Here is a 72089-nt window from a genome sequence, read left to right as displayed (position 1 = left end):
GCCACACTTGGAGTCATGGGTAGGACATTCCTGTGAAAATGCTGTCATCTTCAAAAATGACAGACACAAGCTCATTGAGGGAGGAAATGCATCACCAGCTGTTACAGTGTATTATCACATGTGTCTAATACTGTGCTCTACACAGAGTAAGTGCTTAATAAATATAGTTTATTGATCTATTGAACATACACAAACATTTCTGTTTAGTCTAAATCTTTGCAGTCCTATTTATGATATGAAGAGGAACCTGGAAAGAAATGTTGAAATATGGTGTTTATCCATTGGGAAATTCTTCCAAATCAATAAGAAATAAGGCCAGTAATTTTTCCTTCAGATGGAAAAAAATATTAGAAATATTGTATGGAGGGGACAGACACAGGTAGACCGATAGACTGGAAATGAATGTGAGTGATGGGGAGATGAGAGTTGCCTAAGATAACTACCGTATACATTGCTGTTGAGGTAAATGAGGTAGTTAACGCAGAAGTTGTCAAACTGTGGTATTTGTTAAGTGTCTACTATGTGTCAAGCTCTGTTCTAAGCACTAGAGTAGATACAAGGTAATCAGCTTGAACACAGTCCCTGTCCTATGTGAGGCTCACAGTCCTAATCCCCATTTTGCAGATGAGTTAACTGAGGCATAGAAAAGTTTAAGTGACTTAATGAAGGTCACACAGAAGACATGTAGTCAAACCAGAATTAGAACTCAAGTCCTCTGATTCCTAGGCCCATGCTCTTTCCACTAGGCCACGCTGCTTCAAATGATATCGTATGTATGAAGCAGCGTGGCTCAGTGGAAAGAGGATGGGCTTTGGAGTCAGAGGTGATGGGTTCAAATCTCAGCTGTGCCAACTGTCAGCTGTGTGACTTTGGGCAAGTCACTTCACTTCTCTGTGCCTCAGTTACCTCATCTGTAAAATGGGGATTAAAACTGTGAGCCCCCCATGGGACAACCTGATCACCTTGTAACCTCCCCAGCGATTAGAACAGTGCTTTGCACATAATAAGCACTTAACAAATACCATTATTATTATTATTATTATTATTGTTATTATTATTATTATATGATATCAAATGTATCAAATGATAAATGAAATTTAGTGAATGAATAGGTAAAGAGTTTGGTGTAAACAGACCATCTAGGGAGGTGGAGAAATGTGGAGGCAAAATTTATAGTAAAATATTTGAGTGATGTTTATGAAGTCCATGTGTAGATATAAACTGATAAAGTTGGTCACTTACTGAAATTCATTCATTCATTCAGTCGTATTTATTGAGCACTTACTGTGTGCAGAGCACTGTACTAAGTGCTTGGGAAGTACAAGTTGGCAACATATAGAGGCGGTCCCTGCCCAAAAGCAGGCTCACAGTCTAGAAGGGGGCTCACAGTCTAGAAGGGAAATTGCTTTTCATCCTCCACATGAAAATCACTCACCAGGGAAAAATATAGATTGGAAATATTTTTAAAATCTTGGGTGGAAACCGACCTCAAATCAAACCTTGCTAGTCCCCTCCTTTATTCTTTTCAGCATCATGGAGAGGAAGCTTTTCAGCTCATGCCTACGCAGCCCCAGTCGGCATGGCAGACTGAAAATGACTCTGAACCAGCTGGTGGCTGGTCTGCTGACTCAAGATAGAAATGTCTGCCTCAGATCCACAAGACAATTATGAATGTGCCACTTCATTTCAATCGATCAATCATTTATTGAACACTTCCTATAAGCAGAGCACTGTACTAACCGCTTAATAGCAGCATGGCCTAATGGAAAGAGCATAAGCCTGGAGTCGGAAGACTCTTCCAAATCAAGACCTGCAGTGTGAACTTTGGGCAAAGTATTTAATTTATCTGTGGAGAAGCAGCGTGGCTCAGTGGAAAGAGCCCGGGCTTTGGAGTCAGAGATCATGGGTTCAAATCCTGGCTCCGCCAGCTGTCAGCTGTGTGACTTTGGGCACGTCACTTAACTTCTCTGTGCCTCAGTTACCTCATCTGTAAAATGAGGATTAAAACTGTGAGCCCCCCATGGTACAACCTGATTACCTTGTAACCTCCCCCAGTGCTTAAAACAGTGCTTTGCACATAGTAAGCGCTTAACAAATGCCACCATTATTATTATTAGTCACTTTCTACATCTACAAATAGTGATTGAATACCTGTTCTCCCTTCTATTTAGACTGTGAGTCCCATGAGGGACAGGACCTGTGTCCGATCTAATTATCCTGAATCTACCTCACTGCTTAATGCAACGCTTGGCACAAAGTAAGTGCTAAACAAATACCACTATTTGCTTAGCACCCATTATTATTATTGTTTCCCAAAGGCAACTATTTGCTTAGCATCTATTATTATTATTGCTATTTGTTAGAAGAAAGTGCAGTTGGAGTTCTCCCAATTTAATATAGCTGTACCAGAGCTCTTTCAATATTTTATTTATCCATGTATCTGGAAGAGTGAATACCAATATTAAATATGTACATGTATTATATTATTATTCATATATATGTATAAATTACATAACAAATATTTATATATAAACATATATAAAGTACTTAAGAACTTAAGTTGTAGATAATAATCTCAATTATTTTCAATGTTAATCTAGGTTCTTATACAATACATTCCTTTTTCCCTACTAATATATAGGTATTCTCAGCATTCCCCTCTCAGGGTCACACCTGGAGAGTCTCCAGTACTCTACCGGTCTCGACTACGGGAGGGAGAGTCAAGCAGAGGCTTATCCATTCCATTTTATTCCTAGCTTTGGGCAGTTGCTAGCGAGTGGAAGGCAATCTGCTACAAGTCAAAACTCCCCTTTGCTCGGCAGCAGTGACATGGAAGAAGCAGTACTGCTCAATGGAAAGAGCATGGGCTTTGGAGTCAGAAGTCATGAGTTCAAATTCCGGCTCCGCCAATTGTCAGCTGTGTGACTTCGGGCAAGTCACTTAACTTCTCTGTGTCTCAGTTACCTGAGAAAGAAATGCTCTCTAAAAGACGCTCCAAGTAGTGGGTGCATTCTTATCATCTGCAGCATCATATTCAAACTGAAGAACAACTAGCATTATATATAATATTATATTTTTATAGGACATTGTAACCCACATCCCCTCTCTCTATAGTTGTCCATAATGTTCAAGGTAAGCAAGGTTGGGGAAGCAGCGTGGCTCAGTGGAAAGAGCCCGGGCTTTGGAGTCAGAGGCCATGGGTTCAAATCCCGGCTCTGCCACTTGTCAGCTGTGTGACTTTGGGCAAGTCACTTCACTTCTCTGTGTCTCAGTTACCTTATCTGTAAAATGGGGATCAAGACTGTGAGCCCCACGCGGGCAAACCTGATCACCTTGTAACCTCTCCATCACTTAGAACATTCTTTGCACATAGTAAGTGCTTAATAAATGCCATTATTATTATTATTATTATTATTATTATTATTATTATTATTGGAGGGACTCGAGGGCAGAGACTCAGGTTTACTGCATGGAAAGAGGCAATGGTAAACTGCTTCCATAGTTTTACCAAGAAAATTCTGGGGATATACTACCAGAATGATTGCAGATAGAGGTTGGGTGCTCTGGGAGAGAAGTATCCATGGCATTGCTTTGGGTCAGAGACGACTCCACAGCATAAGACAAGACAAGTTCTCAGCGTAAAATTTCTTAAAGCTATTTCTAGATACATTCATTCTTTCAATCGTATTTATTGAGTGCTTACTGTGTGCAGAGCACCGTACTAAGCGCTTGGGAAGTACAAGTTGGCAACATATAGAGACGGTCCCTACCTAACAGCGGGCTCACAGTCTAGAAGGGGGACACAGAGAACAAAACAAAACATATTAACAAAATAAATATGTACAAATAACATAGAGTAATAAATACATATAAATATATTTATCTACATATATACAGGTGCTGTGAGGAGGGGAAGGAGGTAAGGCGGGGGAAGGAGAGGGGAAGGCGGGGGAAAGGAAGGAGGGGCCTCAGTCTGGGAAGGCCTCCTGGAAGAGGTGAGCTCTCAGTAGGGCCTTGAAGGGAGGAAGAGAGCTAGCTTGGCGGATGGGCAGAGGGAGGGCATTCCAGGCCAGGGAGATGACGTGGGCCGGGGGTCGACAGCAGGACAGGGGAGAACGAGGCCCGGTGAGGAGATTAGCGGCAGAGGAGCGGAGGGTGCAGGCTGGGCTGGAGAAGGAGAGAAGGGAGGTGAGGTAGGAGGGGAAGAAGTGATGGACAGCCTTGAAGCTGAGGGTGAGGAGTTTCTGCCTGATGTGTAAACCTAGATGTTACCTAGACATCCTACAGTAGAGATAGTAATAGTAGTCAGTAGTAGTTGTAGTTATGATAATGATGGTATTTGTCTCTCACATCTGCCCTATCACCCAACTTTCCTGCTCTCAGTCCTTGTTACTCTGACATCCACTTGCTGTCTGTGCCCTTCTTATAATAATAATGATGGGATTCATTAAGCACTTACTATGTGCCAAGCACTGTTCTAAGTGCTGGGGTAGATACAAGGTAATCAGGTTGTGCCATGTGGGGCTCACAGACTTAATCCCCATTTTCCAGATGAGGTAACTGAGGCCCAGAGAAGTTAAGTGATTTGCCCAAAGTCACACAGCTGACAAGTGCTGGAGCCGGGATTTGAACCCATGACCTCTGACTCCAAAGCCTGGGCCCTGTCCACTGAGCCATGCTGCTTCTCTAATAATCCCTTTCTTATGTTGTTCCCTGGGACTTGAACTCTCCTCCTCTTCTAATACCTTACAAACCTCAGCCCTGCCCATCCTCAAAGCCTTCTGTAATGCCACTCCAAGTCTTTCCCTTCTAATTATCAGTTTCCTGACACTTAGCAGCCTCTTTTATACTTACATATGTATTCATTAATGTTGATGCCTAGTACTTCCACATATGTGCATATTTGTCCATCTCCCACATGGAACTGTGACCTCTGTGTGGGCAGAAAACATGATCTGAGTCAGTTATACTTTCATTCATTCAATCGTATTCATTCATTCATTCTTTCAATCGTATTTATTGAGTGCTTACTGTGTGTAAGCGCTTGGGAAGCACAAGTCGGCAACATCTAGAGACGGTCTCTACCCAACAACGGGCTCACCGTCTAGAAGGGGGAGACAGACAACAAAACAAAACATGGAGATAGGTGTCGAAATTGTAAGAATAAATAGAATTATAGCTATATGCTCATCATTAACAAAATAAAAAGAATAGTGAATATGTACTAAACGTTTTCCAATGGCTGTTAGCACTGTCCAAGTATTTCCTAACATAGTGTTGTGATGACCCAAGAGGAAAAAGTCTCAATTGTTTTTTCAACACAGTCTTATAGATGTCCCAAATATCTGATGCAGAAAGGAATATTTGATACCACCAGCATCTGAATCTTTCTTGTTCCATCGCAGGGCATTGGAGAATTTCATTTATTGAGCACTTACTGTGTGCAGACCACTTTACTAAGTGCTTGGGAAGTACGAGGTGGCAACATATAGAGATGGTCCCTACCCAACAACGGGCTCACAGTCTAGAAGGTGGGTTCACAGTGAGGCCCTGCCACCTCCCACCCCCATAGTGCCTCGCACATAATAAGCGCTTAAATACCATAATTATTATTTTTCCACAATTCTCTTATCCCGGCTCCGCCACATGTCTGCTGTGTGACCTTGGGCAAGTCACTTAACTTCTCTGAGCCTCAGTTCCCTCATCTGTAAAATGGGGATTAAGACTGGGAGCCCCACGTGGGACAACCTGATACCTTGTATCTACCCCACCGCTTAGAACAGTGCTTGGCACATTGTAAGAACTTAACAAATGCCATCGTTATTATTATTATTTATTCTGATTTATGTTTATATTGCATCCTGACAGGCTGTCTCTTGCAGTCTCCTTTTGCTGGTGTTTTGACAAGGATGTGATTTGAATGACTTCCCAAGCGCTTAGTACAGTGCTCTGCACACAGTAAGCGCTCAATAAATACGATTGAATGAATGAATGAATGAAATGACAATGGTGCTGTTGACTTCCAAGGTTGTCTGAATACCCTAATAATAATAATAATGGCATTTGTTAAGTGTTTACAAAGTGCAAAGCACTGTCCTAAATGCTGGGGAGGTTGTCCCAAAGGGGGCTCAGTCTTAATTCCCATTTTACAGATGAGGTAACTGAGGCACAGAGAAGTGAAGTGATTTGCCCAAAGTCACACAGCTGACAATTGGCGGAGCCGGGATTTGAACTCATGACCTCTGACTCCAAAGCCCATACTCTTTCCACTGAGCCACGCTGCTTCTCAAGTCTATCAACCTCGAGGCGAAGAGATTGAAGTAGTCTTCCTTTTCCCTGATCATAATTAGGAATTCTAGTGCCCCCCACAAACACACACACAAGCCCTCTGTTTCCCTGAGAAATTAGTCTTGTCCCCTCCAGTTTGCTCCTTGCTTCCCTCTCACTACACCCCAGCTAATCCCACCACCGCCACCCCTACCCAATGAATACTTAAAATATCTTCTTTTTTGTTTTTTTCAGTGTAGCCGGAGGTGTTGGATGTTAATGATTCAACTCCCTTCTCAGGCCCCCGGTTCCTCCCCCTCCTCCTTCCCTCACCCCCAACGATCTGGCCTCCTACTTCATTAACAAAATTAAATCCATCAGGTCCGACCTCCCCAAAGTCTCTTCCCCCTTTTTCCATCCCCCCGGCTCTCAACACTCTCTGCTACTCTCCCATCCTTCCCAGCGGTATCCTCAGAGGAACTCTCTTCCCTCCTCTCAAGTGCTACTCCGGCCACCTGTGCTTCTGACCCCATTCCCTCTCATCTTATGAAATCTCTCGCTCCATCCCTTCTCCCCTCTTTAACTTCCATCTTCAACCGCTCACTCTCCACTGGTTCCTTCCTCTCTGCCTTCAAACATGCCCATGTCTCTCCCATCCTAAAAGAACCCTCTCTTGACCCCACCTCACCTTCTAGTTATCGTCCCATATCCCTCCTACCATTCCTTTCCAAACTCCTTGAACGAGTTGTCTACACGCGCTGCCTAGAATTCCTCAACAACAACTCTCTCCTCGACCCCCTCCAGTCTGGCTTCCGTCCCCTTCATTCCACGGAAACTGCCCTCTCAAAGGTCACCAATGACCTCCTGCTTGCCAAATCCAACGGCTCATACTCTGTCCTAATCCTCCTCGACCTCTCAGCTGCTTTTGACACTGTGGACCACCCCCTTCTCCTCAACACGCTATCTGACCTTGGCTTCACAGACTCCATCCTCTCCTGGTTCTCCTCTTAGCTCTCCCGTTGTTTCTCCGTCTCTTTTGCAGGCTCCTCCTCCCTCTCCCATCCTCTTACTGTGGGGGTTCCCCAAGGTTCAGTGCTTGGTCCCCTTCTGTTCTCAATCTACACTCACTCCCTTGGTGACCTCATTCGCTCCCACGGCTTCAACTATCACCTCTACGCTGATGACACCCAGATATACATCTCTGCCCTTGCTCTCTCCCCCTCCCTCCAGGCTCGCATCTCCTCCTGCCTTCAGGACATCTCCATCTGGATGTCCGCCCGCCACCTAAAGCTCAACATGTCGAAGACTGAGCTCCTTGTCTTCCCTCCCAAACCTTGCCCTCTCTCTGACTTTCCCATCTCTGTTGACGGCACTACCATCCTTCCCGTCTCACAAGCCCGCAAACTTGGTGTCATCCTCGACTCCGCTCTCTCATTCACCCCTCACATCCAAGCCGTCACCAAAACCTGCTGGTCTCAGCTCCGCAACATTGCCAAGATCCGCCCTTTCCTCTCCATCCAAACTGCTACCCTGCTCATTCAAGCTCTCATCCTATCCCGTCTGGACTACTGCACCAGCCTTCTCTCTGGTCTCCCATCCTCGTGTCTCTCCCCACTTCAATCCAGACTTCATGCTGCTCCCCAGATTATCTTTGTCCAGAAACGCTCTGGGCATGTTACTCCCCTCCTCAAAAATCTCCAGTGGCTACCAATCAATCTGCGCATCAGGCAGAAACTCCTCACCCTGGGCTTCAAGGCTGTCCATCACCTCGCCCCCTCCTACCTCACCTCCCTTCTCTCCTTCTACTGCCCAGCCCGCACCCTCCGCTCCTCCACCACTAATCTCCTCACTGTACCTCGCTCTCGCCTGTCCCGCCGTCGACCCCCGGCCCACGTCATCCCCCGGGCCTGGAATGCCCTCCCTCTGCCCATCCGCCAAGCTAGCTCTCTTCCTCCCTTCAAGGCCCTACTGAGAGCTCACCTCCTCCAGGAGGCCTTCCCGGACTGAGCCCCTTCCTTCCTCTCCCCCTCGTCCCCCTCTCCATCCCCCCATCTTACCTCCTTCCCTTCCCCACAGCACCTGTATATATGTATATATGGTTGTACATATTTATTACTCTATTTATTTATTTATCTATTTATTTTACTTGTACATTTCTATCCTATTTATTTTATTTTGTTGGTATGTTTGGTTCTGTTCTCTGTCTCCCCCTTTTAGACTGTGAGCCCACTGTTGGGTAGGGACTGTCTCTATGTGTTGCCAATTTGTACTTCCCAAGCGCTTAGTACAGTGCTCTGCACATAGTAAGCGCTCAATAAATATGATTGATTGATTGATTAATGATTCCGTGTCTTAAGTTTCTTCTCACCAGCTCCAAAGTTCTTTTGCATCAGATACCCCAGGCAATGCAGAGAGACAACAATCGCTCTTGGGTCATTTGGTAATTGGGTTTACCATTTAAAAGGAGCATTGTATGTATTAATCAATTCTCAAACGTTTTGGAAGTTAATTAGTGGTTTTTATCTGAGAACTTTGGGGATGTAAATAAGAGTGTCTGGGTTCACGCTTAACATTTGAGTCAGAGTTCTAGGAAATAATAATGATAGCATTTATTAAGCGCTTACTATGTGCAAAGTACTGTTTTAAATCCTGGGAAGGTTACAAGGTGATCAGGTTGTCCCACGGGGGGTCCTCACAGTCTTTATCCCCATTTTACAGTTGAGGGAACTGAGGCCCAGAGAAGTTAAATGATTTGCCCAAAGTTACACAGCTGACAAGTGGCAGAGCTGGATTCGAACCCATGACCTCTGACTCCAAAGCCCGGGCTCTTTCCACTGAGCCACGCTGCTTCTCTGGCAGGGAAGGTCCATTATCATGGAAATTGCATTGTCCACACGGAGGAAGGAGGCCCCCTAAACGAACATTTCCACCCCCTTCCTTCACCAACCACGCCTTCAATTCTCTTCAACAGCCTGCCAAAAGTAGGGCCACTCAGATCAATCAATATATCAACGTTATTTAATGAGCACTAAATGCTTGAAAGAGTGGTGGATGGGGATTAGGTTTGGAATGGGATTACTAGCTGGGGTGTGGTGTGACAGAAACAATGAGTAAATCACTTAATTTCTCTGTGACTTTGATTACAGCACCAGATGACTTCCATGCATCCTGTTTTCTCCGCACTCCACTGCCCACTTGACTCTGCTGCCCAGATCATTTTTCCACAAAACCTTTCAGTCCGTGTTTCCCCACTCCTCAAGAACCTTCAGTGATGCCCATCCACCTCTACATTCATTCATTCATTCAATCGTATTTATTGAGCGCTTACTGTGTGCAGAGCACTGTACTAAGCGCTTGGGAAGTACAAGTTGACAACATATAGAGACGGTCCCTGCCCAACAACGGGCTCACAGTCTGGAAGGGGGAGACAGACAACAAAACAAAATATATTAACAAAATAAAGAGAATAGTAAATATGTCCAATGCCCACATCTCTACTGCCCGCCAAGGACAAGGGCCAGAGGGTCCAATCGGGAGCTGCCAAAACCCCTCGTACTCGATCATCTGGAAGTATTTCACCTGGTTAACGCACCATAGTGCAAAATTCACCAATCTGTAGAGGAACCAAAACAGCATTATGCACTGAGAATTTCAATGTACCAGGCCATCAAAGAGCAATCTTCATATGAGCAAGGTACAAAAGGAAGTAGGCATTGAGCATTGTTCTTCCAGCCCTAGCCACACAGACTTCATCATCATTGGTATTTATTAAGCACTTTCTGTGTGCAGAGCACTGTCCTAAGCACTTAGGAGAGTACAGTACAACTGAGTTGGTAGACATGGTCCCTACCCACGACCAGCTTACAGTCTAGAGGGCTGTAAGCTTATAAGATTGTCAGTAATAATATCTTTGGGAGCAGGGAGAAAGTGTGTGTGTGTGTGTGTGTGTGTGTGTGTGTGTGTGTGTGTGTGTGTGTGTGTGTGTGTGTGTGTAGTTCATATGGTGGGGAACACGATAACTAGTTTTTATGAGAGGTTTTTCCACTTTTTCATCACATTCTAAGGTATTATCTTTGGAACTGAGAATGTCCATAAAGACATTCATTCTAGAAACTGTGAATAAAGTTCAACTCTAACCACTGTTAATTTTTAAAAAGTAAGCATTTGGGATAGGGAAGAGGAGAAAGCTCATCAAACAGAAACTCCTTACCATCGACATTAAAGCACACAGTCACCTTGGCCCTTCCTACTTTACCTCACTGCTCTCCTACTTAGACTATGAGCCTCCCATGGGACATGGGCTGTGTCCGACCTGATGATCTTGTATCTACCCCAGCGCTTAGTACAGTTCCTAGCACGTAGTAAGCTCTTAACGAATACCATTAAAACAAAAATACTTCATTTCTGGAAAGAGCCCAGGCTTTGGAGTCAGAGGTCATGGGTTCAAATCCCAGCTCTGCCACTTGTCAGCTGTGTGACTGTGGGCAGGTCACAACTTCTCTGGGACTCAGTTCCCTCACCTGTAAAATGGGGATTAAGCCTGTGAGCCCCAAGTGGGACAAACTGAACCCCAGCGCTTAGAACAGTGCTTTGCACATAGTAAGTGCTTAGCAAATACCATCATTATTATTATTAACCTGCTCCCGATACATGATATGTATCTGCGATTAGTACAGTGCTCTGCACACATTAAGCGCTCAATAAATGAATGAAAAATCCACCAAACTAGCTCTCTTGCTCCTCTCAAAGCCCTTCAAAGGTGAGGAGCACTCACTTCCTCCAGGAGGCCTTCCCAGATTGAGCCCCCTTTTTCCTCTCCTCCTCCCTCTGCCCTACCCCCTTCCCCTCTCCACAGCACTTGTATATATTTGTACATATTTATTACTTTATTTTACTTGTAAATATTTACTACTGTCTTTTATTAATGATGTGCATATGGCTATAATTCTATTTATTCTGACGGTTTTGACACCTGTCTGCTTGTTTTGTTGTCTGTCTCCCCCTTCTAGACTGTGAGCCCGTTGTTGGGTAGGGACTGTCTCCATATGTTGCCGACTTGAACTTCCCAAGCATTTAGTAATAATAATAATAATGGCATTTATTAAGCATTTACTATGTGCAAAGCACTGTTTTAAGCACTGCGGGGGGAGGGGGGGAATACAAGGTGAACAGGTTGTCCCACGTGGGGCTCACAGTCTTAATCCCCATTTTACAGATGAGGTAACTGACGCACAGAGAAGTTAAGTGACTTGCCCAAAGTCACACAGCTGACAAGTGGCGGAGCTCTGCACACAGTAAGTGCTCAATAAATACAATTGAATGAATGATGAATGAATCCTGTCTCTGGCCTAGGATTCCCTCCCTCTTTTATCTAATAATCACTTTCCCCACCTTTAAAGCTTTATTAAAGGTACATCAAGAGGCCTCCTCTGCCACTTGTCAGCTGTGTGACCTCGGGCAAATCACTTCACTTCTCTGTGCCTCAGTTACCTCATCTGTAAAATGGGAATTAAAATTGTGAGCCCCACCTGGGACAACCCGATAACCTTGTATCTCCCCCAATACTTGGAACAGTGCTTGGCACATAGTAAGAGTGTAAGAAATACAGCATGGCTCAGTGGAAAGAGCCCGGGTTTGGGAGTCAGAGATCATGGGTTCTAATCCCGGCTCTGCCACCTGTCAACAGTGTGACTTCGGGCAAGTCACTTAACTTCTCTGTGCCTCTGTTCCCTCATCTGTAAAGTGGGGATTAAGACTGTGAGCCCCACATGGGACAACCCTGATTGCCTTGTATCCCCCCCAGGGCTTAAAACAGTGCTTGGCACATAGTAAGCGCTTAACAAATACCAACAGTATTATTATTATTATTAAATACCATTATTATTATTGATTTTTGCCTCAGTTTCCTCATGATAACCAAGCAATTGAAAAGCAGTCACAAGTTTCATATCAATCAATCAGTGGTATTTATTAAGTGCTTACCGTGTGCAGGGCACTGTAATAATAATAATGACATTTATTAAGTACCTACTATGTGCAAAGAACTGTTCTAAGCACTGGGGAGGTTACAGGGTGATCAGATTGTCCCACGGGGGGCTCATAGTCTTAATCCCCATTTTACAGATGAGGTCACTGAGGCCCAGAGAAGTTGTGACTTGCCCAAAGTCACACAGCTGACAATTGGTGGAGCTGGGATTTGAGCCCATGACCTCTGACTCCAAAGCCCAGGCTCTTTCCACTGAGCCATGCTGCTTCTCTAATTAGTAATATTAGAGCTTCCCTAACGGCAGAATCTAACGGGTGTGGCAGAACCCCCAGCTCAAGCAATTAATCAATCAATCAATCAATCATATTTATTGAGCACTTACTGTGTGCAGAACACTGTACTAAGTGCTTGGGAAGTACAAGTTGGCAACATATAGAGACGGTCCCTACCCAACAGTGGACTCACAGTCTAGAAGGGGGAGACAGAGAACAAAACCAAACATATTAACAAAATAAAATAAATAGATGTGTACAAGTAAAATAGAGTGATAAATACGTACAAACATATATAGATATATACAGGTGCTGTGGGGAAGGGAAGGAGGTAAGGCAGGGGGGTGGAGAGGGGGAGGAGAGGGAGAGGAAGGAGGGGGCTCAGTCTGGGAAGGCCTCCTGGAGGAGGTGAGCTCTCAGTAGGGCCTTGAAGGGAGGAAGAGAGTTTCCTTGAAGGGAGGAAGGGAGGAAGAGAGGAAGAAGGTCCCACCCAGGCAGAATTCCCTTACAGTTTGTTTGCACTCATATGCACTTCCCACTTGGGAGGAATCCACTTGAGTTCCACACCCATAGGGGAAGTCCCTAGCTCCCACCTACGAGGATTTTCCATCTGGGAGGAATCCAGTCATTCGTTACATACCCATGGTGAAGTGCCTGGCTCCCAGCCCCACGAGCGTCCAGTGGGAAGGGACACTTCCCCATCCCAGGGCTTCTCACACTCTGGACAGAGGCGACCAGCAGCCATCCGCTGCAAGTCTCGATCCTCTGCCTAAAGGGCCAGAGGTCAAAGGTATTTATCACCTGTGCTCCCAGGCCATTCCACCTTCAGGCCTTAGTTTATCCAATCTCCTCCTTCCCCCTCCTCCATCCCTAATTGGATTGGCACGGGGGTGGGGCAACACCTTCTGTATTCCCAGTTTGGTTTGTCAAAATAGCAGTTTGGGTTGTGAGGGTGGTATCCCACCCTCACTTCCCAGTTCCGCCTGCTGGCTCAGGTGGCCACGAGATACTAATAATTATTATTATTCTAGACTGTGAGCCCACTGTTGGGTAGGGACCGTCTCTATATGTTGCCAACTTGTACTTCCCAAGCACTCAGTACAGTGCTCTGCACTCAGTAAGTGCTCAATAAATACGATTGATTGAAAGAATGAATGAATAATAATAATAATCATCATAATAGCATTTATTAAGCACTTACTATGTGCAAAGCATTGTTCTAAACTCTGGGGAGGTTACAAGGAGATCAGGTTGTCCCATGGGGGGCTCACAGTCTTAATCCCCATTTTACAGATGAGGGAACTGAGACCCAGAGAAGTTAAGTGACTTAATAATGATAATAATGATGGCATTTAATAAACACTTACTATGTGCAAAGCACTGTATTAAGCACTGGGGAGGTTACAATAATAATAATAATGGTATTTATTAAGCACTTACTATGTGCAAAGCACTGTTCTAAGCGCTGGGGAGGTTACAAGGTGATCAGGTTGTCCCACTGGGGGCTCACAGTCTTAATCCCCATTTTAAAGATGAGGTAACTGAGGCACAGAGAAGTTAAGTGACTTGCCCAAAGTCACACAGCTGACAATTGGTGGAGCCAGGATTTGAACCCATGACCTCTGACTCCAAAGCCCGGGCTCTTTCCACTGAGCCACGCTGCTTCTCTAATCCTTATCTTCCTTATCTTTCCTACCAAACCCTGCCCTCTCCCTGACTTTCCCGTCACTGTAGACGGCACCACCATCCTTACCATTCTCATCCTATCCCATCTGGACTACTGCAACAGCCTTCTCTCTGATATCCCATCCTCGTGTCTCTCCCCACTTCAATCCATACTTCATGCTGCTGCCCGGATTGTCATTGTCCAGAAATGCTCTGGGCATGTTACTCCCCTCCTCAAAAATCTCCAGTGGCTACCAATCATTATCTGTGCATCAGGCAGAAACTCCGCACCCTGGGCTTCAAGGCTGTCCATCACCTCTCCCCCTCCTACCTCACCTCCCTTCTCTCCTTCTCCAGCCCAACCTGCACCCTCTGCTCCTCTGCCGCTAATCTCCTCACCGTACCTCTCTCTCGCCTGTCCCACCATCGACCCCCGGCCCACGCCATCCCCCGGGCCTGGAATGCCCTCCCTCCGCCCATCCGCCAAGCTAGCTCTCTTCCTCCCTTCAAGGCCCTACTGAGAGCTCACCTCCTCCAGGAGGCCTTCCCAGACTGAGCCCCTTCCTTCCTCTCCCCCTCATCCCCCTCTCCATCCCCCCCACCTTACCTTCTTCCCTTCCCCACAGCACCTGTATATATGTATATATGTTTGTACATATTCATTACTCTATTTATGTATTTATTTTACTTGTACATATCTATTCTATTTATTTTATTTTGTTAGTATGTTTGATTTTGTTCTCTGTCTCCCCCTTTTAGACTGTGAGCCCACTGTTGGGTAGGGACTGTCTCTATATGTTGCCAACTTGTACTTCCCAAGCGCTTAGTACAGTGCTCTGCACACAGTAAGTGCTCAATAAATATGATTGATTGATTGATTGAGTAACCTCTGATTCTCCAGCCCGTGCTCTTTCTACTGAGCCACGCTGCTTGAAATAATATTTCAACACTTCCTATGTGCCAAAGACTGCACTAAGCATTGGGGTAGATCCTGAAGAACGAGTGTTTTATCCCTATTTTACATTTGAGGAAATATGAGGCACAGAGAAGTCAAATGACTTGCCCAGGGTCACACAGCAGGTTGGTGGCAGTGTTGGGATTGGAACTCAGGAGCCCGATTCCCTGTCCTGTGCTCTTTCAATGCTGCTTAAGTAATAATAATAATAATAATAATAATAATAATAATAATGGCATTTATTAAGCGCTTACTATGTGCAAAGCACTGTTCTAAGTGCTGGGGAGGTTACAAGGTGATCAGGTTGTCCCACGGGGGGCTCACAGTCTTAATCCCCATTTTACAGATGAGGTAGCCGAGGCCCAGAGAAGTGAAGTGACTTGCCCAAAGTCACACAGCTGACAATTGGAGGAGCCGGGATTTGAACCCATGACCTGATGTTATTACTACCACTACTCCATTTCCAGGTAGTCCCCGCGAGGTAAGCTGGCCATCTCCAATTCAGGGAGTTGGTAGTTCTAAGAATTCCCCTTCTTTTCTATCCTTTACCTTAGTACAGTGCTCTGCACACAGTAAGCGCTCAATAAACACGATTGATTGATTTATTGATCTCCTTCCTACCCACCCCTTAAGCTGGGCTCTACATAACCAGGACAAACTTACCATAATTTTAGTGTTTCATGGAAATACCTCAAGTTTTGCTTTTTCAATCTTTGAAAGAGAGATAAAAGACATATATTCAGTAGTGGTCTTCATGTGTAGTTAGGTGGGTTAGCATATTTGGCTCTTCACATAGACTCTTAAGCAGTATAATAAAATCACCTGTTAGGCAATCAGGATATTCCTCCTGGAATCTCTTTCTCAGCTGAGAGTTTTGCTTTGATTTATCTCTTTTGATCTCACGCATTTTGAAGTACAGATTACTGAAATCTCAGTTTAACAGCTTCTTTAAACCAGCCAAATTTTCTGCTAAGTCATGCTGAGAAAATACAGTCAAAGCCCTGTGCCTCTGAAGTTGATAAAAGATTTTGCTGATCTTGAAATTGGTATAACTGAAAGAAGAATATCAAATATTTACCTTGTAATAGTTATTTTGCCCTCCAAATTCACCTACCCACCTTCAACAAAAGGAAATGCTGATCACTGGGAATGTACACTGTACACTGGGAATGTACATCATTTCACACTGTAATTAAGTTCATTGATTCAGTGGTTGAAATTAATGTTTCAGTGAACATTTTACAAATTCCAGATCCCTATTACATGTAAACGTTAACCAACAAGTACAATTATGTTTTTTTCTCCTCTGGTCAGGCTTTAACAAATATTCGTGCTCTTTTAATTTGTCTTTCAAGTGTGGTGTTGGACTGGAATATGTAGAGTGATTCAATTTATTGAAAGATCTCTGGAAATCAATAGTATTTATTGAGGACTTAATCTGTGCAGGATTGAGCACCATAGTTAGTAAACATGATCCCTGACATCAGGGATCTTAAAAAGAGTTTTGTTGTGAATTTTCCAGCTTCTTCAGAATATTTTCCTGCTTATCTAGAGTCATTGTCAATTAAATGACATTGGAATTGTCAGAGAGACTACCGAAGCCCTTCCTCCTCCCTTCAATCAATCAATCGTATTTATTCATTCATTCATTCATTCAATCGTATTTATTGAGTGCTTACTGTGTGCAGAGCACTGTACTAAGCGCTTGGGAAGTACAAGTTGGCAACTATAGAGACAGTCCCTACCCAACAGTGGGCTCACAGTCTAGAAGAACTTATTGAGCACTTACTGTGTGCAGAGTCCTGTCTGGGAGGGTACAATAAAGCGAAGTTGGTAGTTACGTTCCCTGCTCACAGTGAATTTACAATAGAGAGGAGAAGACAGACTTTGATGTAAATAAATACTGGATATTCATTCAATCATATTTATTGATTGGTTGGTGGTTGGTGCCCTGTGGTTTTGAGGAGCACAATTCTGTAGTTGCCAGAGCAACACTTCATTCGTTTTGTTGCCCAGTCTCTCTTCTCCTGGAATTCTCTCTTAAATTTGGTCTTGTGGGCTAATTATCTGACAAATTGATACCATAATATGGAACTAACTCCTTTCCAGTTCAGCATAACAATGGAACTTTCCTTCTGAAGTCACTGGGAGAGAAAAATATTCCATACCCGCTCCCTCTCAAAATCTACAGTCAATCTATAAAGGGGGTGATGCTCAATTATTTTTCTGCAGCTGTAATATTGATGGGTTATATCAGCCCACAGCCCACCATCAGCAGTCTTATAATAATAATAATAATAATAATAATAATAATACTGATGATTGCATTTATTAAGCGCTTACTATGTGCAAAGCACTGTTCTAAGTGCTGGGGAGATTACAAGGTGATCATGTTGTCCCACGGGGGCTCACAGTCTTCATCCCCATTTTACAAATGAGGTAACTGAGGCCCAGAGAAGTTAAGTGACTTGCCCAAAGTCACACAGCTGACAATTGGTGGAGTTGGGATTTGAACCCATGACCTCTGACTCCAAAGCCCGTGCTCTTTCCAATGAACCACGCTGCATCTAGACTGTGAGCCCACTGTTGGGTAGGGACCGTCTCTATATGTTGCCAACTTGTACTTCCCAAGCGCTTAGTACAGTGCTCTGCACACAGTAAGCGCTCAATAAATACCATTGAATGAATGAATGAATGGGATATGTACATAAGTACAGTGGGGCTGAGGGGAGGGGTCAATTGATCAATCAATTGTATTTATTGGGTACATACTGTGTGCAGAGCCCTGTATTGGGAGCTTGGGAGAGTGCAATATGACAATATAACAGACAAATTTCCTGCACAACAAGCTTACAGTCTAGATGGGGAGACAGACATTAATATAAATAAATGAATTATGGATACGTACATAAGTACTTTGGGGATGGGAGGGAGTGACTAAAAGGAGCAAATCAGGTTGACACAGTAGGGAGCAGGGGAAAAAAGCAGCATGGCTCAGTGGAAAGAGCATGGGCTTTGGAGTCAGAGGTCATCGGTTCAAATCCCGGCTCCACCACCTGTCAGCTGTGTGACTTTGAGCAAGTCACTTCACTTCTCTGTGCCTCAGTTACCTCATCTGTAAAATGGGGATTAAGACTGTGAGCCCCACGTGAGACAACCTGATCACCTTGTGAACTCCCCAGCGCTTAGAACAGTGCTTTGCACATGCGCTGCCTCGAATTCCTCAACACCAACTCTCTCCCGACCCCCTCCAATCTGGCTTCCGTCCACTACATTCCACGGAAACTGACCTCTCAAAGGTCGCCAATGACCTCCTGCTTGCCAAATCCAACGGCTCATACTCTGTCCTAATCCTCCTCGACCGCTCAGCTGCCTTTGACACTGTGGACCACCCCCTTCTCCTCAATACGCTATCCGACCTTGGCTTCACAGACTCCGTCCTCTCCTGGTTCTCCTCTTATCTCTCCAGTCATTCATTCTCAGTCTCTTTTGCAGGCTCCTCCTCCCCCTCCCATTCCTCTACTGAGGGGGTTCCCCAAGGTTCAGTGTTTGGTCCCCTTCTGTTCTCGATCTACACACACTCCCTTGGTAACCTCATTCGCTCCCACAGGTTCAACTATCATCTCTACGCTGATGACACCCAGATCTACATCTCTGCCCCTGCTCTCTCCCCCACTCTCCAGGCTCGCATCTCCTCCTGCCTTCAGGACATCTCCACCTGGATGTCTGCCCGCCACCTAAAACTCAACATGTCCAAGACTGAACTCCTTGTCTTCCCTCCCAAACCCTGCCCTCTCCCTGACTTTCCCATCACTGTTGAGGGCAGTACCATCCTTCCCGTCTCACAAGCCCGCAAACTTGGTGTCATCCTCGACTCCGCTCTCTCGTTCACTCCTCACATCCAAGCCGTCACCAAAACCTGCTGGTCTCAGCTCCGCAACATTGCCAAGATCTGCCCTTTCCTCTCCTTCCAAACCACTACCCTGCTCGTTCAAGCTCTCATCCTATCCCGTCTGGATTACTGTATCAGCCTCCTCTCCGATCTCCCATCCTCCTGTCTCTCCCCACTTTAATCCATACTTCACGCCGCTGCCCAGATTGTCTTTGTCCAGAAATGCTCTGGGCATGTTACTCCCCTCCTCAAAAATCTCCAGTGGCTACCAATCAACCTGCGCATCAGGCAGAAACTCCTCACCGTTGGCTTCAAGGCTGTCCATCACCTCACCCCCTCCTACCTCACCTCTCTTCTCTCCTTCTCCAGCTCAGCCCGCACCCTCTGCTCCTCTGCCATTAATTCCCTCACTGTGCTTCATTCTCACCTGTCCCGCCGTCGACCCCCGGCCCACATCCTCTCTCTGGCCTGGAATGCCCTCCCTCCTGACATCTGCCAAGCTAGCTCTCTTCCTCCCTTCAAGGCCCTACTGAGAGCTCACCTCCTCCAGGAGGCCTTCCCAGACTGAGCCCCCTCCTTCCTCTCCCCCTCCTCCCCATCCCCCCTGCCTTACCTCCTTCCCTTCCCCACAGCACCTGTATATATGTGTATATGTTTGTACGTATTTATTACTCTATTTATTTATTTTACTTGTACATATTTATTCTATTCATTTTATTCTGTTAATATGTTTTGTTCTGTTCTCTGTCTCCCCCTTCTAGACTGTGAGCCCACTGTTGGGTAGGGACCTTCTCCATATGTTGCCAACTTGTACTTCCCAAGCACTTAGTACAGTGCTCGGCACACAGTAAGCGCTCAATAAATACGATTGAATGAATGAATGAATAGTAAGCGCTTAATAAATGCCATCATCATTATTATTATAAAAAGAAAGGAGAGCTTAGTCAGGGAAGGCCTCTTGGAGGAGACGTGCCTTCAATAAGGCTTTGAAGTTGTGAGGGTAATTGTCTGTCGAATATGAAGAGGGAGGATTTCAGGCCAAGGGCAGAATGCAGGCATGAGCTTGGTGGCAAGATAGACAGAATCGAGGTATGGTTAATAGGTTGGCCTGCGAGTATTCATTCATTTATTCAATCGTATTTATTGAGTGCTTACTGTGTGCAGAGCACTGTACTAAGCGTTTGAGTGTATGGGTTTGGTTGTAGTAGGAGAGTAATGGGGTGAGACAGGAGGCAGCAAGGTGATTGAGTTCTTGAAAGCTGTTGGTAAGGAATTTCTTTCTGATGGGGAGGTGGCTCCTGAGGAGTGGGGAAAGATGGACTGAACACTTTTGTAGAAAAATTATCCTGGATGAATAAGGGGTGCAAATCCAAAGGAAGCAGTGTGGCTTAGTGGAAAGAGCCCGGGCTTTGGAGTCAGAGGTCATGGGTTCAAACCCCGGCTCCACCAACTGTCAGCTGTGTGACTTTGGTCAAGTCACTTCCCTTCTCTGTGCCTCAGTTCCCTCATCTATAAAATGGGGATTAAGACTGTGAGCCCCCCGTAGGACAGCCTGATCACATTGTAAATTCCCCAGCGCTTAGAACAGTGCTTTGCACATAGTAAGTGCTTAATAAATGCCATCATTAAATCCAAGTGCAAGGGTGATGCAGAAGGAGTGGGATAAGAGGAAATGAGGAGTTGGGTAGGGAAGTCCTCTTGGAGGATATGTGAAAACAGTGCTTGACACATAGTAAGCGCTTAACAAATGCTATTATTATTATTATAATAATTATAATTATTATTATTATTATATGTACTTAGAAGCAGCACGGCATGGTGTAGTGACTAGAGCATGGGCCTGGGAATCAGAAGGTCATGGGTTCTAATCCCAGCTCTGCCAATTGTCTGCTGTAATAATAATAATGGCATTTATTAAGCGCTTACTATGTGCAAAGCACTGTTCTACATACTGGGGAGGTTACAAGGTGATCAGGTTGTCCCACGTGGGGCTCACAGTCTTAATCCCCATTTTACAGATGAGGGAACTGAGGCACAGAGAAGTTAAGTGTCCTGCCCAAAGTCACACAGCTGACAAGGGGCAGAGCCGGGCTTCGAACCCATGGCCTCTAACTCCAAAGCCCGGGCTCTTTCCGCTGAGCCATGCTGCTTTTCGTATCTGCCCCAGGGGCTTAAGGCAGTGCTTGGCACATGTTATTATTATTACTAATAATACCTGAAATACTGGCTTGGAGCACTAGTCCCAATAAAGGTATTTAAAGTTGAAGTCGACGGCAGCCGAATCTTGGACTGAAAAGGTAACAATCAATCAATCAATTGTATTTATTGAGCGCTTACTGTGTGCAGAGCACTGTACTAAGCGCTTGGGAGGTACAAGTTGGCAACATATAAAGACAGTCCCTACTCAACAGTGGGCTCACAGTCTAGAAGAGTGGGGTCACAGTTTAGAAGAGCCACGTTATCCTTGGATACCAAGGATCCAAGAAAACAATTCTGACAGAAGGAAACCAGCCATAAAGACCTTTGAGGGCTGACATGTGGTTTTCTGTAACTGGATGGAGGCAGTCCCGGAGATATCCCTTTTATCTCGGGAAACATTTAGGGACACTGAGCAGATACTCTCTGAGAAAAAGAAACATGGCACAGCTCCTTCTATGGCTCTCGTGGACATTAATAATTTACATAACACTTGGGAGAAAAGCCTGCTGTGTGTCCCTGAGCAAGCTTCTTGACTTCTCTGTGCCTCAGTTCCCTCATCTGTAAAACGGGGATTAAAACTTTGAGCCCTCTGTGGGACAGGGACTTTGTCCAACCCGATTTGCTTGTTTTCACTCCAGCGCTTAGTACAGTGCCTGGCACATAGTAAGCACTTAACAAATACCGTAGTTGTTGTTATTATTATTATTGCCTAGTGGAAAGACCACAGGCCTGAGAGTCAGAGAATGTACGCTTCAATCTTGGCTTGAGAAGCAGTGTGGCTCAGTGGAAAGAGCATGGGCTTTGGAGTCAGAGGTCTTGGGTTCGAATCCCAGCTCTGCCACATGTCTGCTGTGTGACCTTGGGCAAGTCACTTAACTTCTCGGAGCCTCAGTTACCTCATCTGTAAAATGGGGATTAAGACGGTGAGGTCCACGTGGGACAACCTGATCGCCTTGTATCCCCCCTAGTGCTTAGAACAGTGCTTTGCACATAGTAAGCGCTTAACAAATGCCATCATTATTATTTTTTTTTTATTATTAGCTCCTCCATGTATCTGCTGTGTGACCTTGGGCAAGTCACTTCGCTTCCTCTGGTCCTCAGTTTCCTCACCTGCAAAATGGGGATTCAATACCTGTTCTCCCTCCTACTTCAGCTGTGAACCCCGTGGGGGACTTGATTGTATCTACCCCAGCACTTAGTACAGTGTTTGGCACATAGTAAATGCTTAACAAAAACCATAGTTATTCTGAGAAATCTATGCATTTAAGTCTCGACCACCTAAACACTTTGATCCTCAACACGCTCTTACCCATACACCAGTTGTGGTATTTGTTATGCAATTACAATACAACAATAATAACAAAAACAGTAATGCTAATACTAATAATATTTGCTAAGGGCTATATGCCAAACACTATATTAAGCACTGAGTACATTTCCTTCAAACTAGCTTGCCCTAGCTATGATTTCTATTAGGGTCTGTCTCCCCCATTAGGTTCTGAAATCCTGTGGACAGGGATCTTTTCTATTAACTGTATTATATTCTACTCTCCTAGGCACTTAATTTCCTGCTCTTTACATACTGAGGGCTCAGTATTCTGCTTGAATGAGAGCAGTTAGATCTGAATGTTAAAACATATTTTGATAAAGCCTTACAGAAGAAAACTATGTAAGCTTCTTGTGGGCAGGGAAGGTATCTGCTAATTTCATTGTATTGTACTCTCCTACAGTACTCTGCACATTGTGAACACTCAGTAAGTACCATTAATTGATTCTTATGTCTAATCCATATTTGGAGAGGGGAAGCTGTGCAGAAATACTATTCAGCAGAGTCCAGTTTGACGCTATGGACTTTTCCTGGAAACTTTATCTAACCTTGTTTTTTCTGCCACTCTCCTATCCTGGTTTTCTCCCCACGTGTCTGTCCACTCCTTCTCAATCTCTTTCGCAAGTCCATCCTCTGTCTCTCATCCACTGTTGTCAGAGTGCCTCAAGGCTCAGTTCTGCAAGCGCTTAGTACAGTGCTAAGCACTTAGTGCAGTGCTCTGCACATAGTAAGCGCTCAATAAATGCAATTGAACGAATGGTTCCCCTTCTATTTTCCATTTATAACTTTTCCACTGGAGAATTCATTTACTCCTACACCTTCAACTCCCCACTTCATGGTGATGACTCCTAAATATTCATATCCAGTCCCTATCACTCTCCCCTGAAATCTCACATTTCCTCCTGTCTTCAGGACATCTCTACTTTGATATCCCACCAACACCTCAAATTTAACATGTCTACAAAACTTCTCATCTTCCCACTCACACCTTCTTTCTCCTCCAACGTTCTCAAAACAGTCTGCACCGTCACCATCCTCCTTGTCTCACAGGCCTGCAACCTTGACATTATACTTGATACAGCGCCATACTTGACTCAGCTCTCCTTCAAACTGCATATTTAGTCTGCATATTTAGCGAGAAGCAGCGAGGCTCAGTGGAAAGAGCCCGGGCTTTGGAGTCAGAGGTCACAGGTTCAAATCCCGGCTCCGCCAACCGTCAGCTGTGTGACTTTGGTTAAGTCACCTAACTTCTCTTTGCCTCGGTTACCTCATCTGTAAAATGGGGATTAAGACTGTGAGCCCCCCGTGGGACAACCTGACCACCTTGTAACCTCCCCAGAGCTTAGAACAGTGCTTTGCACATAGTAAGTGCTTAACAAATACCATCATTATTATTATTATTTGTCAGTCACCAAATCCTGTTGATTCTATCTTCATGCCATCCTATAAACCACCGCTTCCTTTCCATCCAAACTACCACCACACTGGTTCAGGTACTTGTGTTACCTGTCTTCACTACAGCATCAGCTTCTTCTTAGTACTAGAGAAGCAGCATGGCTCAGTGGAAAGAGCATGGGCTTTGGAGTCAGAGGTCATGGGTTCGAATCCCGGCTCCGCCACGTGTCTGCTGTGTGACCTTGGGCAAGTCATTTAACTTCTCTGAACCTCAGTTCCCTCATCTGTAAAATGGGGATTAAGACTGTGAGCCCCCCGTGGGACAATCTGATCACCTTGTATCCCCCTCAGCGCTTAGAACAGTGCTTTGCACATAAGTGCTTAAATACCATTATTATTATTAGTACTATGCCAGTGGCACTGACTTATATGTGTGTACTTTAACTAGGGCTTTGCATTGTCTTGATTATTGTAATCAACTGTATTAAAAAGTAGGCTGTTAAAGCTCTGAGAAACTGAAGTTGGTGTTGATTTTAAACTGGTTTGGAGTTGGTTACAGTATTAAGTTGCCAAAAAATTTGGACTTATTATCCAGACTGCAATATGTATAAGCCACGAGAAATAGCAATATAAGGAAATTTATTGTTGAATTGAGAGGCGAACGAGCAATACGATGACGAAAAATAACAATGAAGGAAAATAAATAAAATATATTGTCCAATTATTCAGTTAATTTCACATCTGATTCATTCTGAGGGATATTTAGAAATCCCACACAGAATATCAACATAAGAAAATTAATTGCTGAAGTGGGAGAGAAATGAATAGTCAACCAAGGGTATTTATTGAGTGCTTACTGTGCATTGAACATTTTACTAAGATCTTGGGAGAATACAGGAGAGTAAGTAGACCAGATCCCTGCCATTTTGGAGTTTACATTTAATCAGGGAGACGTTAAAATAAATTAGAGGTAGGGGATACAACCAGGCATAAGTATTATGGGGTGGAGGTGGGGTAAATTCCAAAATCCTTAAGGGAAACAATATGAAACGTTTCTCATATTTTCTTTGAGGAAAAAACTGGCACTGGATTGTTAATTTTGAATTCTAATTATCTGTGCAAATCACTGCTCCCCTATCAGTGGTTTTTATTAGGCACTTTCTACATGCAGAGTACTGTACTAATATTTGGGAGAGCACATTTATTCATTCATTCAATCAATCGCATTTATTGAGCACTTACTGTGTGCAGAGCACTGTAGAGAAGCAGCATGGCTCAGTGGAAACAGCCCGGGCTTTGGAGTCAGAGGTCATGGGTTCAAATCCCGACTCCGCCAATTGTCTGCTGTGTGACTTTGGACAAGTCACTTCATTTTTCTGGGCCTCAGTTTCCTCATTTGTAAAATGAAGAATGTGAGCCCTATGTGGGACAACCTGATCACTTTGTAACCTACCCAGCGCTTAGAACAGTGCTTTGCACATAGTAAGCGCTTAATAAATGTCATTGTTTATTATTATTATTATTACTAAGCACTTGGGAAGTACAAGTCAGCAACACAAGTTAATTATCAGAATCCCTGCCCTCAAGCATTTTACCATTTTGTTGATAGCTTGGTTAAGAGAGGATATTAAGCCAAGAGTGGACAGAGAGGGTTTGGTGTTGAAGCAGTTTGGGAATTAGGTTGAGATGCAAAGTCAGAAATCTTGGCAGATCAGATGTGCCTCTGCTGGGAGGGATTTCTGCCACTCTCCATTGGTGTGCAGATTTCCACAGTGGGAAGCCATCACTCTGTGCTGGAGATGTCGCTTCACCTGTTGAGTGTTACTCCCCACCCCTCTCCTTGCAGCACCCTTTACCTTCCGAATAGGAAGATACAGGAATGAAATGTGGAGATGGATGGGGAAGGCTCAGTATGTCAAGAAATGTCACTTAATCATGACAGGGGGTACCTCCTTCCCCTCTCCACAGCACCTGTATATATGTTTGTACAGATTTATTGCTCTATTTTACTTGTGCTTATTTCCTATTCTTTTTATTTTGTTAATGATGTGCATCTAGCTTTATTTCTATTTATTCTGATGACACCTGTCCACAGGTTTTGTTTTGTTGTCCGTCTCCCCCTTCTAGACTGTGAGCCCGTTGTTGGGTAGGGACCGTCTTTATATGTTGCCAACTTGTACTTCCCAAGCGCTTAGTACAGTGCTCTGCACACAGTAAGTGCTCAATAATTACTATTGAATGAATGAATGAATGAATACTCCTGACGCTCCCTTTTCCATCTCTTCCAGGACATGGACTGTGTCCAACCAGATTAACTTGAATCTACCCCAGCGCTTAGAACAGTGATTGGCATACGGTAAGTTCTTAACAAATATTCTTAGTATTATTAATTTAAAGCCACCCAGCCTCAGATATCTGACTGGCATTTCATTCATTCAATCGTATTTATTGAGCGCTTACTGTGTGCAGAGCACTGTAGTAAGCATTTGGGAAGTACAAGTTGGCAACATTTAGAGACAGTTCCTACCCAACAGCGGGCTTACAATCTAGAAGGGGGAGACAGAGAACCAAACAAAACATATTAACAAAATAAAATAAATATAATAAATATGTACAAATAAAATAAATAAATAAATAAACTGGCACATAGCAGCAACCGAGACCACCAGATTGTTTCACCTCTGCCTCCACTCTGGCCGATGGAACTGTAATGACATGATCCCGGAGCCCTCTCCAACATGTCACATGTGTCACGTATCATGTGAAAGACCACACTAAACACCCAGCCCACCCGAAGGAGTTGGACAAATGGCTAGGGAGTTGCCAAAGATGAAGAGTGATGGCAAGAGGACTGCTTGGGCTGGAAAGACTCCTGATTTGAGTTAATTAGTCATATATTGTAGGACAATTAAGGAAAATGGAAGATCAATACAATTTTAATGTGCTGCTAGATTTGCCTAACTGGGGCAAAATTTTGGAGCTTTAAACACCATACCCAATAATTACCCAAAATGCGTTATAGAAATCCATATTTTTTAAATGAGTTTTGTTTCTTAAATGAAGAAAACAGAATATTTAACTTTGTCTTTCTATTTTATCTCAGACCAGGGTAAATTTGAAGTTATTATTTAGCTGGCAATAGTATGTTTTGGAACAGTATAATCAGTATCAACCTTAAAGCCATATAAAGCATAGCAATGCTGAGACAGAATAATACATTTTATGTGGAATTAAAACACTGGGACCTGTCTTACTCAAAAAGAGATTCTTTCCCATAGCAACGAGATCAATCTCTTGCATTTTTGTGAAGTTTTATGAGATACTTTGTTTCTGTCTGGAGAAGACAAGAATTACCATTAGCATATACTTCAAAAAACAGCAGCATCCTCCCAGTTAAATTGCCAAATTATGCTGCCAGGACCGGAATGGATGCTAAATCCTTGTGAGAAATGAATGCAGCCAAGATTTTCTAAAGAAGCAGCAGTCAAGGCTCTGGAAATTAAATATGGCTTAATCCTAACATGAATCTTCATAAATCTCATATTTGAGGCTAGACTTGGCTTTGGTAACCTAAGAAAATAAGGTTCTAGATTGTGTCCATAAAACAGATCATCGGTCTTATATTATTTGACTCACAGTAGATCAGTAAAACATTCACTGGGCAGACTGCTGTAATCGTGTTGTTCCTGAAATAGGAAAGCAGTAACAATATTTTATAACACGTGGGGATGCACAGTTCCCTTTGATTATCTTCACCCAAATGAATCAATGGATCTTTGTACATTTTTATGAAGTTTGTCAGGATCTGCCGCTGTAGTCAGATCAAAATAATATTTGCAGTGAAAGAGTTCAGTTGAGGGTCATGTGCCTTTCATGTAAAGAGCTTCCCAAGCGCTTAGTACAGTGCATTGCACATAATAGACTTGCACTGAATTCTTTACTAGTATTATTACTACTAAATTGGACAGTTTACTGGCAGAGAGTTTGATCACTTTCCATGATTATAGATGAAGGATGCCCTTTACAAGTTTAAATAGTGCTATACAATTTAAATTGATACAACACTGAATTAATCATTCCCACAAGGCTTGCCTGTAGAAATACCTCGAAGAGTCATTCTTCTTTAGTTGAAACACAGGAAGATTGACAAGGGTGCTAACAAACTCATCTTCCCAGTTAGAAGTACCTGCTGAAACATTTAGATTAATGACCCTGTTTCAGTTCAGGATTTTCTGAGCCACTTTCGATACTTTGAAACAATAATCTCAATGACAAGCACTGTAGCCTAATGGTTCAGAAGGACCCGGGTTTTAATTCCAGCTCCACCACTTGTCTGCTGTGTGACTTTGGGCTTAAATACTTAACTTCTCTGTGCCATTTACTTGATCTATGAAATGAGGATTCAGTCAGTAAACTCCATGTGGGTCATGGATTGGGTCCAACCTAAATAGCTAATATCTACTCCAGCACTTAGTGCATTGCCTGGCACATAGTAAGTGCTTACCAAATATCATTAACAAAAATCTCAGTGTCTGGGAAGGAGACATACAGTTACATGACACACACAGAGGCATACAACACATCAGTTGTATGATGACCAGCTAGTGGTAGTATAATTATGCTGTCCAAAAGTGTGAACTGTTTAGGGATATGTGATGGGAATGTGACTGCAAAGAAGCACTTGGTTAAATTATTAATCTGTCTGGGTGCCTTAGCAAATCTACCAATCCCTAATAGAAAGCATTGAAATAATACCCAGCAGCATGGCTTAGTGGAAAGAGCCCTGGATTGGGAGTCAGAGGTTGTGGGTTCTAATCCCGGCTCTGCCACTTATCAGCTGTGTGACTATGGGCAAGTCATTTAACTTCTCTGTGCCTCAGTTGCCTCATCTGTAAATTGGGGATTCATTCATTTCATTCATTCAATCGTATTTATTGAGCGCTTACTGTGTGCAGAGCACTGTACTAAGCGCTTGGGAAGTACAAGTTGGCAACATATAGAGATGGTCCCTACCCAATAACGGGCTCACAGTCTAGAAGGGGGAGACAAGACAACAAAACAAAACATGTGGACAGGTGTCAAGTCATCAGAACAAATAGAAGTAAAGCTAGATGCAGATCATGGACAAAATAAATAGAACAGTAAATACAAGTAAAATAGAGTAGTAAATCTGTACAAACATGTATACAGGACAAACATATATACATATATACAGGGGATGAAGACTGTGAGCCCCATGTGGGACAACATGATCACCTTGATTACTTTCTATCTACCTATCTACCTTTCTATCTATCTATCTTTCTAGCACTTTCTATCTACCCTAGCACCTAACAGTGCTTGGCACATAGTAAGTGCTTAAAAAACACCATCGTTATTCTTATGTCTCCTTGATTGACATCTGCCAGTCATATGTTGAAGCAGCTTAAAATGGTGGATAAAGCATGGGCCTGGGAATCAGAAGGTCATGGGTTCTAATCCCAGCTCTGTCACTTGTCTTCTGTGTGGCCTTGAGCAAGTCACTGCTAACTTTCTCACTGTGCCTCAATCTCACCTGTCTTGCCGCCGACCATGGCCCACATCCTACCTCTGGACTGGAATGCCCTCCCTCCTCAGATACAACAGACAATTATTCTTCCCCTCTTCAAAAGCCTTCCCAGACTAAGCCCCACTTTTCTTCAGATCCCACTCCCTTCCGCATCACCTCGACTCACTCCCTTTTCTCTTCCCTCCTCTTCCTGTCCCTCAACACTTATGTATATATGTATATATCTATAATTCTGTTTATTTATTTTGATGCCTGTTTACTTGTTTTGATGTCTGTCTCCCTGCCACCCCACCCCCCCAGACTGTAAACCCACTGTGGGCAGGGATTGTCTCTCTTTATTGCTGTATCATACTTTCCAAGCACTTAGTACAGTGCTTTGCACACAGTAGGCACTCAATAAATATGATTGAATGAATGAATGAAGTCACTTCACTTCTCTGGGCCTCAGTGACCTCATCTGTAAAATGGGGATTAAGATGTGAGCCCCACGTGGGACAGGGACTATGTTCAACTTGATTTGTGGTACCCACCCTGCTGCTTAGTACAGTGTCTGGCACATAGTAGGTGCTTAACAAATATCACTGTTGTTATTATTATCAATATTAAATGAGACACTGGAGGGGTTTCCATATTTCTATTGTGAAATCTAATGCCAAATAGGTGTCTCTCCCTGATCCACTCCTTGGTCAGCTCCCCATCATGTCCCCATCAGAGTATACCATGCATCATTGATATGAAAGGCATAATAAAAAAGAGTGCAGCTTCATGTTGACTAATTTCTAAATTATTGAAAATGGGAGAAGAGTATAATTAAGTGTTCTTAATTTCTCTTGTCTTCTCCCCCTTCCTCCAGTCATCTAGGGTCATAAAAAGTCCTGCCTCCTGCTTTCCCACCACTTGCTCCAGACAGCAAGATCTGGTGACTTTTTCATTTAAACTAAGACAATTGATCAGGAGCTAAAATAAATCCACTCATTTATTGGATTAATTTGAAGGACTTTGCCTGATGTGTGCTTCACAAAGCAAAATGTGCCAATTGGTCGTGTGACCCTCTGTAGAGTAATTTTAACTTGAACATTACAGCTCCTTGTTTGACATTATTCTCCCAGTTTTTATTCAACCTTGTAAGGAGGTGTTCCCAATGGATGGACAGAAGAGAATCCAATAGTTTCCCTGATCTCAAATTCAGCCCAGCCTGGAAAAGGTTTTAACCGATCTGTCACACACAGGTCACCAGAGGGTATTTTTAATCACTGAATGAATCAATAACATTTATTGAGTGTTGACTGTGTGGAGAATACTGTACTAAGTGCTGGGGAGAGCAAAAAAAAATGGACATGGTTCCTCTCCTCAAATAAATGTATCATTATCAAGTATTTGATGAACAATTACCTTCATTCTTAAGTAATGTTCCTTCATTTGATATGGAAACCTATGTAATAGGATTATTAAAATAGACCTTTTTTTGAAGGTAAAAGAAAAAAGAGCAAAAGAGAGAGTACAGTCATATTGATTTGAAAATGATATTCATGGAAGTGAAACTATTCCATTGTGTTGGTGAAATTAAATAGACAGGCAGAGGCATAACCATTCTATTCCTAGCTTGGGCAGTGGCTAGTGAGTGGACTGTGAGCCCACTGTTGGGTAGGGACTGTCTCTATATGTTGCCAATTTGTACTTCCCAAGCGCTTAGTACAGTGCTCTGCACACAGTAAGCGCTCAATAAATACAATTGATGATTATGGAAGGTAATCTGCTACAACTCAAATCTCTTCTGTGCTGGGTAGCAGCGGCATGGGAGAGAGTTAAGAGCGGAGACTCAGGATTTCTGCATGGAAGGAGGTAATGAAAATGGTTTCCATATTTTTACCAAGAAAAGTCTATGGATACACTACAAGAACAATTCCAGTTGGAGGTGGGACATTCTGGGAGAGATGTGCCCATGGCATCACTACGAGTCGGCTACGACTCAACAGTATAAGACAGCAACAATAACAATCAAATGGACAAGTATCAATCAATCCTACTTATTGAGCACTTATTGTGTACAGAGTTCTGTACTAAGCACTTGGCAGAGTACAATAGAACCAAGTTGGTATACATGTTCCCTGCCTACAACAAGCTTGCCGTCTAGAGAAAGATGCAGGCATTAATATAAATAAATGAATTAGAGATATGTAGATAAGTGCTGTGGGGCTGAGGGAGGGGTTAATAAACATGTAAATCCAAGTGCAACACAGAAGGGAGTGGGATGAGGAAATGAAGACTTAGTTGGGGCAGGCTTCTTGGAGGAGATGTGGTTTTAAAAAGGCTTTGAAGATGGGAAGAGTGATTTTTCTGTCATATATGAAGATGGAGGGCATTCCAAGACAGAAGCAGGCGGTTCATTCATTCACTCATTCAATCGTATTTATTGAGCACTTACTGTGTGCAGAGCACTGTACTAAGCGCTTGGGAAGTATAAGTTGGCAAGATATAGAGACGGCACCTACCCAACCGTGGGCTCACAGTCTAGAGGGGGAGACAGAGAACAAAACAAAACATATAAACAAAATAAAATAAATAGATTAAATATTACAAATAAAATAAATAAAAAACAGAGTAATAAATACGTACAAACATATATACAGGAGGTTGGGCGAGTGGTCAGCAGTGAGATAGATGAGATAGAGGTGCAGCGATTAGGCATTTTGAGGAGAGAAGTGTGTGGATTCATTCATTCAATCATATTTATTGAGCACTTACTGTGTGGAGAACACTGTACTAAGCGCTTAAGTGGATTGGTAATGGAGGGCAGCGTGGCGTGGTGGATAGAGCACCAGCCTGGGAGTCAAAAAGTCATGGATTCTAATTCTGGCTCTGCCACTTGACTGCTATGTAACCGTGGGCAAGTAACTTCTCTGTATCTCATTATCTGTACCTCAGTTATCTCATCTGTAGAATGGGGATTAATAATAATGTTGGTATTTGTTCAGCGCTTACTATGTGCCAGGCACTGTTCTAAGTGCTGGGGTAGATACACGGGAATCAGGTTGTCCCACGTGGGACTCACAGTCTTCATCCCTATTTTACAGATAAGGTCACTGAGGCACAGAGAAGTTAAGTGACTTGCTCAAGGTCACACAGCTGGCAAGTGGCAGAGCTGGGATATGAACCCATGACTTCTGAGTCCCAAGCCTGGGCTCTTCCCACTAAGCCATGCTGTTTCTCATGGACTGTAGATGGATTAAGAATGTGAGCCCCAAATCAGACAACCTGATTACCTTGTATCTACCCCAGTGCTTAGAACAGTGCTTGGCACATAGTAAGCACTTTATAAATACCATAATTATTAATATATTACTATTATATCCACCCCAGAACACCCCAGAATAGTAAGTGCATACAAACACCATCATTATTATTAAGTGTTTTAAAGCCTTTGGTAAGGAGTTTCTGTTTGATGCAGAAGTGGATGGGCAAATACTGGAGATTCATGAAGAGAGAAGAAACACGAACTGCATGATTTTATGGAAAAAATGATCTGGGCAGCAGAGTGTGGACTAAATTGGGGAGAGACAGGAGGTAGAGAGGTCAGCAAGGAGGCTGATGCAATAATCAAGGTGGGATAGGGTAAGTGCTTGGATTAGCAGTAGCAGTTCAGATGAAGAGGAAGGGGTGGATTTTAGCGACACTGTGAAGGTTAAACCAACAGGATTCGGTGACAGGCTGGATTTGTGGGTTTAGTCGAGGATAACACCAGGGTCTTGGGCCTTTGAGACAGGAAAGATGGTGGTGCTCTCTAGAGTGAAGGGAAAATCAGGGGCAGAACAGGGTTTGGGTGAGCAGACTAGGAGTTTTATTTTGGTCATGTTAAATTTGAGGTTTTGGTGGGTCATCAAAGTAGAGATCGCCCAAAGACAGTGGAAATGTGAGACTGCAGAGAAAGAGAGGGATGAGAGCTGGAGATGGAGATTTAGGAGTCATCTGCATAGAGAGGGAAGTTGAAGCCATTGGACTGAATGAATTCTCTGAGAGAGTGAGTGTAGATGGAGGATATTTGGGGGCAGGAGGACCCAGAACTGAACCATGAGAGATTCCCACTGTTAGGGGGTTGGAGGCAGAGGGGGAGGCCTTGAAAGAAACTGAGAATGAATAGCCAGAGAGAGAACCAAGAAAGAACAATGTCAATGAAACAAGTGTCCAAGGCAGCTGAGGGGTCGAGGAGGATTAGAATGGAGTAGAGGCCACTGGTTTGGCAAAAAGGATGTTCTTCCCATCTTTAAAAACCTTTTCAAGGGACATCTCTTCCAGGGATCCTCTTCTGATTATTCATTTTTATGACTAACTATGTAGCGGGCACGGTATTAAGTGCTGGGGGTAGATACAAGATAATCAGGTTGGAAACAGTTCATGTTCCACATGGGTTTTATAGTCTTGATTCCCATTGTACAGGTAATGGAGACACAGAGAAATGACTCACCTAAAGCCACACAATAGACAAGTGGACGAATTGCGATTAGAATCCAAGTCCTCTTATTTCCAGCCCATGCCCTTTCCCTTAGGCCATGCTGCTTCTCTAATTAATCAAATCTCTCCACTTCACACTTCCAAGCCTCCTTAGTGCCTACAATCTCCCACGGAAATCTCTATACCCTCTCATTTCCTTCTATCGGTTATTGATTATAGTGTCTTTCTTGGCTGTAAACCTCTAAAGGCCAGGAATTTTGATTATTAATTCTACCATTTGTTCTCAAATATTAAGCTGCAGAGTTTAATGGATAGAGCATGGCCCTGGTAGAAGGACCTAGGTTCTAATCCCAGCTCCATCACTTTTTTTCCTTTTTTCTTAATGGTAGTTTTTAAACACTATGTGTTAAGCACTGTTCTAAGAACTAGGGTAGATACAAGTAATTAGCTTGGACAAGTCTCTGTCCCACAGATGTTCACAGTCTGCTGTCTGACCTTGGACAAGTCACTTGACTTCTCTGTGCCTCAGTTACCTGATCTGTAAAATGGGGATTAATACTGTGAACCCCATGAGGGACATGGACTGTGTCCAATCTGATTAGCTTGTATCTACCCCACAGTGCCTGGAAAATAGTAAACATTTAACAAATATCATTAAAACAAACAAACTATAGTGTCCTGCACACAGCAGGTGCTCAATAAATTCTTTTTTTTTAAATTAGTGGGATTGTTTTGAATTCACCACTGCAACTATACAGATAAGAATGGCAAAGTGCCCCCCACCCCCACACCCTCCATAAAAGATCAATCAGAGAGACTCAATGATATCATAAAAATGGAAGGGAAGTCATGCACTTCTCAAACTCCCATACACCCTCTTCAACCAGGGATAATACAATAGTTTAAAAACATGCCAAATCAACTTTAATTTGCATAGTTTTTTTTTTTCAAGCCAGAAAAAAGTGAGTTTTACTTCCTGGAAAAAACTGAGAAAGCAAACAGAAATCCTTTTCCTCAATTCAAAATAGGAGAATATCAACAGTACAATACTGTTTGCTTGGGAAGAGTGAGGACATATACATGATTGTAGAAGAAATAAAGAGAAGATAGGTAAAGGGAGCCAGTTTATTTCTGATCCTGAAATTCGTGTCAGGAATTTTTATTTTCTGTGAGGAACAATGGGGAGTCAGAGATTTTAATAAAGGAAGTAATGTTCTCTGGTGATTGAGAAATGTATAAGGATCTGTGCCATTGACTGTTGTTGGGATATAGAAAAAGTAGAGATGCCAGAAATATAGGGGGAGGAAAAATAATAAATCATTTTAACGACTGTGGTATTTGTTAAGTGCTTACTATGTGCCGAGTATTGTTCTACTGTAGTGCTTAGTAGTGATCAGGTTGGACAATCACAAAATAATAGGAAGGAGACAAATTATGTCATGCCCTTTTTACAGATGGGGAAACTGAAGTATAGGGGAGTTAAATGACATATCCAAGCTCACCCACAGCAGGCAAGAGGAGAAGCTGGAGCTGGAATTAGAACTCAAATCTCTAAAATTTCAGTCCCTTTGTTTGTGAGAAAGGTACAGGATTCTGATTTGGCAATGAGTGAAGGAAACTTAGGAGAAGAAAAATGCTGAATGAAGTAGATAAATAGGACAAATTTGAAAACGTTAAACTTAAAAGCACCCGCTGTTTTTCCAGATGGAGATGTCCTGAAGTCAGGCTGAAATAGTTTGTATAGCAGGTGAGAGGTCAAAACTAGATTTTTGAGTTAATTGCAGGGAGGAGGTGGTTGAAACCATGTGAACTGATGAGCTCCCCTAGAGTGAGTGTGAAATGAGAAGAGTAGAGTGCTCAGAACTGAGCCTTAAGGGGCCTGCATTTAGAGGGGGAGGCAAGGGAGGGAAGCCAGCAGAAAAAACAGAGTGATCAGAACGATAGCATTTTCAGGCAAAACAATCCCTCTCAGCAAGGGGAAAGCTCCCTATTATCTCTCTGTGTTGGAGAATTCTGAAGAAGCTAGCCAAACTTAAGAATCCCCAACTGTATAATGAAGCATCTGGCAGGAATGCAGCAGCTCGTATTATCCTGGTTTAGCTAAATGGGTGTGATAATAGTCTTAAGGTATATGCCACTCGCTAAACTGAAGATATAAAAAGTGTTTCTATATAATGTCTGTGTAACTAAATTTATTCACCTAGAATTTTGAATTAATAGATGGCAGTGCTTATTTATATTCTTAGTATCTGTAAAAATCAAAAAATATACTATCATGGCAAAGTCAGATAACCACAACGTTCTTTGAAATCACCCATAATAAAGTCCTTTCTAGAAAAGCAGCATGGCTTAATAGATAGAGCATGGCCCTGGGAGTCAGAAGGAACTGGGTTCTAACCCCAGCTCTGCCACTTGTCTGCTGTGTGACCTTGGGTAAATCAGTTCCTTCTCTGGGCCTCAGTTATTTCATCTGTAAAATGTATATTAAGAGTGTGAGCCCTATGTGGGACAGGGACCGTTTCCAACCTGATTAACTCGTATCTGCCCCAGTGCTTAGAACAGGGCTTGGCATGTAGTAAGCACTTAACAAGTACCATAATTATTATTATTATTATTAATACTTTTAGAGAGCCATTAGCAGACTCAAGATCAATCAATAAATCAATCATTGAGTGCTTACTGTGTGCACAGCACTGTGCTAAGTGCCTGGGTGAGTACATTATAAAGAATTGGTAGACAGTCTTTAGGAACTTATAGTTTTAAGTGATTTTTTTTCAGTCACATCTAGACTTGATGGTTCAAACAAGCTCTCATGACTGGGATATGCTCATGACCCAATATCGTTTTTTTGTTTTTGTTTTTAATTTTTTTCTAGAGCATCATGGTTTACTAGAAAGATCATGGGATGGAGTCAGGAGATGCATGCTCTAGTCCTGGCTTTGACTCTGACTCTGTGTGAACTTGAGCGAGTCATTTAATGTTCTAGACCTCAGAGTTTCCAACTGTAAAGTGGGGATAAATGGCTGTTTTTCCTTATTACTTAGACTGTGAGTCCCATTATAGCTAACTATCCTGATCATGTTGCATTTAATCCATGCTTCACACAACATATCGCACATTGAAATATTTAAGAAATACCATGTGCATACATGGTATGCATGCAGTATACCATGCGTGTGGTATACTTCTGCATGCAATATGGTGTCTATACAATGTATCAACAAACATGAATATAGACACTCAATACACTAGGCCACTGGGAAGTATAGGATTAAAAAATTATCCACCTTCCCTGTCCACAAGAAGTGTACGCTAATAGGGTTAGACAAAAATAAAAATGTTTTCAGTTAGGGTATATTCAAAATAAATAATGGAATGCACTGGCATACTATTGGTAAAAAATATGAAAAGAGATGAAAGTACAATTTTTGTCTTGAACAGTTTCTAAGAATCGGGTGGTTAGGAAAAAATGTCTTCCTTCTGAGTTTCAGAGTCAACCGGCAGAGGGGGAAGCAAGGAACACTGTCTCCTGTGGAGTTTAAATTAAATTCAGATTTGTTTCAGCAGGGTATTAATAGAGTAACCGGGACTGAGAATCTTTGGCTCAGCTGATGTTTTTCCACATTTTTCTACACTGAGGTCGGATGAGGCAATTTGGAGCCTACATGAAGAAGTTTAAAGTCACAACTCAACCCATTAAATATTTTACCGTGTTTTGTAAACTGTTAATACAATTTTAAAGAGATTCAGAGTTAATACTGATGCAGTTCACTTTTTGCAGTTACTCATTGCCTACTTAATTTGAGGGAATCTGTGTTTCAATATTTGCCAGTTTGGATTTCCTAGCACAACTGCAAATTCCTGCTCATATCACGCAAAATCAGAATTGACAATTGAACCGTCAGTGAGTAATTAAAAAAACTGTTGCAACTCCAAGAACTGTCATGGCACAGGGTCAGATATTCTGCTTCATTAGACATTCCTTTTAGTCACAATCCAAAGGGAAGAAAGGGAGTTGAGACACAAGTGGAGCAGAAAGGAACAATGATGACACATTTCTTCTACTTTCTCACTTCAAGTTTTTGTCTCTTCTAGTTCTGTGGCTCTCCTATTCATTTTTTTTTGTCACCAAGTTTCTATTAAATTCATGCAGCCTTTTGGGTCAGTAAGAAGTTGAGTTCTCCCCTGTCTTTGCAGGGAAATGATCTTTGCAAGGATATCAGAAATATTGGTCATTGATCTACCCCTTTCTACCCCCGGCATTTCTCTCTGGAAACTAAGGAGACTTTTCCAATGAACAAGTGTGAGGGGTGGGCCTATCTGGGCCTATCTGTGAGGAGTCAAAGATTCTCCTCATCAATGGTATTTATTGAGTGCTATAATGGTATTATAATATAATGGTATTATAATATAATATTAATATCAATTATAATATATTATATATAATATTCTGATATTCAGATATTCTGAGATATATATAATATAATATAATATAATATAATATAATATAATATAATATAATATAATATAATATAATATAATATAATATATTATAATATTATATTACATATATGATATTGATTATAATATAATATTATTATATTTATAATGGTATTTATTGAGTGCTTACTGTTTTCAGAACACTGCATTAAGTGCTTGGGAAAGTACAACACAACAGAGTTGGTAGAAACATTCCCTGTTCACTATGAGCTCACAGTTCGGAGGGAGAGACCGGCAATAATACAAATAATTTATGATACGTAATTATAGATACATATATGTGTTTTAGGGTTGAGGGTGGGTTGACTATCAAATGTCCAAAGGTCACAGATCCAAGTGCATAGATGATGCAGAAGGGAGAAGGAGCCAGAGAAAAGAGGGCTAAATTGAAGCAGGCCTCTTGGAGGGGATGTGACCTTAATAAGGCTTTGAGTCATGGAGCGGGAGGGAGGAAGTCCCAGGTCAGAGGGAGGATGCGGGAAAGGGGTTAGCAGTGAGATAGATGAGATGGGGCCATAGTGAGAAAGACGGAGCTAGAGGTTTCACTGGATTGAGGTAGGAAGTCAGAGAGGTAAGGTATGAGAGGGTAAGCTGAGTGCTTTAAAGTCGGTGCTAAGGAGTTTCTGTTCGATGCAGAGGTTGGTGAACAGGAGGTTCTTGAGGAGTGGGGAGACACGGACTGAACTTGCTTTAGGAAAGTGATCGATGCAACAGAGTGAAGTATGGACTGAAGTGGGGAGAGAGAGAACGCAGGGAGGTCACCAAGGAGACGGAAAAAGTAAAGGCAGGACAGGATAAGTGCTTGGATTAGCACAGTAGCAGTTTGGATGGAGAGGAAATGGTGGATTTTAACAATGTTGTGAAGGTAGAACTGACAAGATTTGGTGACACATTGAATATGTGGGTTGAATCAGCGAAAGTCAAGGGCAACACCAAGGTTATCAATAATAATAATAATGCTTGTGAAGTTCTTACTATGTGCCAACCACTGTTCAAAGTAGAGAAGCAGCATGGCTCAGTGGAAAGAGCACAGGCTTTGGAGTCAGAGGTCATGGGTTCAAATCCCGGCTCCGCCAATTGTCAGCTGTGTGACTTTAGGCAAGTCACTTCACATCTCTGGGACTCAGTTACCTCATCTGTAAAATGGGGACTAAGACTGTGAACCCCTCGTGGGACAACCTGATCACTTTGTAACCTCCCCAGTGCTTAGAACAGTGCTTTGCATGTAGTAAGTGCTTAATAAATGCCATTATTAAAAAAAGCACTATGGTATGTATAAGATTTGGGAATCATCCATATAAAGATAGTGGTTGAAGCCATGGGAGTAATTGAGAAGCAGCATGGCTTAGTGGATAGAGCACGGGCTTGGGAGTCAGAAGGTCATGGGTTCTAATCTGGACTCCATCACTTGTCTGCTGTGTGACCTTGGGAAAGTCCCTTAACTTCTCTGTGCCTCAGTTACCTCATCTGTAAAATGGAGATTGAGACTGGGCTGTGTCCAAACTGATTTGCTTGTATTCACCCCAGTGCTTACTACAGTGCCTGGCACATAGTAAGCGTGCTTTGCACATAGTAAGAGCTTTTCTGGCTCTGTGCTGCAATGGATAGCGCATTGGACTTCAAGTGTTGAGGAAGCCATTCAAAGGATGTGGGTTTCAGTCCCGCCAAAATCGCTGTTTGCTTTTAGAGAAGCAGCCTGGCTCAGTGGAAAGAGCATGGGCTTGGGAGTCAGAGGTCATGGGTTCTAATCCTGGCTCCGCCGCTTGTCAGCTGTGTGACTTAGGGCTCATCACTTGACTTCTCTGTGCCTCAGTTACCTCATCTGTAAAAGGGGGATTAAGACCGTGAGCCCCGCTTGGGACAACCTCATCACCTTGTATCCACCTCAGTGCTTAGAACAGTGCTTTGCACAGAGTAAGCGCTTAACAAATGCCATTATTATTATTAATAAATGCCATTAAAAATACCATAATTATTAGTATTGTTATTATTGAGTTCTCCAAGGGAGTGGGTGTAGATGGGGGTGTAAGGGACCCAGAACTGAGCCTTGAGGGACTCACATTATCAAAGGGTGGTAGGCAGAGAAGGAGCCTGCAAAACAGAGAAGATATTAGAGAGATTGGAGGAGAACCAAGAGTGGACGGTATCAGTGAAGGCGAGATTGGATAAACTTTCAAGGAGCAGAGGGGGGTCCGCAGTGTGAAAGGCAGCTGAGAAGTTGAAGGGTGTAGAATATACTTCGTTAAACAACTTGCCAAGTGAAGAGGTACAGGTTGCTCCTTGTTAGAAAATAATTAATAGAGTGCCCTTCAGCATATATCACTTCTTATTATCAGCCAGCCTGAGCAAAGACCACTCTGAATAACTTTTGACAACTAAGACCATTCTGAATAACTATTGACACAGCTACCTGGGCCTCAGGCGAGACAACTTCTAAGAACAGAACACAAAGCAACTATGACTGGTAGACTAGGGCAAGGATGCAGAAGAAGTTTGATGGGACGGTCGGCAAGTCACATCACTAGAGAAGAAGTGTGGCTCAGTGGAAAGAGCTCGGGCTTTGGAGTCAGAGGTCATGGGTTCAAATTCCGACTCCACCAATTGTCAGCTGTGTGACTTTGGGCCTCAGTGACCTCATCTGTAAAATGGGGATTAAAACTGTGAGCCCCCCGTGGGACAACCTGATCACCTTGTAACCTCTCCAGCACTTAGAACAGTGCTTTGCACATAGTAATCGTTTAATAAATGCCATTATTATTATTATTATAAGTACAGTATGAAGTCTGGAAGAAAGCTCTTGTCGCTGCAGCTTCTTGTTAACCAAAAAGATGGCAGAAACAGTCTGGGCTGGAGGAGAACTTTTAAGCAGGGAATGCTCATGCTTTGTCTCAGCCTATACTCAGACCCATCATCTCACAATAAGAGAAATCTCATCGCCCCAGGGTTGAGGGCTTAATGGTTTCTGAAATATTTTGTCCCTGGGTTGAAGGGTTTTGTTTTGTTGTCTGTCTCCCCCTTCCAGACTGTGAGCTCACTGTTGGGTAGGGACCGTCTCTATATGTTGCTGACTTGTACTTCCCAAGCACTTAATACAGTGCTCTACACACAGAGCGCTCAATAAATACGATTGATGATGATGATGATGACAGTAAGTGCTCAATAAATACAATTGAATGAATGAATGAATGGTGACTGGAAAATCTCACCGCCCCTGGGTTGGAGGGCTTAATGGAAGCAGGATCCTTTACAATTAATGATTTGTACATGCTAATAAATGTTCTAATAAACGTTTTCTTACAATAATACTGAATGAACACCGTGGTCTGTTCCACAGGTAAAGCTGAGTCACGAACCCCACATCCCTAGTTGGCCTTATTGGGATGTAATAGAGGTTGAGGAGATGCAGCTACACTGATGTTGTGATGCTACTACTTGGCAGAGCATAAATGATCAGTCCGCATGTCCATAAAGCACTTACTATTGATGGTCTTTGCTTAGATTCCACCAACTAAAAGAATCGCTGTAACAGGCTGCCCCTGGGCTGCTTTCTCTGACTGATTCCTCCAGGCGTGATCTGACTGGTGGAAAAAAAATGCCAACCTGCCTGTTGAGATCATCATCATCATCATCATCATCATCATCATCAATCGTATTTATTGAGCGCTTTCTATGTGCAGAGCACTGCACTAAGTGCTTGGGAAGTACAAATTGGCAACATATAGAGACAGTCCCTACCCAACAGTGGGCTCACAGCCTAAAAGGGGATAAAATGCCTGGATCTGATGCAATGAAGTGGGTGGTGTGGATGGGCCGGGATCTCACCATAGTGGCGATGGAGCCTTTTGGTCACATTTGCCGGACATTTCTCTGGGAGGCAGGGACTAAGTAGCCCGGATTGGGCTCAACCCCTCAGATCCAAGAATAAACTTGGGGAAGCCCTGCTCCCCTGCCTGGACTCAGTTGGATTGCAAAGTACCTTTATGCAATTTTGAAATGAAAGACTGATCTTGTTTTCTTCAGGGATCTTTGTTTGCTACCAGAGACATAAAAAACAAAGAATTCTATCCTGCTTGTTTGTTAAACAGGCACACCAGGCAATTTAAAATGGGGAAGGATGTCAAATTGTTTCATGATTTGCTGGAATCTCTAACAAAATATATTTTTTATTTATTTTTCTAGCTGAAAGGAAGATTTGCAAATTATTTCCCTCTGTCTGATGGGCATATTCAGATATAATGATACATATTTCACTGATTTTCGGTAGTTTACTGCCAAGGAGTTAAAATTATTAGTCAGTATAAATTAAGGCTAATAATTGCAAATAAGACTGATATTGTTTGAAGGCACATAACTACTGGTTTTTATTTTTAAAATGCATACACATTTGCCAGGGCAGTTTCTTATTATGGGCAGAAATGTGTCTGTTTATTGTTGTATTGTACTCTCCCAAACACTTAGTACAGTGCTCTACACACAGTAAGTGCCCAATAAGTATGATCGAATGAAAATGGGACAGAGAATAATATTTGTTTTTTCAGACATCCAGGACTGACAGGTGTCTATGGGACAACTGTCCTGAATTTTGAGTAACAGTCTAGCAATGTGTCACTCCTCTGCACTCTCTTGTAATTTTGAATTGTCATTTTAGGGTTATTTGAACCTAAATTTGTACTTTTTAAGCACATACTATATGCTACACACTGTAATAATAATAGTGATGACATTTGTTAAGTGCTTACTATGCACAAAGCACTGTTCTAAGCGCTGGGGAGAATACAAGGTGACCAGGTTGTCCCACGTGGGGCTCACAGTATTAATCCCCATTTTACAGATGAGGGAACTGAGGCCTAGAGAAGTTAAGTGACTTGCCCAAAGTCACACAGCTAACAAGTGGCAGAGTCTAGATTTGAACCCATGACCGCTGACTCCCAAGCCTGTGCTCATTCTACTGAGCCACACTGCTTCTCACTGTACTAAGCACTGGGGTAGATACAAGATAAGCAGCCTGGATTCAGACCCTGTCCCACATGGGGCTCACTGTCTAAGTAGGAGGAAGTAGGATTTAATCCCCATTTTACAGATGAGGGAACAGAGGCACAGAGAAGTTGAGACTTGCTCAAGGTCACACAGGAGACAAGTGGCAGAGCTGGGGTTATTCATTCATTCATTCAATCATATTTATTGAGCGCTTACTGTGTGCAGAGCACTGTACTAAGCGCTTGGGAACTACAAGTTGGCAACATATAGAGATGGTCCCTACTCAGCAGTGGGCTCACAGTCTGGAAGGGGGAGACAGACAACAAAACAAAACATATTAACAAAGTAAAATGAATAAAATAAATATGTACAAGTTAAATAAATAAATAGAGTAATAAATACGTACGAACATATAAACATATACAGGTGTTGTGGGGAAGGGAAGGAGGTAAGGCGGGGGGGATGGGGAGAGGGAGGAGGGGAAGAGGAAGGAGGGGGCTCAGTCTGGGAAGGCCTCCTGGAGGAGGTGAGCTCTCAGTAGGGCTTTAAAGTGAAAAAGCCTTAGGGTTAGAAACCAGTTAGAAACCAGTTCCTCTGACTCCTGGGCCCATGCTCTTTTCGCTAGGCCACACTGTTTCACTAAATGATCTAATGATTAAAATATCTATTTTGATCACAAAAATAAGTGGGCTCAGAATGGATATCCTTTCTAAGGCAGAGACATGAATGTTTGACAGTTGGATGTGCAATGCTATGAGGTCGCACTCTACGCAGCACTTCACTTTGACCCTAGTATTTATCTGGGAAGGATATATTCTTTATCGCCTTTCATGTGGATTTTAATAAAACTTAAGCATAGGTAAACAATAAAGCACTGACTCCTTTGCAACACAGTATTTAGTGCCTTGTGAATTAAGAGAAAGCAGCATGGCCTGCTCGAAAGAGCACAGTCTGGGGAGTCAGAGGACCTGCATTCTAATCCTGGTTCTGCCACTATCTGCTGTGTAATCTTGGGTCAGTCACTTAACTTCCCTGTGTCTCAGTTTCTTCATCTGCAAAATGGGGATTCAGTTCCTGCCCACCTTCTTACTTGGACTGTGAGCCTCATAAAGGACCTGATTATCTTGTATCTACCCGGTGCTTAGTACAGTGTTTGGCACATATTAAGCATTGAACAAACACCACAGTGATGATGATGATGTTGATTTAGAGTACATTCTATGGAACTGTGGTGGAGATTGTTTTCAGCAATATTACAAAATATTAGCTCTTTTAAGACTTTCCCAAGGATGTGGCCAACAATCTATTACACAATAGTTTGTGTGTATGTGTGTGTGCGTATATTGTGCTAATTTTTCATTTTAACGTTGGAACACCATAAGACTGGGAATTTAGGGAACAGGACTGCATTACAGAAACCAAAGACTTTCAGCAGACTGCAAAGCAGAGTGTGGTAAAAAAAAAAAAAAGACAGCATGTTTCATACCAGGTGAAAAATCTATAAAGCTGTTTTGTTATTCAATTTCCTCGATGGCTGTGAGCCCAGGATCTACTTCAGAAAACACATCCAGCTCCAGGAGCAGTTTCTCTAGCCTCATCTATGAGCCAGATTCAAGTATTACATGACAAAATTGAGAAAATTGAAACTATCAGATGTTATCTCCCCAAAATCTCCCTTCCTCCTTTCCACTCCCTCTCCTCCTGCCCCTTCTTCAACTTTCCCAGCTTTCCCAGCAATATCTCATGAGGTTTCCTACCTTCTCCCAGAACTCTCCCCCCAACCTGCATATATGACCCCAAAACTTTGCAACCTATCAAAACATTTTCCCCCCTCCCTTCTTTCATCCCTGACCACCATCTTCAATTGTTCACTCTCCAGTGACTTCTTCCCCCCAGCTCTCAACTATGCCCATAATAATAATGATGGTATTTATTAACCTCTGCATCTATTAATCCATTTATTAATCTCTGCACACAGTAAGCGTTCAACAAATACGATGGATGATAAATACGATTGCTGATGATTAACCACTTACTATGTGCAAAACACTGTTCTAAGTGGTGGGGAGGTTACAAGGTGATCAGGTTGTTCCACAGGGAGCTCAAAATCTTAATCCCCATTTTTTACAGATGAGGTAACTGAGGCACAGAGAAGTTAAGTGACTTGCCCAAAGTCACACAGCTGACAACTGGCAGGGCTGGGTTTTGAACCCATGACCTCTGACTTTAAAGCCTGTGCTCTTTCCCCTGAGCCATGCTGCTTGTCTCCCCTATCCTTAAAAAAAAAAACCCATGACCCCATTGCTCCCTCCAGTTATCACATCTCCCTCCTACCATCCCTCTCCAAACTCCTTGAATGAGCTGTCTGCACCCGCTGTCTCAAGTTTTTCTCCTCCAATTTTCTACTTGACTCACTCCAATATGACTTCTGTCTCCTTCACTCCACAGAAACTGCTCCCTCAAAGGTCACAAATGATCTCCTTCTTACAAAATCCAATTATCTCTATTTTATCCTAATCTTCCTTGACCTCTTAGCTGCCTTCAACACTGTCAACTACCTGCTTCTCCTGAAAACACTATCTTCACTGACATAGTCCTCTCCTGGTTCTCCACATAATAATAATAATAATAATAATAATAATAATAATAATAATAATATTTGTTAAGCACTTACTATGTGCCAGGCACTATACTAAGAGCTGGGGGTAGATATAAGCAAATCGGATTGGACACAGTCCCTGTCTCATGTGGAGGTCACAGTCTCAATTCCCATTTTACAGATGAGATAACTGAGGCAGAAGTGAAGTGACTTGCCCAGGGTCACACACCTTTCTATCTGGCCGCTAATTCTTGGTCTCTTTCATGGCCTCAATCAATCAATCAATCAATAAATCATATTTATTGAGTGCTTACTGTGTGCAGAGCACTGTACTAAGCACTTGGGAAGTACAAGTTGGAAACATATAGAGACAGTCCCTACCCAACAGTGGGCTCGGCCTCCTTCTCTGCCCCTCATCCACTAACTGTAGGAGACCCTTAAGGCTCAGTTCTGGGTTCAATTCTATTCTCCAACTACATCCACTCCCTTAGAGAATCATTTGCTCAAATGGCTTTAACTCCCACCTCTATGCATGTGATTCCCAAATCTACATCACCAGCCCTGATGTCTCCCGTTCCCTGCAGATCTACATTTTCTCTTCCCTTCAAGACATTCTACTTGAACATCTTGCTGACACCTCAAACTTAACATGTCCAAAATAGAACTCATCTTCCCACTTAATCCCTGTCCTCTGATTTCCCCATCACTGTAGACAACACCGCCATCTTTCCTGTCTCTCATGTCTGTAACCTTGGCGTTATCCTTGATTCATCTCTCTCATTCAACTCACATATTCAATCTATCACTAAATCCTGTCTGTTTGACCTTCACGACATTGCTAAAATCCACCACTTCCTCTCCATTCAAACTGCTATGTTAATCCAAGCACTTATTCATCATCATCATCATCAGCAGCAACATCAATCGTATTTATTGAGCGCTTACTGTGTGCAGAGCACTGGACTAAGCGCTTGGGAAGTACAAGTTGGCAACATATAGAGACAGTCCCTACCCAACAGTGGGCTCACAGTCTAAAAGGGGGAGACAGAGAACAAAACCAAACATACTAACAAAATAAAATAAATAGAATAGATATGTACAAGTAAAATAAATAAATAAATAAATAGAGTAACAAATACGTACAAACATATATACATATATACAGGTGCTGTGGGGAAATAATAATAATGGCATTTATTTAGCACTTACTATGTGCAGAGCACTGTTCTAAGCACTGGGGAGATTACAAGGTGATCACGTTGTCCCACAGGGGGCTCACAGTCTTCATCCCCATTTTACAGATGAGGTAACTGAGGCCCAGAGAAGTGAAGTGACTTGCCCAAAGTCACACAGCTGACAATTGGCGGAGCGGGGATTTGAACCCATGACCTCTGACTCCAAAGCCCGTGCTCTTTCCACTGAGCCATGCTGCTTCTCCAACTTATTTTGTTCCCGTGTTGATTACTGTATCAGCCTCCTCGCTGACCTCCCTGCCTCCTGTCTCTCTCCAATCCAATCCATACTTCACACTGCTACCTGCACCATTTTTCTACAAAAACAGCCAGTCCACATTTCCCCACTCCTCAAGAGCCTCCACTAGTTGCCATTTCACCTCCTTATTAAACAGAAACTCTTCACCATCAGCTTTATAGCACTCAAACGCCTTGCCTCCTCCTACGTCATCTTGCTACTCTCTTATTACAACCCAGCCCACACATTTTGCTCCTCTATTGCCAGGCTACTCACTGTACCTCAATTTCATCTATCTCACCACCCACCTCCTACTCACATCCTGCCTCTGACCTGTAATGTCCTCCCTCTTTATATCCAACAGAAAATTACTCTCCCCTTCTTCAAAGCCTTATTGAAGGCACATCTCCTTCAAGAGGCCTTCCCTGACTAAGCCCTTATTTCTTTTTCTACTCCCTTCTGTGTCGCACTGATTTGTTCCCTTTATTCACCCCTCCCGTAGTCAGACAGAACTTAAGTACATATCTGTAATTTATTTATATTAATGTCTGTCTCCCCTCTAGACTCTAAATTCACTGTGGTCAGGAAACGTGTCTATGGAAATGTGTTGTACTTTTCCAAGCACTTAGTACCGTGCTCTACACCCCAAAAGTGCTCAATAAATATGATCGATTAATTACCAACAACAAGATCCTAACAGGTAAACACTTTCATTCATTCATTCATTCATTCATTCAATTGTACTTATTGAGCGTTCACTGTGTGCAGAGAAATCAATCAATCATATTTATTGAGCGCTTACTGTGTGCAGAGCACTGTACTAAGTGCTTGGGAAGTACAAGTTGACAACATATAGAGACAGTCCCTACCCAACAGTGGGCTCACAGTCTAAAAGTGGGCTCAAGGCCTCAGGTTTACTGACAGAACAAACCATGATATTCAGTATCACCTTAAGAAAACATTTATTAGCATGCACAAAAATCTGCACTTTACAAAAAACTGGCCAATATACAAGTATTTCTAGGTAATTTCTCATGTTTATTATCTGTTACAGTGTTAGCCCAATTCCATCAGTTAATCAGTTGTATTCATTGAATGGTTGTTATGTCCCAATAAGGCCTCAGCTTTACTGACAGAACAAACCACGATATTCAGGATCACCTTAAGAAAACATTTATTAGCATGCACAAAAGTCTGCACTTTACAAAAACTGGCCAATATACTATTTCTAGGTTATTTCTCACGTTTATCATCTGTTGAAGTGTTAGCCCAATTCCATCAATTAATCAGTTGTGTTCATTGAATGGTTGTTATGTCCCAATAAGGCCTCAGATTTACTGACAGAACAAACCACGATATTCAGTATCGCCTTAAGAGAGCATTTATTAGCGTGCACAAAAGTCTGCACTTTACAAAAACTGGCCAATATACAAGTATTTCTAGGTTACTTCTCATGTTTATCATCTGTTAAAGTGTTAGCCCTCATCTATCAATTAATCAGCTTTATTCATTGAATGGTTGTTATGTCCCAATAAGACCTCAGCTTTACTGACAAAACAAACCACGATATTCAGTATCACCTTAAGAAAACATTTATTAGCATGCACAAATCGTTCATCCTAAGAGATCCTGCTTCCATTAAGCCCTCCAACCCTGGGGTGATGAGATCTCTGATGCCATTTAAGTCTTCCAAACAAGGGGGTGAGACCAGTGCAGGCCAAAACCAGTGTGGACATCCTCGGCTAAAATGTCTCCTCCAGCCCAGACTGTCTCTGTCATGCCTTCGGATAACAAGCAGCAGGGACAGGAGTTTTCCCCCAGCCTTTATACTATGCTTATTGACCTTTACATTGAGTTTCCTCTGCTCTAATCTACAAATTACAGTTTCTTGTCTTCTGCTCTTAGAAGACATCTCACCTGGGGCCCTGATGGTGTGTCAACATTTGGTCTTCACTTGGAGCCTGTCTATCTCTCTGGCTGAGTTCACTGGAAGCTATATGCTGAAAGGCATTACATTTAACAGTTTATGCAAGGTGCAAACTGCATTCATTCATTCAGTCATACTTACTGAGCGTTTACTGTGTGCAGAGCGCTGTACTAAGTGCTTGGAAAGTACAATTCAGCAACAAAGAGAGACAATCCCTGCCCATAACGGTCTCACAGTCTAGGAGGGGCGAGACAGGCATCAAAACAAGTAAAAAGGCATCAATAGCATAGTTATTGTGTGCAGAGCTCTCTTTTGGGAGAATACCATGTGCTGGGTCCTAATGCTACACAATTGCTCATAACATTACCTTCTTGGTGGGAGGAAGTTATTCCTTGTGTACTATGAATACACACCTCATTCTGCACACACACACCCCATTTTGAATATAGAAATTCACAACACAAAGTACGATCAAACATTAATGAATTATATATGCTGGCTCAGAGAGGTGAGAGCTCCAAAGACCTAATCAATAACAGTCTCCATAAGCATCTGATCAATAAGGCCGGGTAGGGAATGGGAGAATGGTGCCGTATCGAAGAGGATGAAATATAGAGCTTAATAAGTGGGGATTGTCTGGTGAAGCTACTCAGTGAGATGAATAATTGGCATCCTTTCATCAGAAAATGCCCTAATTCAAATTGGTGCCTCAATTCCCCACAGTCTCTCCCTCTGCCCTTCTGCACTTCCTATAGTTCTTCCTAATCATCTCACTTTCTTTCCGTCCAACTGTACCTTTTAATATTGCTTTCTCATTCCCCCCAAAACACTAATATACCTCCGTCACCCTCTATGCCCACGAATACTCTTCACCATCCCTGAAGGAAGGAAAAAGAACCCAGGCAGCACAAGAAGAGAGAGGAGTTAGAGGGTTTATTTCATTTATTTATTTATTTTGTTTATGATGGCATTTATTAAGCGCTTTCTATGTGCAAAGCACTGTTCTAAGCGCTGGGGAGGTTACAAGGTGGTCAGGTTGTCCCACGGGGGGCTCACAGTCAGGAGATGGGGTGTGGGAAAGAGGTAACTGGAAAAATGGAGAGAGAAGTAGGAGCAAGTGACAAAGGAAGACATAAGGTGACAGCAGCCCGGAATAAAAAATGTTCCCAACCCTAATTTAGACACACAGATAAAGCAACGTGCAAAAGAGGATAGGAGATACTGACAGTTCCCAAACATGATGGTGTGATTGCTTGGAACATTTGGCACTTCATTTTTAATATAATTGAAATTGAATCAATTGAATATTTGATTATTTGAATGGAGGGGTAGAAGGGGGGAAGGCGCACTGAGTTTTATTTATATTTGTTTTTCAATCATGTGGGTACATGGCACAGTTGCGAACTCCTGAAGTTATTTCCAATTGGACTTTGACTGCCCAGGTGCCCCATCTGATATTTCTTCAAGGAACTGTTATGAGCCACATCCTCTGATTAGTCCTGCCTCAATGAAACACATATTTCATTGCCATCATGTGGCATTTCTACATATGCCATGTATGCCATTATTATTATTATTATTATTATTATATTCTTATTGGTTCCTTCATTACAACCACTCCCAAGGGAAAGAGAGGCCTTTCTGAATAAAACAAAGTCAGTATCCTTCCCCATCTCCAGCCTCATTGTCCCTGCTACTGGAGGGGTTTGAAGCCAATGTCACTGCATCTTAGTAGATAATAATAATAATAATAACCTTTATTAAGCACTTACTATGTGCAAAGCACTTATCTAAGTGCTGGGGAGGTTACAAGGTGATCAGATTGTCCCAAGGGGGCTCACAGTCTTAATCCCCATTTTCCAGATGCGGGAACTGAGGCCCAGAGAAGTGAAGTGACTGCCCAAAGTCACACAGCTGACAGTTGGCGGAGCTGGGATTAGAATCCCATTCCTTTGAACTTCCAGGTCCATACTCTATCCACCAATCGTGGGCGAGTCAATCAATCAATATAATGCTATTTTTTGAGTGTTTACTATGTGCAGAGCACTGTACGAATTAGCAGACATGGTCCCTGCCTATAATGAGCTTACAGTCTGGTCTACAGGGCTGAAGTGTTGCTTAACCTCCACATGTCCGCTGTGTGACCTTGGGCAAGTCACAACTTGTCGGAGCCTCAGTGACCTCATCTGTAAAATGGGGATGATGACTGTGAGCCCCACGCCGGGCAACCTGATCACCTTGTATCCCCCAGCGCTTAGAACAGTGCTTTCCACATAGTAAACGCTTAACAAATGACATTATTATTATTATTATTATTAACCTATTCTCCGACTGTGAAACCAGAACCAGACACAAGTATCATATCACACAGGAGCTGCATTACCCAGGAGCTGCATCACACAGGTGCCGCGTCACACAAGAGCCACATCATAAGGGTGCCACATCACACAGGTGCTGCATTACACAGGAGCCGCAACACACAGGAGCCGCAACACACAGGAGCCACATCACAGAGGCGTGACATCGCACAGGTGCCGCATCACACTGGAGCCACTTTATATAACTGTCACATCACTCAGGAGCCACATCACACAGGTGTCGCATAACACAAGTGTCAGATCACACAGGAGCCGCATCACACAGATGCCACATCACACAGGCACCACATCACACAGGTGCCACATCACAGAGACATGACTTCACACAGGTGCTGCATCACACTGGAGCCACATCACACAGGACCCTCATCACACAGGAGCCACATCACATTGGAGCCACATAACACAGGAGCCGCATTACACAGGAGCCACATCACAGAGCCATGGTATCACACTGGTGCTGTATCACACTGGAGCCGCATCACACAAGTCACATCACTCAGGAGCCATATCACACAGGATCCACATTACACAGGACCCACATCACACAGGCACCACATCACACATGTACCACATGACAGGGGCATGACATCACACTGGTGCTGCATCACACTGGAGCCACATCACACAGGAGCCACATAATACAGGAGCTTCATCACACGGATGCTGCATCACGCAGGACCCAATTCACACAGGTGCCACATCACATAGGAGCCACATTCATTCATTCATTCGATCATATTTATTGAGCGCTTACTGTGTGCAGAGCAATCAATCAATCATATTTATTGAGCGCTTACTATGTGCAGAGCACTGTACTAAGTGCTTGGGAAGTGCAAGTTGGCAACATATAGGGATGGTTCCTTCCCAACAATGGGCTCACGGTCTAGAAGACAGGCTCACAGTCTAGACAAATAACACAGGTGCCACATAACACAAGTGCCACATCAGACATGAGCCACATAATAATGATAATGGTGTTTGTTAAGAGCTTACTATGTGCCATGTACTGTATGAAGCATTCATGTGTGGCTCAGGGTCTCAATCCTCCTTTTACAGATGAGGAAATGGGGGCCCAGAAAGTGAATTGACTTGTCCAAGGTTCACAGGAGACAAGTGTTGGAGCTGGGATTAGAACTCATGACTTTCTGATCTCAGGCCCGCGGTCTATCCACTATGTCATGCTACTTCTCATTCTCATCACATCACATAAGAGCCACATCAGGCAGGTGCCATATTCATTCATTCGTTCATTCATTCGAAGAGCATGGACTTTGGAGTCAGAGGTCATGGGTTCAAATCCTGACTCCTCCAGTTGTCAGCTGTGTGACTTTGGGCAAGTCACTTCACTTCTCTGTGCCTCAGTTACCTCATCTGTAAAATGGGGATTAAGACTGTGAGCCCCCTGTGGGACAACCTGATCACCCTGTAACCTCCCCAGCACTTAGAACAGTGCTTTGCACATAGTAAGTGCTTAATAAATACCATTATCATTATTATTATTATTCCTTCATTCAATCATTTTTTTGAGCACTTACTATATGCAGAGCACTATACTAAGCACTTGGGAAAGTATGTGGCTCAGAGGAAAGAGCCCGGGCTTGGGAGTCAGAGGTCATCGGTTCTAATCCCAGCTCTGCCACTTGTCAGCTGTGTGACTTTGGGCAAGTCACTTCACTTCTCTGTGCCTCAGTTCCCTCATCTGGAAAATGTGGATTAAGATAGTGAGACCCATGTGGGACAACCTGATTACCTTGCATCCCCCCCAGCGCTTAGAACAGTGCTTGGCACATAGTAAGCACTTAACACATGTCATCATTATTATTATTACAATATAGCAATAAAGAGGGAAAATCCCTGACCATAAGGAGGAGCCATATCTGGATTTTTGAGCCGTTCCACCAGTGTCAACTACAGGCCAGACTCAAATATGTTATGGCAAGACAAGATCATGAACAAGGAAGCTCTGTCAGCCACCCATCATCAAAGCTAAAGTCATCAATATATAGCCACACTGGCTGGGACACATGAGAAGAATGAGCGACAGCAAGATAACTGAATAATAATAATAATAATAATAATAATAATAATAGCATTTATTAAGCACTTACTATGTGCAAAGCACTGTTCTAAGCGCTGGGGAGGTTACAAGGTGATCAGGTTGTCCCACGGGGGCACAGTCTTCATCCCCATTTTACAGATGAGTTAATAGCTGCCGTATGGACAGCCGAAACAGGGGGACTGAAAGCGAGCAGGGAAGAGGCAATGTTTTAAGGGAATGGTAAACAAAGCCTCAGATAAATGATGAATTCCAACACGGAAGTGGGAGTTCATTCATTCATTCTTTCAATCGTATTTATTGAGCATTTATTGTGTGCAGAGCACTGTACTAAGATCTTGGAAAGTACAGTTCAGCAACAAATAGAGGCAATTCCTTCCTTGTCCCTTCCTTCCTCTCCCCCTCGTCCCCCTCTCCATCCCCCTCATCTTACCTCCTTCCCTTCCCCACAGCACCTGTGCATATGTATATATGTTTGTACATATTTATTAATCTATTTATTTATTTATTTATTTTACTTGTACATATCTATTCTATTTATTTTATTTTGTTAGTATGTTTGGTTTTGTTCTCTGTCTCCCCCTTTTAGACTGTGAGCCCACTGTTGGGTAGGGACTGTCCCTATATGTTGCCAATTCGTACTTCCCAAGCGCTTAGTACAGTGCTCTGCACATAGTAAGCGCTCAATAAATACGATTGATGATGATGATGATGAATTCCTGTCCACAACGGGCTCACAGTCTAGATGGAGGGAGACAGACGTTGAAATATCATTATACATAAATAGAATTATAGATATATACACATCATTAATAAATAGAATTATAATGATAAATATGTACATATAGACACAAGTGCTGTGCGGCAGGGAGGGGGGCAGAGCAAAGGGAGCGAGTTGGAGCGATGGGAAGGGGAGGGGGAGCAGAGGAAAAGGGGGGCTTAATTGCTAATTGCTGAGGACAGACCTGTATGGCATACTGCCATCAAAATAGGAGTGGGTCTCTAAGGAAAAGCTTCATGTGAAAAGAGAGACAAGGAGGCAAAAGAAACAAACACCACCAAATGGTACAAACAAACATTAAGTATAACAAAATGACACAAATGACCAGGTACAATCTTTCTGCCTGCTGACTGTGGCTCAGAGTATGGATCCTATATTGACCTTTTCCCACACAAACGCTCGTAGGTGAACCTCACATCGGGGATGTCTTCTTGAAATATGAAGGAAAACTATGTATCATCCTATTCCAAGATTGGTGCATTGATGGAAGAATAAACATATTGTGTAAAACATTTTCTTTAAGCCATTCTCCAGGACTAACTACACAAAACCACAGGTAACAAAAGTCAGTTGAACCTCAATGTGCCAATGCCGTAGTCAGTAAAATCCAAGAAAAGTCCTTAGCTGAATAATACCCTAGGCTATTGCCCAGTTGGCTTATACAGAGAAGTCGGCTTTCACAGCTTCTAAGAACCTGATCTAAATTCATTTTCCTATTGTGTGCCTGGCTTCCTTAAAAGGTTATATGCTAAAATGCATCACATGATTATCTTTTTTAAAAATTTTCCACATAATCTATTGATAGTCCCCTCTAACCCACCCCCCCTTCCACATACAGACAGATTTGTTCTATTAATACTTTTAATTTTCACAGTGCCCTTTTAATAGGTGCACTGCGCTTTGGTTGCACATTTTTATCCATCTTGCATATATTCTGCCAATGACAGAATTGCTGTTTTTTTTTCCTCCTAAATTGCCTCTAACTTGATAATCACTGTAATCTGACACAACTCTAAAAAAGTCATTTTCCACTGATCAAGATCCACTGTGCACACAACAGTCCAACAACAAATCCTGATTAAAAATTTAGGTTTCCTTTTTATTTTAGCATCTGGCTCCCAGGGGAGTAAAAGGATTAAACAGTACCCATATGGTTTTGATTTAGCAGCTCTCATCTTGGACTGCTTTTTCCAAGGCTCACAGATTATCACTTAGACAGAACGAGTGAGCTGAAAGACTATGTCGTGACTAAGAATACTGAATCATATCTTTTTATAATGAGCAGACCGTAGAAAACCTAAGTTCAGCTATTTATGTATGATGTATTTCTCTCTGTTCCGTAGTTGTCAACCTCAGTGCACTATTTCATCCACTTTATTTTCAGTATTAGAAAGTCTCTTTCAGTGTCATCCTCATTCTCTGACTTATGCAACCTTCTGGCTGCCCCTCTTATCATAGATACACATTTAACTTTGGTGCTGACATTCAGCTAATTCAGACAGAAAATGTTAACTATTTAATTCGTCTTTATTACTAGTTTTAAACTATCAAATCGTTTACATGATTTAGATGAAAATAAGCCTTTTTAAATTATTTCACAAAAAATCTTTTTGGCAATCATTTCTTTTTTCTCTTTTGGTGGGGGTGTTGGGGAAATTTGAAATTTGGGAAATTTTTTAATTTCAAAGCAAAATTATTTGATTATTTCTCCTTTTGGTCAGGGAATATTTCTGCTAGCTCTGTTGCATTGTAGTCTCCCAAGATTTTAGTGTGGTGTTCTGCACGTAATAATAATATGAAGAATAATAATGATATGATGGTATTTGTTAAGCGCTTACTATGTGCCAAGCCCTGTTCTAAGGGCTGGCGTAGATACAAGGTAATCAGGTTGTCCCACATGGGCCTCACAGTCTTAATCCCCATTTTACAGATGAGGTAATTGAGGCACAGAGAAGTGAATTGGCTTGCCCAAGGTCACACAGCAGATAAGTGACAGAGGCAGGATTAGAACACGTGTCCTCTGACTCCCAAGCTCATGCTCTTTCCACTAAGCCACTCTGCTTCTAAATAGTAAGCATTCAATAAATACTTGATTTCTAAATGATCAGGATCATTGGTTTGTTCAGATCCAGCCTGTGAAGTATCCTCTTTAAATATTCATTCATTTCTATTTTCATAATAACGAGTGATAGAGTTATCGCTAAAGAAAAACAACAACGTCCCATTATCACTCTGCATCACGTTTTCTTTTATTCTGAATGTTTGTATACAATGGAAAACAATTGATCATGTATGTTGATTCTCTACTGTAATGGTTTTACATTATTTTATTTCAAACTCTTTAGATGCTTCCAGTTTAAATTATGGTTGTTATGAATGTTGTATGCTGAAGTGCGGAGTACATTTTGGCTAATCACTAGACTTTTATTTTAGGTAGAGGGTAGCAGTAGGATTTACTGAGTGCTCACATGAAGCAGCGTACTGGTTGTGGCACTTGGGAAGGGCAGATTAATTAAATGACACATTCCCTGCCTAAAAAGAACCTGCCTTCTAGTGTGAGAAGACAAATACGAAAATTTTCAAATAAAAGTATAAAAGTAGTCATATAAAAAATTGAATGTACAGTTGAATACACATGTATTCAAGAGTTCTAAGGAAGTATAAATAGTTTTAAAATTGGTAGCGTTTGCAAAGGGTTGATAAGGCCCAGGGTTCTGGGAAATTAATTGGGGAAAGTTTGTACCCTATTAAAACACTTGTGCCTACTCTTCTTCCGTCACTTTTACTGCTAACCTCTGACTCTCTTATGGCTCCTTCCCCTCCTCTTTCAAAAGCACACACATCAGCTGATCAATCATTGGTGTATATCAAGAGAAACCACATAGTTTAGAGGGTAGAGCATGGGCCTGGGTGGAAGAAGGTCATGAGTTCTAATTCCAGCTCTGCCACTTGTCTGCTGTGTGACCTTGGACAAGTCACAAAACACTTCTCTGGGCCTCTGTTCCCTCACCTGTAAAATAGGGATTAAAACTGTGAGCCCCTTGTGGAACAGGGACTTTGTCCAACCTGATTTGCTTGTATCTGCCCCAGTGCTTAGTACAGTGTCTGGCACATAGTAAGTGCTTAACAAATACCACAATTGTGAGACCGGCCAGATATGTGTCACCTGACCAGAGCAAGCCAAGCTGACTCCATTTTGGAAAGGCCCACCATCTCTACTCAGTTTTCCGAGCATTATTACATTCACTCATTCATTCAGTCGTATTTATTGAGTGCTTACTGTGTGCAGAGCACTGTACTAAGCGCTTCGGAAGTACAAGTTGGCAACATTTAGGGACGGTCCCTACCCAACAGTGGGCTCACAGTCTAGAAGGAGGAGACAGAGAACAAAACGAAACATATTAAAATAAAATAAATATGTACAAATAAAATAAATACATAAATAGAATAATAAATGCATACAAACATATATACAAATGTTTATGTATGAGTAGCGAAGGACTTGTAGTTATAGGCCACAGCTTGCAGGTCCAAGGTTGCCCTTAACAAGGACTAAACATCTCACCTAAATTCCCCCGAAACCTTCCCCACCTGCCATTTCCACAAAATGTTTATACGTAGTTTAGGGTCCATATGGAAGAAGCTCAAGGTACAGGTTATGGGCAGATAAACGTTTCCAAAACATGCCATGTTTTATGGTATGTTTGCTGGGGTGGTCGGAGGAATATAGACGCCCCGCTTCCCCATCTACAATCCTTCATAAAACTCATGTGCACCTGGGTACGCTGCTGCTCCTTGTTCCCCCTTTTAGACTGTGAGCCTACTGTTGGGTAGACACTGTCTCTATATGTAGCCAACTTGTACTTCCCAAGCGCTTAGTACAGTGCTCTACACCCAGTAAGTGCTCAATAAATACAATTGATTGATTGATTGACTGATTGATTGTAACCCGAAGGGGAGGCTAGGATAGCCCAGAGTGCGCTTGGTTCGCTCAGGGATGTCCGGTCCAAGGTTCCATAAGGAACTCACCAAGAACTAGGAAGGAAAAGGGATTTGAGGACCAGTCTATCTGGAATAGAGGTGGTGAATACATAGAACCACTTCATGGTGGGGCAAGACACTAGGATTCTAGGGAATGCAATATGTAAAAACTTTGCTCATGGGACCCTAGGGGATGTAATACTTTGCGTTTGAGGTTTGGGTATGTTTTGTGCGTTGGATCTATAGCTTTTTTCCTAGGTTTATATATATTCTAAAGCCAAAGCTTTGCATAGATTTACACATTAAAACCATAGTTTTCATAGCAAAACTGAGTGAGTCTGTTTCATTCTTCCAAGCCTGGATCTAAATGCCCATGGTTGAACCCCCTCCTTAAAAATACATCACGCAATTATTCTTATTACCCCCTTACTGTGTGCAAAACACTATACTAAGCATTTGGGAGAGTATAATACAATAAGGTTGTAGATATGATGCCTGCCCACAAAGAGTTTGCAGTCTAGGCATTAAAATAAATGACAACTAGGTGAAATGGTGGAACAGAAGATATGTACAAAAGGCCTGTGGGGCTAAGGAAGGGTGGGTGAATATTAAGGGATTAAGGACTACAGATCCAAGCATCTAGGCAATGTAAAAGGTGGGGTGGGGGTGAGGGGGCGAAATGAGAGCTTAGTCAAGGAAAGCTTTTGGGAGGAGATGTGATTTTAGGAGATCTTTGAAGGTGGGGAGGGTGGTGGTCTATAATATATGAATGGTGGGAGAGTTGCAGACCAGAACCTGTGAAGGGGGTAAGCAGTGAGATAATAATAATAATAGTATAAATTGCATTTGTTAAGTGCTTACTATGTGCAAAGCACTGTTCTAAGCACTGGGGAGGATACAAGGTGATCAGGTTGTCACACATGGGGCTCACAGTCTTAATCTCCATTTTACAGATGAGGGAACTGAGGCACAGAGAAGTTAAGTGACTTGCCCAGAGTCACCCAGCTGACAAGCAGTGGAGCTAGGATTTGAACCTATGACTTCTGACTCCAGAGCACGTTCTCTTTCCACTGAGCCATACTGCTTCTCTGATAGATGAGATAGAGATAGATGAGATTAAGGTACAGAAAAGAGTCAGCATCATAGAAGTGATGTATGAGTGTTGGATTGTAGCAGAAAGTTAGCAAGGAAAGGTAGGAGGGGGAGAGCTGATAGAGTATTTTAAAACAAATTGGTAAGGTGTTTATATTTAATGCAGCAGTAGTTGTGTAATCACTGGAGAGTCATGTGGAGTGGGGAGACATTGACTGAAGGGTTTTCCAAAGAAAAAATGATCCGGGCAGCAGAATAAATTAAGTACTTAAGTGGGGAGTGACAGGAGGCTGCGAGGTGGCTGATGCAGTAGTCTAGGTGGGATATGATAAGTGCTGGATCAGCATAAAAGCAGTTTGAATGGAGAGGACAAGGAGGATTTTAATAATGCTGTGAAGGTAGAATTGACAGGATTTGGTGACAGGCTTGATATTTGGGTTGAATGAAGAGATAAGTCTAGGATAATGCCTTGTTACTGGCTTTTGAGACAGGGAGGATAGTGAGGTTGTCTACAGTGATGGAAAAGGCAGAGGGAGGGCAGAATTTGGGTGGGAAGATGAAGAGTTCTGTTTTGGATATGCTAAGACTTGAGCTATCAGTGGGAAAAGCAAGTCGAGATGCCCTGAAGGCAAGAGAAAATGTGAGACTGTAGAGAAAGAGAGATGTCAGGGCTGAAGAGGTAAATTTGGGATTAATTCACGTAGAGATAGTAGTTGATGGTGGAAGAGGAGGGGGAATGTGTTTGTGGAGAATAGAAGGGGATCAGAACTGAGACACAGTTAGAAGTTGGGGGGCAGAGGAGGATCCTCTGGAAGAGACAGAAGGAACAGAGAGGTAGAAGGAGAAAGAGTACCTGTGAAGCCAACATTCAATAATGTTTGTTTAGACTCATTTTCAGTTCAAACTACCTGTCTTATTCTGTAAAGGAGTTTTCAGTCATCTGCAGACGTGTCTCTAGGGTACAATAATCTGTATATAGCAATTCCTGAATGATTCAATCAAATTATTTGATGATACATGAAGTCTACTGAGTTGTAAAAGTTTCTCAAAGGGCATAAGTAGAGTCCAGCAGTGCATCCAGATCTGTTATTTTACCCTTTGACACAGATACGTAAAATAATTTGAACAAGTCCAGGGCCACAACACAACACAATCCTGATTGACTTCATCAGTATTGGGTAGATGAGGCAGCACATCCTGTTTTTGAAATGGCCAGCCAGTCCATCATAAATATGTCTCAGAATGTCCTTTTCCAGAGTCTACTGAGTATTTCAAATGCTCTCTTATGGTCTATTGAGTTCTTGATGTTTCTCTTGCGCTTTTATAAATTGACCATGGGTAGGGACTGTCTCTATATGTTGCCAACTTGTACTTCCCAAGCACTTAGTACAGTGCTCTGCACACAGTAAGCGCTCAATAAATATGATTGATTGATTGATTGATTGACCATCAGACTGATGCTCTCAATACCATCTCTCTACTGAACTCCACTCACTAACTCCCCTGTTCCTTCTCTGATTTCTTACCACAAACCTACAACCCTGCATCACTTCTGTACTCCTTTTTCTTTGCTCCTTTTCCTAGCCGCAGGGCTCTGCTGGCAGAAACCTAGATATCAGGCCAACTTCATGAACTTCAAGTTCATCCTTTCCTGCTTTAACTCTGTGCGCTCGGCAGCATTAATTGTTCATCTTTATTGATTCCCATGCCCATTGCCCTCACCAGGTGTTTCAGATGCTTAACTTCCTCCTCAAATCCCATGTCAATCAATCAATCAATCAATCGTATTTATTGAGCGCTGACTGTGTGCAGAGCACTCTCTTTTCAAATGTCTCTCTTCCAAGAAGCTTTCCACAGCTAAGCCCTCATGTCCTCTTCTCCCACTCCTATCTGCATAACCCTTTCACTGGAATTAGTATCCTTTATTCACCCCTTCCTCAGACCCATAGTATATAGTACACGTCTTGTCTTATGCCACTGAGTCGTCTCTGACCCATAGCGATTCCATGGACACATCTCTGCCACAAAACCTCACCTCCATCTGCACTCATTCTAGTAATGTATTCATAGAGTTTTCTTGGTGAAACTATGGAACTGTTTTACCAATGCCTTCTTCTGCTCAGTAAACTTGAGTTTCCACCTTTGACTCTCTCATTCATTCATTAGAGAAGCAGTGTGGCTTAGTGGAAAGAGCCCAGGCTTTGGAATCAGAGGTCATGGGTTCAAAACCCAGCTCTGCCAATTGTCAGCTGTGTGACTTTGGGCAAGTCACTTAACTTCTCTGTGCCTCAGTTACTGTAAAATGGGGATTAAGACTGTGAGCCCCACATGGGACAACCTGATCACTTTGTATCCCCCCCAGTGCTTAGAACAGTGCTTTGCACATAGTAAGTGCTTAACAAATACAATCATTATTATTACTATTATCATTCATTCATCCATTCAATCGCATTTATTGAACACTTACTGCTCTCCCATGCTGCTGCTGCCCAGCAAAGGTGAGTTGTGACTTGTAGCAGATTGCCGTCCACTCATTAGCCACTGGTCAAGCTGGTAGAGTACTGGAAACTCTCCAGGCACGATCCTTAGAAGGTGTTACTCATGTTCTTATCCATTATTTATTTATTCATGTTAATGTCTGTCTTCCCTCTAGACTGAAGGCACTTTATGGAGAGGGAATATGTCTAGAAATTCTGTTATATTGTCTTCTCCCAAGTGCTTAGTAAAGTGCTCTGCACATAGCAGGTGTTCAGAATAATGATTGATTGATTAATTGATTATCCAGATCAGTTGCTATTAATCAACTGGTGATTCAGGACTACTGTTGTGAGGATATTTCCAGGCTGAAGAAGGGAAATGTTGGAAGTAGCAAGATCAGTGAGGAAGCTGAAACAATAGTCAGGTTGACAGATAATGAGAGCTAAAACCAAGGTGGTGACTATTTGAATGGAGAAGAGGGGAAGAGTCCATGAAAAATCCTGTGAAGGAGAATGCTGAAGGATTCAGCAATGGATATAATGTGAGTTAAGCCAACAAATAGAAATACTACCAACGTTGAGCAATTCTAATAATAATAATGGCATTTATTAAGTGCTTACTATGTGCAAATCACTGTTCTAAATGCTGGGGAGGTTGCAAGGTGATCAGGTTGTCCCACGGGGGGCTCACATTCTTAACCCCCATTTTACAGATGAGGGAACTGAGGCCCAGAGAAGTTAAGTGACTTGCCCAAAGTCACACAGCTGACAATTGGCGGAGCCAGGATTTGAACCTGTGACCTCTGACTCCAAAGCCTGTGATCTTTCCACTGAGCCACGCTGCTTCTAGGACAGGAAGGATGATAATATTTAGTTGATTGTGGTGAGAAAGTTAGGTAGAGGAGCAGATTAAGAAGAAAGAAGAAAAGCTCATTTTTAACCATGTTAATTTCAAGGCACCAGTGGGATATAATTCATTCATTCATTCAATCATATTTATTGAGCACTCACTGTGTGCAGAGCACTGTACTAAGCACTTGGGAAGTACAAATCCGCAACATATAGAGACGGTCCCTACCCAACAACGGGCTCATAGTCTAGAAGGAGGAGACAGACAACAAAAACAAAACATATCACAGCAACACAACTGAGTTGGGGAAGAAGATGGCAAAAGAATGATGGCAAGATATATTTAGTAGCTTTTGTAGCAAGGACTGAAATGGGGAAAATACAACCATGGAAGAGAGAACACATGTATTAAGGGCTCAGCAAAGGACCAATTCAAATGATGGGTTTGACAGAGAATGGTTAGAAAGTATCCATAGCCAGACCAACTTGACTGGTATCATCTCATAATTAATGCAGCCTACTGTTGAATTACCACCCAAACTCCTTCCCGCCATAGCAAGGTTTAAAGAGAGATTATTTAAGGAAAAGAAGGGAATAAAGCAGTTTCATTCTATTTCATACTCACCATGTGCAAAACTGGTTCCTCCTATGCATGAATAGGGAAATGGAAACTAAATGAAAAACAAAATATAGAGAAAAAAATGAAACCGCAAGCTTGTGTTGAGATCAATATTAAAATGCTAAAATAGGGCAAACGAGAAGAGAACAGACTGAGCAGATGCTCAAGCCAAGTCAAATGTATAAAAAAGCGAATCAAATTGACACCTGGAGGCTAAATTCAAAAAATGGGTTTACCGAAAATCAAATCTCTATATGCGAGTGTGAGAAAAATTCAATAAATATACAATTGCACATAAATCATAAGACACCGTGCAATCAAATTTGAGTCCAACTTTTTTTAACAGAGTCACTTTATTGAGTTTTGTTCATTGGTTGAAGTATATATATAGTTTTAATTTGGGCTTCTGTTCTTGATAGCTTGTGTTTCATTTTCTGGGGTCAGAATGGATAGTTACAGAAAGGGGTTCCATTATTTTTAGTACTGCTTACTTGTTCTTAGTTTTGGGCAGTACTCTCTACATTGATTATGAAGCATGGCATTTTTATTTTAACTGCTCTAAAACGTTTGGGCAGACAAGGGCCGTTTCTACATAGATAAAGCAAAATTGGACAATTATGAGTGAATTTGATCAATATAATCAATCAAAGAGAATGATTCATGGTTTAAAAGTTGCCTTCTATTCAATAGCAATCTGAATAATACAGAATAGAGAAGGAACAACCCACTATAGTAATTTTTACTTTCCTTTTTAACATTTATGTAGGTCTTCAACTCAAAGTGATTTCTGTTCAATAGCAACTTCTCTCTGAAAATTCATTCATTCATTCAATTGTATTTATTGGGCACTTACTGTGTGCAGAGCACTGTACTAAGTGCTTGGGAAGTACAAGTTGGCAACATATAGGGATGGTCCCTACCCAACAGTGGGCTCACAGTCTATAAGGGGGGACAGAGAACAAAACAAAACATATTAACAAAATGAAATTAATAGAATAACTATGTACAAGTAAAATAAATAAATAAATAGAGTAATAAATATGTACAAATATATATACATATATACAGGTGCTGTGAGGAAGGGAAGGAGGTAAGGTGGGGTGGATGGAGAAGGGGAGAAGGGGGAGAGGAAGGAGGGGGCTCAGTCTGGGAAGGCCTCCTGGAGGAGGTGAGCTTTCAGTAGGGCCTTGAAGGGAGGAAGAGAGCTAGCTTGGCGGATGGGCGGAGGGAGGGCATTCCAGGCCAGGAGGATGACGTGGGCCAGGGGTCGACGGCGGGACAGGCGAGAACGAGGCACGGTGAGGAGATTACCAGCAGAGGAATGGAGGGTGTGGGCTGGGCTGGGGAAGGAGAGAAGGGAGGTGAGGTAGGAGGGGATGAGGTGATGGACAGCCTTGAAGCCCAGGGTGAGGAGTTTCTGCCTGATGCGTAGGTTGATTGGTAGCCACTGGAGATTTTTGAGGAGGGGAGTAACATGCCCAGAGCATTTCTGGACAAAGACAATTGGTGCAGCAGCGTGAAGTATGGATTGAAGTGGGGAGATACAGGAGGATGGGAGATCGGAGAGAAAGCTGATGCAGTAGTCCACACAGGATAGGATGAGAGCTTGAACGAGCAGGGTAGCGGTTTGGATGGAGAGAAAAGGGTGGATCTTGGCAATGTTGCGGAGGTGAGACTGGCAGGCTTTGGTGATGGCTTGGATGTGAGGGGTGAACAAGATAGTGGAGTTGAGGATGACACCAAGGTTGTGGGCTTGTGAGATGGGAAGGATGGTAGTGCCATCAACAGTGATGGGAAAGTCAGGGAGAGGGCAGAGTTTGGGAGGGAAGACAAGGAGTTTAGTCTTCGACATGTTGAGCTTTAGGTGGCGGGCAGACATCCCGATGGAGATGCCCTGAAGGCAGGAGGAGATGCGAGCCAGGAGGGAGGGGCAGAGAGCAGGGGCAGAGATGTAGATTTGGGTGTCATCAGTGGAGAGATGATAGTTGAAGCCGTGGGAGTGAATGAGGTCACCAAGGGAGTTTGTGTAGATTGAGAACAGAAGGGGACCAAGAACTGAACCTTGAGGAACCCCTACAGTAAGGGGATGGGAGGGGGAGGAGAAGCCCACAAAAGAGACTGAGAAAGAACAACCAGAGAGATAAGAGGAGAACCAGGAGAGGATGGAGTCTCAGAAGCCGAGGTTGGCTAGCGTGTTGAGCAGAAGGGGGTTCTCCACAGTGTCGAAGGCAGCTGAGAGGTCAAATAGGATTAGGATAGAGTATGAGCCGTTGGATTTGGCAAGCAGGAGGTCATTGGTGACTTTTGAGAGGGCAGTTTCCATGGAATGTAGGGGACGGAAGCCAGATTGGAGGGGGTCGAGGAGAGAGTTGGTGTTGATTAATTTGAGGCAGCGTGTGTAGACAACTCGTTCAAGGAAATCTGTTTTTTAAATTGCTTTTGTATTTTCTTTTTATATAAAAGTTTTAACTTCATGTTCTTTCTTTTAACCAATGAACTACACATTTTGCCCTGTTGCCATTAAAGATAAACTATTATTTTGGAAACCTTAATAATAATTTTGGAAATGTCTGACAATAGGACACAATTGTTAACAAATAGGACAAAATCAGGGGTACCAAGCTACCCTTTCTCAAGCTTTACCTGGTTACCCCCTGGTCAGTTGAAGATCGTTATTATGATCCTGGGGATAATGATGTGTATATAGCTATAATTCTATTTATTCTGATGGCATTGACACCTGTCTATTTATTTTGTTTGGTTGTCTGTCTCCCCCTTCTAGACTGTGAGCCCATTTTTGAGTAGGGACTGTATCTGTTGCCGATTTGTACTTCTCAAGCACTTAGTACAGTGCTCTGCACACAGTAAGCGCTCAATAAACACGATCGAATGAATGAATCTGCCTCCAGATGTTTGCTATTGGCTCCTCCAGTTCCTGCCTTTGTGCTCACTCTGGAATCTGAAGGAGCACAAAGTGAAGACCCAAAGACTCTCAACCATACTCCCTTCCCTGACCCCAGCTTCCAATCATTGCTGACTTCTCCTTCCTCAATTTGAGTCATTCCCAGTCCCAGCAGAAAACAGAGGTCTAGGGGAGAGTATGAGGATGGAGAAGGTCCATGGATGTCAGGAGCCAGGGAAGAGCACAGGAGGAACTCGGCTTCTTTTCTTACCCAGTTCTTTATCCCTGAAATGTCCCCTTCCCTCTGAATCAGGGTCAAGGATTGTGAGAGGGGATTTGACCTACCACCCTTTCCCATGTCCAAACCCTTTGAGTTCCAGCCCAAATGAGTTCCATGCCTACTCCATTGAGTGATGGGCTAGAGAGTTGGATGGGGGGAGTTAGGTGTGGAGGGAAACAGAATGGACCAGAGATGGACACAAAGGAAACAGAACAGTAAGAAGGTGCAGGGTGTCAGAGCATTCCCCAGCCCCTGAAAATTGGATTATCCCCCAATTTCTTCAGCCTCAACATGTGTCCATCTCCTCCACCCAGTCCCACCAGAACAAGTGTCCCATAATTCCACGGCTCTCATCCATCACCTCTAATCCACCAGGTCACCCTCCTCCATTATAATTTTCATCTAAAGTAGAAATTGTATCTGACCCAATCCCCATGAAGTCCAGGTATCAATATGTGTCCAATGTTTCAGTGTTCAAAGGGTTGTTATTAGTTAGGAAAATAAAAGGAAACCAACGGATGGTGATTTTCCTTTATAGTGTACCACTTCTTTTGTTAACTGTCAAATGAAAAATTGAAATTTTGTGGAGAAAATAGGTCATGGCAGAGGGAGAAGCCTGGCAAGAAATTCAGAATCTCTTCAGCACTGTCTTTTCTAGGATAAGTGAAACATTTTATACCTTCTTGTCTTTCTTCCACCAGCCTACACCGTAGAGAGAAGAGGAGTTGTGATTTAATCCTTGTGCCCAGGTATGGAATCTTGAAGCCATATGACCCTACTTCTTTCCCCACAATATCTGGAAGCAAGAAGCAAGGGAGGAATGGGGAGTCAGCATTAGAAGGAAATATATGGAAAATATAATGAAATAAGGAAATATAAGGGCAACTGGGGTCTTCGACAGATTCATTCATTCATTCAATCTTATTTATTGAGTGCTTACTGTGTGCAGAGCACTGTATTAAGCACTTGGGAAATACAAATTGGCAACATATAGAGACGGTCCCTACCCAACAATGGGCTCACAGTCTACAAGGGGAGACTCACAACAAAACAAAACGTGGACAGGTGTCATCCGAATAAATAGAAATAAAGCTAGATGCACATCATTAGCAAAATAAATGGAATAGTAAATATGTACAAGTAAAATAGAGTAATACATTTGTACAAACATATATACAGGTAGTTGGCTCTACAATGACTGTTCACTTTGAACTGTTTCTGACATGCTTTATTCATCATTTCAGCCATCATCCAAAGTTATAGAGACATTTATTCAATAATTGCTTTATGTAGATGACTGACTGCATCCTAAAGCACATATCCAAGATGGCATGCAAATGATTTTGGTTCATTCATTCATTCAATCAATCATTTATTGAGTGCTTACTGTGTGCAGAGCACTGTACTAAGTGCTTGAGTTGAGTTGATCACTAATGTAGCCTAGCATTATGGACTGACAATAAAAAAGACTTAAAGGAACGGAGATGGTGTATCATAATGCACTAGGAGGTCATATATATATATGATATATGTATGACCAAAAATGTACATTCACAACTTATAGCTAAATACTGCCACAGAATTCCATTTCCTAGGCATTGCACTGACCAATGACACAATGATAGGGCCACACAGCATTTGGGAGAAAACAAACTCCTCATCTACCCATCCTCCCTGCTCCCTCACATCTTTCCTATCACTTTAAACGACACCACTATCCTCCCTGTCTCATAAACCCATAACCTTAACGTTATCTTCAACTCATCTCTCTCATTCAACTCACAAATTCAATCTGTCAGCAAATTCTCTCTGTTGTACCTTCTCAACATAGTTAAAATCAACCCTTTCCTCTCCATCCACACTGTTACCATATTGATCCCAGCACTTCTCCTACTTAACCAGAGCCATGAAAAGTGGCAAAGTACCTGGGCCTGATGACATGCTACTGAGGTTTGCAGACTTGAAGGGGAAACCTTGCCAAACTGTACTTTCCAAGCACTTAGTACAGTGCTCTGCGCACAGTAAGTGCTCAATAAATATGATTGAATGAATGAACTATTAATGAGATCTTCCTCGTGATGCAGAACACTGAAGAAATGTCACAGGATCTCAAAGGTGTCATCTTCACTCACTTCTAGAAGAAAGGTGAAAGATCAGATAGCAGCAGTTATCAAGGTCTCACATTTCCCTTCACTGTCAGCAAGATCCTAGCCAGAGTACTACTGGATCATATAAGGATTCATTCCATCAACAAAATGTTCCCCTAATCACAGTAATGCTTGAGAACTGGCCGTTCTAAACGTGAGCTAGAGTAACAGCAGGAGCAAAAGCTGTGAGAAATAAAATGACTAAACATCATGCACAATTATCCCTTTTCCATATCCTCCCCCTAGCCTGGAACTCCCTCCCCATCCATATACACCAGACTACTATTCTCTCCAGCTTCAAAGCGTTACTAAATTCACATCTTCCCCAATTAAGCCCTCTTTTCCCCGGCTTTCTCTCCCTTCTGCATCATCTATGCACTTCAATCTGTGACCTTTGGATACTTGTTACATCATTTACGCACATATATTTAAAATATATATTATAAATGAATTATTTATTCAAATTTATGCCATCTCCCCCTCTATGCCGTAAGCTCATCATGGGCAGGGACTGTTTCTGCTAATTCTGTTGTATTGTGATCTCCCAAGCCCTTAGGATAGTGCTCTGCACACAGTAAGTGCTCAATAAATATGATTGATTGGATGATTGATTGTTGCTTTGTTAAGCACTTTTTGTGTGCCAAGAGCTGTACTAAATACTGGGGTGGATGTACAAGATAATCAAGTCAGACGCAGTCCCTGTCCCGAACAGGACTCACAATCTAAGGGGGAAGGAGAACACGAATTGATTCCCCATTTTCCAGATGAGGAAACTGAGGCACAGAAAAGTTGGGGGATTTGCCCAAGGCCACAAAGCAGGGAAGTAATAATAATAATAATGATGGCATTTATTAAGCGCTTACTATGAGCAAAGCACTGTTCTAAGCCCTGGGAAGGATACAAGGTGATTACGTTGTCCCACGGGGGGCTCGCGGTCTTAATCCCCATTTTATAGATGGGGATTAACTGAGGCACAGAGAAGTTAAGTGGCTTGCCCAAAGTCACCCAGCTGACAATTGGCAGAACCAGAATTTGAACCCATGACCTCAGACTCCAACGCCTGTGCTCTTTTCCACTGAGCCACGCTGCTTCTTTGGAGCTGTAGTGGAGCTGGGATTAGGATTTACACATGGGTTAAACAGGGAAAGCTCATCAGTCATAGCTGGGATGGTGGCACCTGCAGTAAATAGAGTGTGCATTTGGGGAGGAAAAGATACTTTTTCCAGAGAACCAAGAGCTGAGAGAAGAAGCACCCCTCTACCCTGTCCTCTTCTTCAACAGTGCCAGGAGCAGCCCCTGCCTCTACTTTCCCACCTCTACATCATGGCAGAACTGACCCTTTCAAATCAATGACAGAAGCTTCCTGCAATGACCCAGAAAGATCAGTCTCGGTGGCTGTTTGTTTCCAGGCTCCACTCCATAATAATAATAATAATAATAATAATAATGGCATTTGTTAAGCGCTTACTATGTGGAAAGCACAGTTCTAAATGCTGGGGGAATTCAAGGTGATCAGGTTGTCCCACGTGGGGCTCACAATGTCCATCCAATGTCATCACCCATGCTGGGCCAGCAGAGGCCTTGTTGCTACTGTTCAGTCTATCCTAGTGGGATTCCCAATGCCATGGTCCAGGGCTGGCAGGAGGAGGCCTGCCACAGAGATCCGGGATGTGGAGGAAGTTATTATTAAGTGTCGTCGAGTGGTTTCCAATTCATAGCGACTCCATGGATATACTCTCTCCAGAACGCCCTGTCCTTTGCCTTGATCCACAGCCTTTCTAATGGTTCTTCTGTTATCGCTGTTATGTTTCCTATCCATCTAGCTCCTGGTCTGCCTCTTCCATGTTTTCCCTGGACTTTTCCCAGTATTAATGTCTTCTCGAGAGAATTAGTCCTCCTGATTATCTGTCCAAAATATGCTAATCTAAGTCGAGTCATTTGGCCTTCCAAAGACCACTTTGGCTTAATTTGCTCCAAAATCCATTTGTTTGTTTTTCAAGCTGTCCATGGTATTCCCAAAAGCCTTCTCCAAAACCACATTTCAAAGGAATCGATGTTCTTTCTATCCTGTTTTTTCGCTGTCCAGCTTCCAGATCCATACATTGTCACTGGAAACACCGTAGAGTTGACAATTTGTACTTTTGCGGCGATTGTTACATCAGCACATTTCAGGACTTTGTCCGGGCCCTTCATAACAAGTCTTCCTAACATTAATCTTTGGAGTATATAATAATAATAATAATAATAATAATAATAATGGCATTTATTAAGCGCTTACTATGTGCAAAGCACTGTTCTAAGCACTGGGAAGTTACAAGGTGATCAGGTTGTCCCACATGGGGCTCACAGTCTTAATCCCCATTTTACAGATGAGGTAACTGAGACACAGAGAAGTTAAGTGACTTGCCAAAAGTCACACAGCTGACAATTGGCGGAGCGGGGATTTGAACCCATGACCTCTGACTCCAAAGCCTGGGCTCTTTCCACTGAGCCACGCTGCTTCTCTTGGCTACTTGTTCCTTTATTACTGATTATCGATCCCAGGAGAGAAAAATTGTCAAGAAATATATTTGGCTGATATTGCTTGTGTGTGTCTGAGTCTATCGGACTGGAAGAAGGTTTATATATTTGGTCCTGTCTTTGTGTGTGGTCCCTCTGTCTCTGCATCTTCTCTTGGTCATCCCTGACGCATTCTGTCTTTCTTGATCTCTTCTTTTGTGTCCGCTTCCACCTCAGTAGAAACAAGAAGCAGCGTGGTTCAGTGGAAAGAGCACGAGCTTTGTAGTCAGAGGTCATGTGTTCAAATCCCAGCTCCGCCAGTTGTCAGCTGTGTGACTTTGGGCAAGTCACATAACTTCTCTGGGCCTCAGTTCCCTCATCTGTAAAATGGGGATTAAGACTGCGAGCCCTACGTGGGACAACCTGATCACCTTGTATCCCCCCTGTGCTTAGAACAGTGCTTTGCACATAGTAAGCACTTAACAAATACCATTATTATTATTACTATCTTGTCTGCTCCTTTGTCAGATCCCTTTCACTTTATTCAACATTCTCTGGATTTTTCTTTCTTTTTATTTCTCTGTGGGTCTCTATTTG

The sequence above is a fragment of the Tachyglossus aculeatus genome, chromosome 1 (genome assembly GCF_015852505.1).
Source record: "Tachyglossus aculeatus isolate mTacAcu1 chromosome 1, mTacAcu1.pri, whole genome shotgun sequence".
NCBI lineage: Eukaryota > Metazoa > Chordata > Mammalia > Monotremata > Tachyglossidae > Tachyglossus > Tachyglossus aculeatus.
Note: the sequence above shows the minus strand (reverse complement) of the source record.